Here is a 72089-nt window from a genome sequence, read left to right on the forward strand (position 1 = left end):
TCCCAAGGGGGGAATCCAGAGGACCTCTTCTCCACACCCAGACCACACTGTGATCGAGTTACGAGGTATCCAGACTCAAATCGTAAAATGAAAAAACCTAGGAGACTATCTGGTAACAGCAAAAGTAAAAACTTTACCATAAGGCCACAAACATACAAAACGTAAAGACAATTTTATTGGATTACAACACTTTCAAAATAAAGTAAACAAAAACATTTCAAAATTCCCCAAATCTTTACTTTTAATCCTAATTATACATTTATCCTGACTAATATAACAATTTCATATGGCCCTAATCCTAAATTATGCCCTTTAATTGGATCTTCTCAAACTGGCCCCCTAAATCTGATCCTAATCTTAACCTCACCCCTTAATCTATTCTAACCCTAACCTGACCCCTTAATCTGATCCTAACCCTAACCAAATTGAGTATATAGCCCTAATTCTAACCAAATTATTGGAAAACTAAAGCAAAATTAAAATATAGCCCTAGCCCTAATCAAATCCTTAACATATTAAGTTATATAAATAATTGGTTTAAAAATCATAATTTGGAGATGGGATGATTAAAAAAATGTTTTTACATGCAATACAAAAATTAAGATCCTAAAAACACACAAATACATGTATAGGGCTGTAAACATTAGCTATAATAATAGTAATTTGAAGATGGGTGGATTCACGTACAATAACTACATGTACTACAAAAGCAATACTAAACAAAAACATATACATAAATATATAAGGTTAAAAATTGGCCTGAGTAGCAGTGAATTGATTTAAAGCTTAAAATGATTCTTTTAAATTCATTACAAATTTCTAAATTCATTACAAATTTAATTTTAAATAAACACATTTTTTAAATAAATGAACACTTTAAATTCATTACATTTAAGTTAAACATAAATGATGACAATAAGTTAAATATATGGACTCAAAATAAGTTAAAATAAGATAAGAGGGGCAAAAATATAACACACAAAATAAAAAAGTCTGAAAACTAAACTATGGAAAATACAAGGGGGTGGAGCCCAGAGGCTATATAAAAGGAAGAGCTCATTTCTGCTCTGCTCTTCGAAGGGACAACATCTCTCCAAGTGCCAGCAACCCTAGCCAAACTGAAAAGCGTGCTTTATAGGCCTAAGGAAGACCTGAACACAGGTTGAAACGTTGCCGCTTAAGCACGCTATTTTCTTTTATTGAACGCCTTTCTTTTTTTTCTTCTTTTTTTTCTTCTTTTGTTACTTTTATCGCATTTTTGTCTTATTTTCTTTCGCAAAAAAATTAAAAAACACAAAAAAACTTAAAAATACAAAACAAAAAAACATAAATTTCATTTACATTTGATTAAAATTAGAATAACAAAGGTGAAACTAAACTAAATATGGACGGTGAGTGGATTCTTGTCCGCCCACGGAGGGGAAGGAAACAGACCTTCCAGCAGGACCCCAGGAGACAACACAGTTATGCCCGCATTGGGATGGACCGTGCACCGCCCAACTTCCTTGGAAGGGGGGCTAAAACCTCACGACCTAACCCTAACCCTAACCCCTAACCCTAACCCTAACCCTTAACCCTAACCCTAACCCTAACCCTAACCCTGTCCTTCCACCTAACCCTAACCCTAACCCTAACCCTAACCCTAACCTGGCCCTTTAATTGAATTCTAACCCTAACCTGGCCCTTTAATCAAATTCCAACCCTAACCTGGTCCTTTAATTGAATTCGAACCCTAACCAGAGTATTTGGCCCTAACCTTAACCAAATTGAGTACATAGCCCTAACCCTAATCAAATTGTTGAAATATTAAATAAAATTTAGAATTTAGCCCTAACCCTAACCAAACTGTTGAAATATTAAACCAAATTTAGAATTTAGCCCTAACCTAATCATAAAAACATAATATCATTGCATAAATGTATTCTTGTTAAAAACATCATAATTTGAAAATGTGTTATTTTATATAAATTCATTATACGCAATACAAAAGTAAGATCCAAAAATAAAACACATATAAATGCATAGGGCTATAAAAATTGGCATAAGAAACATTTTTTAAATATAATTAAAATCATTATGAATTTTCACTAAAAGTAATAAATATTAAGTAAATTTACGTTTTAAATAGTTAAAATTGAATTTGGTAATTGATTCATTCATTAAATAACTTAAAAACAACTTTAAAATAAAGGGTATAAATAAAAAGAAACTGGAAAAAAGAAAATTGGAAAATACAAGGGGGTGGAGCCAGGAGGCTATATATTGGGACAGGCTGAACAGAGCTCATTTCTGCTCTGCTCTTCGTAGGGACAACATCTCCACAAGTGCCAGCCAATTTAGCCACAGTGATTTGCGTGCTGTATAGGCCTGAAGAAGACCTTATTAGAGGTCGAAACGTTGCCGCTATAGCACGCTAATTTTGGTTTCTATTCAATACTGCTCTTTTAATCCTTTTTTTCTCTTTTCTTCTTTTTTTATATTTTTTTTCAAAAACCTTTTTTGCTCTAACTTGACTGTCTTATTTTCTTTCACGAAAAATAAATAAAAAATACAAAAAAATTAAAACATTACAAAAAACGTACAAAAAAATAATTTTTATCCACGCCTTATTAAATTAAAATAACTAAGGCGAACCTGAAAACCAAAACAATATGGACGGTGAGTGGATACTTGTCCGTCCGCGGAGGGGAGGGAAATGAACCTTCCAAAACCAGAGGGGACTTAGCAATGATGGCCGCTTGGGGTGGACCGTGCACCGCCCAACTTCCACGGAAGGGGGGCCACAACCCTTCGACCTAACCAGCCTGTGCCTCCCTTTGCGGGGTATCGTTATCGATCACAACAACCTCGTTCCTATGCTTCAGTGGTCCGTAATGGCCCAAGGAAAAACCGGAATACTGTCCATTTTGGTAGACTGGGAAGACAGGACATTCGTAGACCGGAACAAACGGACCCACAGTTTGGGCAGTTGGTCCGTAAGATGCATAAAGTCATCAAAACAGTTCACCATTTACAAAATGTTGCACCTAAGCCAGGAAAGGCTGAGCCAAGGATGATCTCCCGTATGGTGGAGGTTTTATCCTCCATGATCAAACCTGCAGCCCCTACAGATGCCACAATGGATTTAATCGTAGGCAACGCAAAGAACTGGGGTTATAATACATTAGTGATCTTGGAGGATCACTACAACTCCAGTCTTAAGATGCTGCTGCAGGATTTGAAGAAAGAACTGGTTCCAAATTGGAAGCCGGCTTTTGAAGTGGCCACAAGGTGGTCCTACCGAAATCTGCCTCGTATGTCCTCTGGAGTAGTAGATCATGTAGAGGCACTCATTGCTTCTGCTATAAATGACAGTGAGCAAGAAGCAAGAGCAATGCCAGAGCAAACAACATCTGCTACACAAGTAGAACCACCTAGGAAGGAAAGACAGCAAAACAGGGCTGAAGTGACTGGGAAGAAAACATGCACCCGAGCAGTTGCTACCATGACGGAACATGTCATCCAGGAGGATGACTTGGAGATTCAATCCCTCCCGGAGGACATTCCATCACCGATCAGAGTGCGTTGGAATGGGCATCGTGGGGACAGCAATGCAGTCATTATGGAGGTCTCCAACCTGGAGGTTTCCGAGAACAGCAGCAGTCCACTGGAACAAAGACCTCCTCGTGTGAGAAGACGCAGGGAAACATCAAACATTACTGAGGAGGAGTCACTTACTTCTGACGAAGAAGTAGACAGCATACACCAGACGCCTCTACGAAGCAGGAGCACATCTCAAAATGTGCAAAGAGTGTCTGCCATAGTTCATGCATCTTTTGATGATTCTCATGATGACTCCCACGAGGGGAACTCAGAGGAACTCTTCTCCACACCCAGACCGCAAGGCTATCAAGTTACAAGGCATCCAAACTCAGATCGCAAACTGATTGACTGGGACTTGAATGTACGGAAAAAGTGGCTGATACTGGGAGACTCTAATTTGTCTAAGATTCAGGAACACCAGATCTGTGACCTACAAATTGAGAGCTACCCAGGAGCAAATTTTCGTCATGCTCAAGCACTGATGGCAAAATCAACCAGCCATGTGGTAGTGGAGAAAGTGGTACTGTCTTTTGGTATAAACCATAGAGGACAAAAGGCCAAACAGACCACAATTAAGCAAGCACAGGCAGCGTTGAGAACCGCTAAAAACAGTTCCCATATGCAGAGGTATGGATACCAGTGCTAAACTTTTCCAAGGACCTACGTCATGCAGAACAAAAAACATTGCAACTACTCAACCAACACATCAGGCGGAACTTCCCGTACATCCCCCCTCTTCCGGAAACTGATTTTGAAACGGAGCCAGACGATGTGCATTGGACTCGAACAACAGCTTAGAGCTATGCTTAACCACTGGACAAGTTATTTAAACTTGACAGCCCCTTAAGTCTTTTTGGAGAGGGGACAAAAGGTGCAACACCACTTTTTCTTCAGAATGTTCTGGTCTTGGCTGAGAATTTCACTCTAACCCAGACTCAGTGGAACCTTCTGAATAGAGGACTAACCTTTGTTCCCACCATTACCAAAAGTAAATTTGACACAACCCAACTTCAATATGATCTTCAAAACTATCATAGGAAACTAAAATTAGTGGCATATTTTTCGGATAAACATGATAATAACCAACAACAATAACAAAAGTTTATGCCCATTTCTATTTGGACCCCTGACAATGACAAATTGCCTCCAGAAATCAAAGCTTTAATTAAAAAGGATGAAAAGGACTTCTACAAACACTTTAAAATACAAGATGAAAAACCAAACTTATCAGTACAGGAACAAAGAGCACTTAGAGAATCAGCCCAAAATAAACATGTAATTATCAAACCTGCGGATAAAGGTAGTACTGTAGTAATATTAGGAAGAGACCAATACATAATGGAGGCAAAAAGACAATTAAATGACACAAAATATTATAAACAACTAAGAAAACCTATTTATTTAAACACGGTACCCAAGGTACATAAAATTTTGGCCCAACTACATGACAAGAAATTTATTAATGAAAAACAACTGAAATATTTAAAAGGAGAGGTAGAGCCACGGCTGAGAAGATTCTACATCCTACCAAAAATTCACAAGGATCCTAAGAATTGGACAGTGCCTTTCAAAGTGCCTGCGGGGCGACCTATTGTAGCAGATTGTGGGAGTGAAACTTACCAAACAGCAGAATATTTAGATCATTTTTTGAATCCCCTGTCTATCAAACATCCCTCCTACATTAAAGATACATATCACTTCATAAGCATCATTAAAACCTTGACTGTCCCAAACAACTCTTTCTTTTTCTCTATTGATATTGAAAGTTTATATACAAACATTGACATTCAAGCAGGCATGACATCAATCAAAAACATTTTTATCAAATATCCAGATGAGAATCGACCTGATTGGGAATTGCTAAAATTACTGGAAATCAATTTGAAAAGAAACGATTTTGAATTCAATGGGGAGTATTTTTTACAAATTAAGGGGACAGCAATGGGGAAACGATTTGCTCCGTCTTATGCAAATATTTTTATGGCTGATTGGGAAGAAAAAGCACTCCGAAAATGTAAAATCAAACCTTTAGTATACTTAAGATACCTTGATGATATATTTGGAATTTGGACCAACTCTAAAGAGGAATTTGTGACGTTCATAAACATACTTGATAAACATGATTCATCCATTAATCTGAAATACACCTTCCACGAACATTCTATTGATTTTTTAGACACAACTGTTTACAAAGGAAACTCTTTTGAACAAACCGGTAAATTGGAAGTCAAAGTTTTTTTCAAAGACACAGACACACATTCTTTATTATTCAAAACCAGCTTTCACCCACAACATACACACAGGGGATTAGTAAAGTCACAACTACTCCGATTTAAACGCATTTGTACTCAGGAAGAAGATTTTCGGGGTGCAGTGAAAGTATTATTCTCTGCCCTGAGACATAGGGGATATTCCAGATCATTTCTAAGACGTTGTTTCAAAACTCTAAAGGATACCGGACAAAAACACACAAATATGGAAGAAATAATCCCACCCCTGCCGCTGCTGGTGCGGTGGGGGTCTTGGGGTGGGGATGGCTGGGCACTCTCCCTCCTTCTTTTCACGTTCCACCATCCATTTTAGAAGAACATAAACACTCACCTGAGCACAGGTGTTAGCTCAACAGACTGAATGACTGAAATATTTCACACTAGTTGGTTTTAAGGCATAAGTATGCGTGTGAACACTATCTGTTTTGTGTACATGTCGACAGGTGGACATTTTTGCAACTAACAGGTGTGTTTATAACACTTGAGTGTGTGTGTGGACAGGCTCCGCCCTTTTTTTTTTGTTTTTGTTTTTTTACATTTGAACCTTACCATAATGATTAACAACCAGTAAACTTGTTGCTTTATGCTGCTTCATGGTCTTATCCCCCTTCCCCTCCTATTATCACCCCCTACCCCCCCTCTCTCTAACGTCCCTCTCTCTTCTTCCCCTCTTTCCTTTTCCGTCCGGTCCAACACCAAAGATTTTCTGACATGTTTGAAATTAATAAAGTTTGGCCTCAATTACAAAAGGGGTTTATTCAGACATACCTTTGGTTTGTCTGAAGATTAATAACCCCTCTTGTTAAAGTAAAATATGTCCAACCCAAGAGGCCCTCAGCTCTCATCTGTCTGCCTAGCTGTTGGACAGGACAAGTTAAAAAAAAAAAGAAAAAAAAAAAAAGAAATAATCCCACTTATTACAGTTTTTTCCACAGGAAGTAAAACACTAAATCATAAAATAAAAACCAACTTCAAACAAATTATTACGAACCAAGGACTGTTGAAAAAACATCGAGTAATCTCAGCATTTAAACGCAATAAAAATCTAAAAGATTATTTGGTGAAAGCAAAAGAACAACCTTTACAACAAAGCCAAAAATGTGCATACCTTCAAGACCATTTTGTTAGATTACAATACATTCAGAATAAAGTCAACAAATTTTTTTTTCAAAATTTCCCAAACCTTTACTTTGAAATCAAAAAACTGTGTTTATGTAATTTTTTGTGCAAAGTGCAAAATTCAATATGTTGGAGAAACTAAAAACTCACTTTCCACAAGAATGGCTCAGGGCAAATATAATATTATAAATAAAAAGGACACAGACACTAATTTGGTCAAACATTTTATTTTACACGGGTAGCATAGTGTAAAGGTTGCAGGTATACAAAACAATTCAATTTGGACTGACAAAGAAAGAAAGTCAAAAGAGAGAAAATGGATATATTTCGTGAACACAAACAAACCCAATGGTTTGAACATGAAAAGAAATTACCCATTCACATAAAGTCCCATTCTGCATTTTAAACGATTTTTCCCCCCCTAATTTAGCCGAGCCCCTAATTACAAATTTAATTACTTACCTTGTAAATTACTTACCTTGAATATATGACTTACCTTGATTGGATCCTCTAAACCTGGCCCTTTAATCAAATTCTAACCCTAACCTGGCCCTTTAATCAAATTCTAACCCTAACCTGGCCCTTTAATCAAATTCTAACCCTAACCTGGCCCTTTAATTGAATTCTAACCCTAACCTGGCCCTTTAATCAAATTCCAACCCTAACCTGGCCCTTTAATTGAATTCGAACCCTAACCAGAGTATTTGGCCCTAACCTTAACCAAATTGAGTACATAGCCCTAACCCTAATCAAATTGTTGAAATATTAAATAAAATTTAGAATTGAGCCCTAACCCTAACCAAACTGTTGAAATATTAAACCAAATTTAGAATTTAGCCCTAACCTAATCATAAAAACATAATATCATTGCATAAATGTATTCTTGTTAAAAACATCATAATTTGAAAATGTGTTATTTTATATAAATTCATTATACGCAATACAAAAGTAAGATCCAAAAATAAAACACATATAAATGCATAGGGCTATAAAAATTGGCATAAGAAACATTTTTTAAATATAATTAAAATCATTATGAATTTTCACTAAAAGTAATAAATATTAAGTAAATTTACGTTTTAAATAGTTAAAATTGAATTTGGTAATTGATTCATGCATTAAATAACTTAAAAAACAACTTTAAAATAAAGGGTATAAATAAAAAGAAACTGGAAAAAAGAAAATGGGAAAATACAAGGGGGTGGAGCCAGGAGGCTATATATTGGGACAGGCTGAACAGAGCTCATTTCTGCTCTGCTCTTCGTAGGGACAACATCTCCACAAGTGCCAGCCAATTTAGCCACAGTGATTTGCGTGCTGTATAGGCCTGAAGAAGACCTTATTAGAGGTCGAAACGTTGCCGCTATAGCACGCTAATTTTGGTTTCTATTCAATGCTGCTCTTTTTATTCTTTTTTTCTCTTTTCTTCTTTTTTTATATTTTTTTCAAAAACCTTTTTTGCTCTAACTTGACTGTCTTATTTTCTTTCACGAAAAATAAATAAAAAATAAAAAAAAATTAAAACATTGCAAAAAACGTACAAAAAAATAATTTTTATCCACGCCTTATTAAATTAAAATAACAAAGGCGAACCTGAAAACCAAAACAATATGGACGGTGAGTGGATACTTGTCCGTCCGCGGAGGGGAGGGAAATGAACCTTCCAAAACCAGAGGGGACTTAGCAATGATGCCCGCTTGGGGATGGACCGTGCACCGCCCAACTTCCACGGAAGGGGGGCCACAACCCTTCGACCTAACCCCTAACCCTAACCCTAACCCCTAACCCACCCCTAACCCTAACCCGGTCGAGATCCTCCGCTATCGGAAAATCCTCTTCCCGCTGAGGAGGAAGCATCTCACTGCTGGATCACGAGCGGTGGTGGCGGTCGATAAACTGCACGTGGATGGCCGGCTGTTCCGGGACCCAGAGTTAACACCCTGGCTGTGCTGAAGGCTTTCAGAGAGGCGCACTGACATCTGCGCTGCCCAGAAACCAGCTAAACTTATTTAATTGAATGGGAAATAATCGGATCATCAATAATCCACACCTCTAAGGAAAACTGTTCTCTTCCCCTCTCACATTCATGTCTTTGTTGTTTCGTTGTTTTTGTTGTTTGTTCTCTTTTCTTCTCGGTTTTCTTTTGTCCCCCCCCTTTCCCCTTTCCTCGTATGTGAATCAGGTAAAGGAAACGCATCCAAGGTGAGTATTTATTTATGTACGGAACGGACGCGCGGGCATACCAGCCCGCACAAGGGCATGCACACGCGATCCCGCACACACACGTCAGTAAACTGCAAAAACCTCACATAGGCTCACACAGGACGCACGCAAAATGCAGCTCACAGGCAGGAAAAGTTTACCCACAACGCACAGCGCTTTGCGGTGCAGCAGGCACACGCAGCAGGCACGTGCGCATGGACTGGCACACGCACTATTTAGCCTTACACTCTCCCGGTTAGAACACTTATGAACAGTCTTAACATTGTTAGCTGGAATGAGCGTGGACTTGGCTCTGGGCCAAAGAGAATGAAAGTGTTATCTCACCTGAATGATCTTAAAGCAGATATAGCTCTGCTGCAGAAGACCACTTATGTAAACCAGCTGATCATCCCCTGGGCTGCTCACAATTCCCATTCATATATTCTGCTAGTTACTACTCCAAATAAAGAGTTGCTGTTTTGATTAATAAAAACGTTACATTTACTCATAACGATACAGTTACTGACCCAGAAGGCAGATTTGTAATCATTAATATATCCATTCAGAATAAGGACTTTTGCTTAGCCAGTGTCTATGGCCCGAATGTTGAAGACTCTTCCGTCTTTCACAGATTCTTCACCTCACTCTGGGTTCACTCTGACTCCACAATCATTAAAGGAGATGTCAATCTGATTCTGGACCCTGAACTTTACAGACTCAGCACAGCAGCGAACCAGCGCACATGACGGTCTGCAAGTATTCTAAAGCAGTACATGAATGATCTGGGTCTCTGTGAGGCTTGGCGCTCATGACACCAAAACACTAAAGGGTTCACCTTCTTTTCTACAGTTCATCATTCACATTCTCGTTTAGATTATTTGTTAATCAGTAAATCTCTTTTAAAAGAAATTAAAAGTTCCGAAATTCATCCAATTACTATCAGTGACCATGCACCCATTTCCGTTATCATTTCTGGGGGAATATCCTCATCCTCAGGTACACCCTGGAGGTTTAATACGTCTCTGTTAACCCTAAAGTGACCTGGTGGGGTCATTTGTGACCCCAGCCATATATTTTTTTGTGCCAAATCTTTATTTTTATTCTATTATTTTTTCCTACCATGAATTTGTCAGTCTACTAATTCTACACAGTTTCATAGCTTTTTGCAGGGATCAGACAATTTGTGTGGCGTAGACATCACAAACTCTTGTGGGGTCATTTATGATGGTTTTTCAATTTTATTAAAATGTTCCACTTCTAATCAGTACTTTATATTTTATTGCAGTGAACCATGGCCAACAGACCTAGGCTAGCAAGATTTACAGCTCCTGAAGCTGAGACTAATACCCAAGTTGATAGTTAATACCCGAAGTGATGATGAAAAGGGTTAGGGTTAGGGCTAACCCTTCTCAGAGAGCTTGGGTATGAACTAGTGAAGCCAGATGTAGAGAAAAGGTCACAGATTCCAAATCTCCAAAAAGCAACTAGGAAAGCAATAGCAAGCATTGGTGTTGGTCCTGCTAACCCTACAGAGCAGCCCGCAGTTGCTGCAGTACCTGGCAAGCGCAAGCGCTGTTCGTTTTGCCCATGCAACATTGACAGGAAAGTGTCACATGCATGTACTTCATACAACCAGCCAGTGTGCCCAGAACATAGCCACAAACAAGTGGTTTGTAGTACATCGCTGAATTTCATTTCAATAGCTTTGAGGGAACTTGTTTTCATAACTGGGAATCTGTTTTTGACAGTTACAATTTTCAGTTATTTTTTTATATCATATTACACATATACAAACAAGATGTTTGTGTGGTTTTCGTTTTGAACACAGGCATAGTAGTAACATAGGTTGATAGAATGTGTTGTGAGTAGGATGACTTCCTTACCAATCTTAGCGTATTCCCTAGTAAGCAAGTCAGCTAATTATTTTTGTTGATGTTAGCAGTATGCTATATCAACATAAGTTAAATTATTTCTACTCAAACTCCTCTTTTTTATAATGTATGTTTTTATTTTAATTGGCAAAAAATCCTTTTGCAAGTTGGAACAAGGACTGTCTGTATACAACGGGGAAAATAAGTATTGAACATGTCAACATTTCTCTCAAAAAACACATTTCTAATCGAGCTATTGACACGAAATTTTCACCAGATGTCGGCATCAACCCAAATAATGCACACATAGAAAGAAATCCAAACATTTATGTCCATAAATGAAGTTATGTGTAGTAAAGTGAAATGGCACTGGGAATAAGTATTGAACACATGAAGAAAAGGAGGGGTAAAAAGATCTGGCAAGCCAAGAAAGCAGCTGGAGTTTGTCAGTATTCAGAAGGTTAACCTGCCCCCTATTAGTGCAAAGTAATATCAGCTGGTATAGTCCTGATTGATGCCTTTTAAAAAGGTTTCTCACCAGCAAGGTGTTAGACAAGAAGCATTGCATGATGGGTTAAAGCAAAGAGCTGTCCAAAGACCTACGCAACCTTATTGTTGCAAAACACACTGAAGGCATTGGTTACAGGCGCATTTCTAAACTTCTGAAAGTTCCATTGAATAATAATAATAATAATAATGGATTGGATTTATCTGCGCTTTTCAAGACACCCAAAGCGCTTACATTGTGTCCATTATTCATTCACTCCTCATTCATACTTGGTGATGGTAGCTACGGTTGTAGCCACAGCTGCCCTGGGGCAGACTGACAGAGGCGTGGCTGCCATTTCGCGCCTACGGCCCCTCTGACCATCACCGGGATCATTCATACACATTCGCACACCAGTGGAGCCACACTGGAGGCAAGGAGGGTAAGGTGTCTTGCCCAAGGACACAACGACATTTTTTGGCTGGTGGGAGCGGGGATTGAACCGCCAACCCTTCGATCATTGGACGACCCGCTCAACCACCTGAGCCACTGTCGCCCCAATACCATTAGGGCCATCATCCGGAAGTGGAAAGAACACGGCATTACCATAAACCTGCCACGGCCAGGTGCTCCTCGCAAGATTTCAGACAGAGGAGTCAGAACAATCATCAGAAGGGTTCTCCAACAGCCCAGGACCACTCGTGGAGAGCTTCAGAAAGACCTGGAATCAGCAGGTACCGTTGTTTCAAAGAAAACAATAAGTAATGCACTCAACCGCCATGGCCTCCATGCACGCACACCACGCAAGACTCCATTTTTGAAGAAGAAGCATGTTGAAGCTCGTTTGGAGTTTGCGACACAACATTTAGATGAACCCATGACATTCTGGGAGAAGATACTCTGGTCAGATGAGACCAAAATTGAACTCTTCGGATGTCATAAGACACAACATGTTTGGAGGAAAAATGGCACCGCACATCACCCCCAAAACACCATACCAACAGTCAAGTTTGGAGTTGGGAGCATCATGGCGTGGGGCTGTTTTTCAGCATGTGGTACTGGTAGACTTCATATCATGAAAGAATAATGACTGGAGAAAAGTATCGAGACATTCTTGATCAGAATCTGCTGTCATCTGCCAGGCTGCTGAAGATGAAAAGAGGGTGGATCTTTCAGCAAGACAACGATCCCAAGCACACAGCCAAGGTAACACTCAACTGGTTAAAGAAAAAGAAAATAAAGCTGCTAGAATGGCCCAGTCAATCACCAGACTTGAATCCAATTGAAAATCTTTGGAAAGAACTGAAGATCCGGGTTCACAGAAGAGACCCCCGGAACCTTGAAGATTTGAAAGCAGTTTGTGTGGATGAATGGGCCAAAATCACACCTGAGCAATGTATTCGACTGGTTTCTCCATACAGGAGGCGTCTTGAGGCTGTAATCACCAACAAAGGTTTTTGCACTAAGTATTAAATAAATTTCAGTAAGCGTGTTCAATACTTATTCCCTGTGCCATTTCACTTTATTACACATAACTTCATTTATGGACATAAATGTTTGGATTTCTTTCTATGTGTGCATTACTTGGGTTGATGCCGACATCTGGTGAAAATTTCATGTCAATAGCTCAATTAGAAATACTTTTTTTGAGAGAAATATTGACGTGTTCAATACTTATTTTCCCCGCTGTAAATGTTGTGTTGTTCTTAAAGTCTGTGTTTTGGTTATTTCTTGCAATAAAAATATTATTAGCAAACACATATTACATTAGATCATTGAAAAAAAAACCTGTCTTAAACACGGAGTGGTTTTGGTATGATAAACCCCCCAACCAGCCATTCATAATAAGGATCCCTGTACAGAACACAATGGGGTCATAAATGACCCCACTCGGTCATTACAGTCAGTAAAATAGCTTGGTCGCTTGAGGGTTAAAAGACCAGGAATTTATTGAATTCTTTAAAAAAGAGTGGCCAACCTTCTTAGAATTCAACAATACTCCAGACATCTCACCATGTCTTCTTTGGGAAACAGCAAAAGCAGTCATGAGAGGGAAAATCATCTCTTATTTAACTCATAAAAAACGTAAAGAGAGAGCAGATTTATTAGAAATAGAAAATAAAATCAAAACCCTGGAGACTGCTTCTGCTGCTTCTGCACAGGAACACATTCTGGATGATCTGAAAACATTAAAGCTGCAGTTAAATTACATTATCAATAAACAAACACAATTTCAAATACAAAGACTTCGACTTGAAAGATTTGAAAACTCAAACAAATCTGGCAAATTTCAATCTAATCAGTTTAAAATTAATAAAGAAAAATCAACAATCGCTTCTTTTATGGACCAAACAGGATATGTCACTCACGAACCAGTCAATATTAATAACGCATTTGAAAACTTTTATAAAAACTTGTACACATCACAGATCAATCCGTCAGAGCGAAGTATTGACTCATTTCTTAATAATGTAAACCTACCCAGGCTAAATGAGGATCAAATTACAAACTTAGACTCACCGCTCTCGTTGTCTGAACTCCGTGAAGCTCTGTCACTTATGCCTGATGGCAAAGCCCCAGGACCAGACGGGTTTCCTGCTGAGTTTTATAAAGAATTTTGGGAACAGCTGGCACCAACGTTTTATAAAACGCTCACATTTATCAATGAAAGCCAGTCAATGCCACCTAACATGAACTCCGCCAACATTATCCTTCTTCTAAAACCAGACAAAGACCCCACTAGTCCTTCGAGCTATCGTCCCATTTCTTTCATCAATGCAGATGTAAAAATTATTTGCAAAGCACTAGCACAGAGAATAGAAAAAAATCACTGCTCACATAATCCACCATGATCAAACTGGTTTCATCAAAGGTTGACACTCGGATGACAATGTCAAAACATTAGACTCATCCATATCAAGCTTTTTATGGAACAAGAAACCTGCAAGAATTAGTCTAAAAACTTTAAAATCTGCGAAAGGCTTAGAATTAACTAACTTTCACATGTACTTTCTTGCAAATAGATTACATTGCATCTAAAAATGGTTAAAAAATAATCCAGAAACCAACTCATGGTTAGACTTGGAACAGGCGTTATGTGGAAAGATCAACGGTTCTGATCTACCGTTTATTAGCCAAACAGTTAAAAAACAGGAATGTTTCCAAATTATTAATATAAATGCTACTTTAACAGCCTGGTGGAAATTTCTCAAAATAACAAACTCCTCAATTCAACCGTGCAAAATGACACCCATCTTGAACAACCCAGACATTCTTATAAACAAAAAAAATGATCCACTTCCTAGCTTGGCAAGCAGGGGGCGTAACACTACTAGAGGACTTAATTATTGACAGAAGATTCATAACACCCCAGGAATTACAAGACAAACATGGAACAAATAACTTTTTAGAATATAAGCAACTTAAATCTATTATTACAAAAAGGTTTAAATATAAAGACAACGATTTAAAGCTACCAGAAGTAGTTACTTCACTGATTAATTATTCAATGAATAAAACTCTCTCCAAAATTTACAAATCTTATGCAAATTAGATAATAATATTTCACTTCCGACAACGAAATGGGATGCAGATTTGAGCATCAGCACAGATGAAAGCTTCTGGTCAGAAATGTGTCTAAACACCTTTAAACTGACAAAAAAAATCCAATTTCAAAACTCTTCACTGCAATAGCAATCTACCCAACAGTTACATGCATGCACTGTGGTTCTGTACACCTGTCCAGGCTCTCTGGCAGCAGGTATGTGCCGATCTATCAGTCTGGCTTAAGGTTTCAATCACAGCTTCACCGTCACTTTGTGTGCTTGGTGACATGAGTGCCATCGATATAGAAGGAGGATTAGTATCTATCATTTTCATAACTTTTGTATTGCTAAAAAAACAATTTTAATTAATGGGAAAAACAAGAAAAATATTACTGTAAGTCAATACAGAAATCTCCTGTTTGATCATATCAGCTTGGAAAAAATGTCAGCCCAAAGTTCAAGTAACTTTGAAAGAATTCAGTCTCTCTGGTCTCCCGTAGCTAACTCCATGACTTAAGGGGTGGGGGGCCTGGTCGTTGCTGCTCCTTGCCTTACTGCCGTGGTTCGGGGCGAGGGTCGGGGCCTTCCGGTGGTGGGTGGTGGGGACTCCGTTGGTCGGGGGGTCGGGTCCAGTGCCTGGGTGGGGCGGGCTGGGGCGCTGCGCGGTCTCCTGGGCTCGGGTGTGGGGATGTATTGTATTTGTATTGACTTATATTTTTTCTTGTTTTTCCAATGTTTTTCCAATTTATTAAAATAGTTTGTTTTAGCAATACAAAGACATGATAGATAGATGATAGATACTGATCCTCCTTCTATATCGATGGCTCTCATGTAACCAAGCACGCAAAGTGACGGTGAAGCTGTGATTGAAACCGTAAGCCAGACTGATAGATCGGCACATACCTGCTGCCAGAGAGCCTGGACAGGTGTGCAGAACCACAGTGCATGCATGTAACTGTCGGGTAGATTACTGTCACAGTGCTGACAAATGTCTGAGTTACTGAGACCCATCTTGAACATCTTCTGTCCAGTGTAGTAAATCCTGTGAAGAGTTTTGAAATGGATTAGCTGCAGATTTTTGTCAGTTTAAAGGTGTTTAGACAAAGTTCTGACCAGAAGCTTTCATCTGTGCTGATGCTCAAATCTGCATCCCATTTTGTTATTGGAAGAGAAATATTATTTTCTAAATTGCATAAGAGTTTGTGTATTTTGGAGAGAGTTTTATTCATTGAATAATTAATCAGAGAAGTAACTACCTCCAGAAGTGACTGACTCCAGCCATACAATAATGTAGTGTCCCTTTCCCACACTGAGGCACGGAGACTTAACCTCTTTTAAGGTTCTTTACTCTGGTTACTGCAGACCGCAACAAACGCCGAAGAATTAATTCAGCAACTCCTGAATCTCTCCAGCGAGATGAAAGCGCTTCTCCCAACTTTATATTCCCCTGCTCCCGCTCCAGCCCTCCCATTTCCCTTATTCGGCCCATAGCTGAACCCCATTGGTCCAAACTACCTAACAACAGGCTGAGCGACAGAACTGAGAGCCAATCATATCTCTGCTTGATGCGTTCAATGAACTCCAGAACTTATAACGCGGCCCAACAGCCACCCAGTCCAACTCTGTCCACGACAATATGTTTAAAACTAAATATTCAAATGAATGTGTGCATTTGATGTAATTTCAACACTTTTAAAGTACAATAAGTCTGTGGATTCTTTTTAATAACATCGTTATGCTGTTGCTAATAAATGATGAGTATTTCTCGTGGTAGTTCTGCTGATGGTCTAGTCTGGTTGATACGTGGTGAGTTTCTGCTTCATGCAGGCGTTGAGACTTTAAACGTGATCTTAGGTTGATCTAAATGTTCTGTAGATGTGAGACAGACTGCTCACATGCAGACCTGGAGCCAAACACACACTCACACTGCAGTGAGTGACGGGCAGCGGGTTTTACGTTTTTACAATCCCTGCGCGATTCACCTGCTGCCCGTGCCCACAAACCCCCCCACCCTCACCCTCTGCTTTCTCCCTCACACATCCCGTCCCCGCTACTGCGCACTCTTTCTCAGAGACGGGAACGCGCAGTTTTAGGCACGGCAATTCACAGGTTTCCAGCTGGTACAAACTCTGAAATAATAGATCATAGTAAAACTGATAATGCTGGCGCAGATTTTTCTCTCCAAGCACCGCTACTACTGCGCGCCTTTGGCATCGCGCCCGAGAAGGACTCGTCTAATGAAAAAAAAAAAAAGTATAATTAAAGATTTGTCTGCGAGCCACATGTAACCATCAGCAGAGCCATATATGGCTCGCGAGCCATAGGTTCCCGACCCCTGCACTAGACAGTGCTCTGAACCTTTTTTCTTCAATGATTTGTGATCTTCACTGGTGTCCATGGATTACATGAAATCTTTCCACCTTTATCCACCTTTTTCATGGTAGGGAGAAAACGTCAATGGAAGGGGGGGGTCATCTAAGATAGCACAAGGGTTACGATGGTTTGGACACGTTGAGAAAAGAGAAAGTGAGGATGTTGGTGAAAGGATCTTGACAATGGAGCTGCCAAGGGAGAAGCCTAAGACCAAAGAGGAGGGTCATAAATACAGTCAAGGACAACACGAGGGTGGTTGGTCTGATGGCCAATGATTTGCTGAGGGACGAATTAATTCTTTTTTTTATTACATCTTATATTTTCTAGGTGGTGCAGTGGTTAGCGGTCTTGCCTCACAGCAAGAAGGCTCCTGGTTTAAATCCTGGCTGGGATACCTGAACCAGAATGCCAATGGGGGACCTTTCTGTTTGGAATTTGCATGTTTTCCCCGTGCATGCGTGGGTTTTCTCTGGCTTCCTCCCACCGTCCAAAAACATGCTTCATAGGTTCCTTGGGTACTCTAAATTGCCCATAGGTGTGAGTGTGCTTGGGTGTATGATTGTGACCTTGTGACGGACTGCCGACCTGTCCAGGATGTCCCCGGCCTTCACCCATGAGTGGCAGGGATAGGCTCCAGCAGCCCTGTGACCCAAAAATAATAATAGGTTAAGCAGATTAATGACTTGTTTTCTAATGATGAATCATTTTTTGAAAAGAACAAAAGTCAATTTTTTAAATAAATTTGATGTTTATTCATATATACATGAATATATTAATCTATAACCAAAAGAGAAGAGAATGTACAATGCAAAACGTCATTGTATGTACAAATCAATAAATAAACAGCCAAAACAGTTTTTCCACAGACCTGTTGTCTGTAATGTTCTCCAGAAAAAAAACACACTTTAAATTTGAAAGGGGGGAATTCCCTTACTGAAAAACAGGCATGGTACACAAGCAAGTCCAGACAACTGTATGTCAATTTAACCCTTGTGCTATCCTAAGCACTTTAACATTGGGAGTTGGGTCATCTAGACCCACTAGACAGTGCTCTGAACCTTTTTTCTTCAATGATTTGTGATCTTCACTGGTGTCCATGGATTACATGAAATCCTTTAACCTTTATCCACCTTTGTCATTGTAGGGAGAACACGTCAATGTACGGGCGGGGTCATATGATAGCACAAGGGTTAACAAAGTCACAGCCCCACAGCATTTAGTTAGCCCCCCCCGGGTTAAAACCTTTAAGAGTTTATCAGTGTTGAAATGAAGCTGGAGGAGAAACTGTAAGGGCAGGGCAGGTTCCCTTCTAGAAAAATATCAGTTCCAACATAACAGAAAGCATGTTTGCCACATTCAATTAGTATGATGTTTAAATGTCAGAAGCTGCAGTGTTTGTCAACCAACTTGGAGAGGAGTCTGAAATCTGTTCTTCTCTGAGGAATTTAAGGTCCTGGTGAAAAGGAGTAACTCCTGACATTAGAGCAGAGAGAATATATAAAGCACACATAAAATGATGGAAGAACTGAAACTTGTTGGCATGAAAAAACTCAACAGATTTGTGTGGTTGGAGCACTGAAGAAAAGTAGGAAGAATAATCATTTTTAGTTTTATCTGCAGCTGGAAATATATTTCCTTTAGAGTGCCCCCGTGTCATTTCCAGAAAATACACCAAGAACAACACCCCATAAATAGGCCAAGCATCTAAAAAGAAAAGATTATTTCTTTCAGATGTCTGGCAAATGGTAGTCAGGTCTTTCTACATCACAAACAGATTGAGCTTCAGTTGGGTGTTCGGGCAAGAAGTGACATTTCAGTTCACAGTGTGAGATACAAACAATTGTGCTCATAAGTTTACAGACCCTGGAAGAAATGATGATTTCTTGGTCATTTTCCATATATTATGAATGATAACCCAAAAACTTTTTTCCACAGTTGGTGGTTGGGTGAAACCATTTATTGTCAAAAAAGTTCAGTTTCCCCCTTTTAAATCTCAATTGATCCTGTTCAAAAGTTTACATACCTTGATGACTTTGTTCTGAAAAAATGCACACAAGCTGATCCAAAAAGGCTTTGATTGACAACTCAAGGTAACCAATCTCACCTGTGTCTCATCTATCTGTAATCAGTGTGCCCAAAAGGTCTTGGAGTTTCTGGACTCCCAGCACAACCCTTGGATCCTTCAGTGCTGCACTGACATTTCTGGATCCTTGGGAAAGCTAAAGAGATGTCAACAGATCTATGGGAAAAGGTAACTGAGCTGTACAAAACAGGAAAGGGATAGAAAAAGATATCCAAGGAACTGAGAATGCCAGTCAGCAGTGTTCAAACTTTGATGAAGAAGTAGAAAGAGAAGTGAAGTTTCTGTTGAAACCAAACCACGGTCACAAACATTTCTGCCAGAAAATCCTTAGGGGTTCCAGGAAAAACACACAAATAACTTCATTTGTGATCCAGGACTCTAAAAAAATCGAGGTGTGGATGTTTCCAGATGGACAATAAGGGGGCACCTGAAGAAAAATGGGCTACATGGTCGCGTCGCCAGAGGAAAGACTTTTTACACAAATGCCAAAACAAAACAACAAACAAAACAGAGACATGTCTCCAAACTTCTGGACCAAAGTCATTAGGAGTGATGAGTCCAAGACTGACCTTTTTGACCACAACTATAAACACTACAATTGAAGAGGAGTCAACAAGGCTATGATAATAAGAAGACTATTCCTACTGTGAAACAGAGATCAGAGGCTGCGCACGGAACGCAGTTGCACATTTCAACATGACTAGGATCCAAAACACAAGGCCAAGTCCACCTGTCGTTGGTTTCAACAGAATAAGGTGAAGCATCTGAAGTAGCCATCTCCGTCTCCTGATCTCAGTATTAATGTGCCGCTCTCGGGAGATCTCAAACAGGCCGTTCAAGCACTGTAAGAAGAATTTAAAAGAACTGGAGGGTTTCTGCCAAGAAGAATAGGATTAAAGAAAAGAAAGAACCTCATCCAGAACGACCACGAGAGACTTTAAGCTGTTATGGATGCAAAATGAGAATTTACAAGGTATTAAACACTGGCCTATGTCAACTTTTGACCAGGGTAATTTAGGAAGTTTCTGTTTTCATTAGGATTCAAACAGAGTAAACAGAATTTGTTGACAATAAATGGTTTCACCCAACCACCAACTATGAGCGGAGAAAACGTTGTTGTGTTATCATTCATATTTTATGAACAATGACCAGGAAATCTCAATTTCTTCTTTGGGTATGTAAACTAGCACAACTGTAACTTACCAGCATAGAAAAGGGCTGGGGTTCACAGTGTTCAACAAAGGTCCAGACAACACACCACCAGTTATTAAAAGCTCTATCATTATTTATTTTCCGGACTAGGGGGCTCTCAGTAAGAAATATTAAATATTTTCTATGGAAAGAGGACAAGAGCCACTTGTCCATCATGACTGTTTCAATTAATTTCCTGACTGTTTCAGACACCCCCCACAAAGACCCATCCCAGAAACCTGTCACAAATGCTTCATGCTCATCAAAAAACACCAGCACGAGTGCCCATCATAAGCCCCACTTCAAATGCCCGTCACAACCATCAATATCAGAAACGCCTGTCACAGAGACTTGTCCCAGATCCGTTCCCACCAAAACCAAGGGCATCATTTGTGAAGAGCGCCTGTCACTAACGCCCATCACAAGGGCCCGTCTGTGATGAGCTCTTCTGGAATGCCCGTAACAAATACTTGCCAGAAGCGCTCATCACAGACCCCTTCCCAAATCGCTGTCATTACTGCCCATCACAGGTAACCATCTCAAACACCACCAAAATGCCCCTGTTGGATGAACAAGCTGCAATATTGGAAACTGATCAAAGAAAACACTGTAGAGGAGGCTGAAAAATAGCAGCTAGATGAAACTGATTATTTATATTCATTTCATGACAATGACTGAATATTATTTGAGTTAGATAAATTCTAAATGTTTAGAATAAACTGGAAAATGTATAAACATTCAGATTAAATGAATGATTAGTCAAACAGGATATCTAAACGTTTATGAAAATTTGTTTCCAAAAGGTTTTCAACAAAGTTTGTGGTTTTATGAAAATAAAAGAAGATTTTTGTCAATTTTTTTGTAAAAGTATCAGCTGAAAAATCTGAAGTGTTTCTAAGATATTTTTATTATATGACTTTCTATGATTTATATCTTTCTAAAGTTTTCATCAGGAATTATTTCAAACTACATTTCCAACAACCCAGTACTGATTAAATCTATAATCAAGCTCATATGAGAAAAAAAAAAAAGTCTATATTCTCTTTTCTGAGCAAATCTACGATCCAAGACTTTTCCACTGAAGGACAGAAATGTTGACTGAGTTTGTTCCGAAATGGCAGGTCACAGCTTGAAACAGAAGACAAAAAGAAGAAAAGGAGGAGAAGGTCAAACTAAAGACTAAATTGTGGAAAAAGCCAATGTCACGTGGTCCACTCATTGACTGCACAGATGTGGATATTTACAGTTTCTGTCTTTTCAGTTGCCTCAATGCTTTCAGTCCAACCTCTTTACGTGGTGGTGGTGGTGGATGGGGGGGTATTTAGTGCCTGTACACTTGACAGCTGGATGTCCCGCCCCCTTCATGTACTTCCAGTATGAGTGCTGCCAAAGGGCACGATTTTAGGTGAAGACAGCAGCTTCAGGAAAGCAGCACAGAGATCTCAGGGGGGAAGGGGAGCAGATCAGGGGATGTAAACAAAATGCCATGAAAAAGAAAGCCAGATGCTTCCCTAAAAGTGGTGCTTCGTTGTGGCAGTGCGCAACAAAGAATTTTGTTCCCACGAGTAATGTTTTGTTGCCACGGAAACCAGCTCAGTTTGTAAAAGCTCCTGTAGGAGTGCTGCTCTTTCACCCAGAACAAGTCAGGCTTTAGAGAAGTCTTTTCTCCAAAAATGTTCTCTTCTGCAGGGGGTGTGGTGGACGGGTGGGGGGTGGGGTGTAGCAGTAGCAATGCCATCAGAAAATCCCTTTAGCAATTTTCAGTCCCTTCTGTTTCATGCGAGGCAGTGTGGAACTGGACACGTTTTTGGCTCGCAGGGGCCGAGCTGGGCCACGCTTCTTTAGAACAAAGTCGTAGTTGGCAGTGGAGTTCATTGCGTAGAAGACGTTAGCATTGTCTGGAATCCGAAGCTCTATGGAACAAAGAAAGGCAGAAAATGAATGACATGTTTTCATTAGCAGCGACTAAGCCTTTGAAGGGTTTTGATCACAACGCTGCAGTTTTAAACCCAGACAAAAATGAGGATCAACTGTTTTCAGAGGCTTTCTAAATTAAACCGGATGATGAATACGTTTCACCTTTGTCATCAGAGATCTTCTGCATCAACTCGTAGTCCTCGGCCCTCTCCCGCTCCAGATTGTGTTTGATCATTGCCTTTCTGATGACCGCCGGAGTTTTGTCCTGACTTGTCACCTGAATTAGAGGGAAACAGACCACTATTTTAACAAGAAGTTCTAAGTTCTATAAGATTGCACTAGTCCACGTGAACCAAAGAAGGGCTCCTCACCAGGATACTCTTGTACATGTTCCCATTTTCCACGTCCAGGCTGACCCTGATAATGCAGCAGTCGTCCACCTGCTGGTTGTACAGTGGGAGGGACAGAGTTGAGTAGGTTGATGCAGCCGAAACAGAACGTTTGTGGGAGCGGGAGGCTGATAGTGGTGTGGAGGATGACACAGAAGAGGAGGAGGCACTACTGGAGCCTGACCCAGAACCAGAGCTGGAACCCAAGCCAGAGGTGTCCAGGGAGGACAGAGAGGTGCACTCCCAGAACTGAAGACAGAGACACAAAGGTTGCGGCCCAGAGTAGATTATTTATTGTTTAAAACTCTAAAACAGGGGTCCCTAACTAGTGGATCTGGGCCCGGATCCGAACTTGACGCAAAACTAATACGATGGGTGCCTCTATTTTAAATGGTGCCGCTTTTGTTGTTGTTGTTGTTGTTGTTGTTGTTGCAACAAAACACATTCTCACTTCCAACTCGTCATATAGGACGTACTTTCGGGGCACCCTCCAGATCCCTTTTTTAAATTTTGGGTGTCCCCAACTCGTCATTTTCGACGTGTTGCCTGTTCACATTAAATCAGGGATCCCCAACCCCCAGGCCATTAACCAGTATGCGGTCCAAGGGCGGCTTGGTACCGGGCCGCAGACAGGAAAAAATACAGACGCTAACTTCCATTCTTTCCTCTTCAATTTCTGATTCAGAAGGAGGTTTTATTTTGGAAAACTACCAGACTCTGTTCACCACATCCGCCTGTCTTGATGCGTCACGTGACATAAAGTGGCTGCTCCCTTGGAGCGCTAGCTAGGCTAAAAGCCCAAAGCCAAAAGTTAACAAGAACCAAACAAAAAGACACGTTTGGAAAGCTTCATTGGGAAGAAAAGAGTCAGAGAGGAAACTGAAGAAGAGCCTTCAACCTTACAGAAACAACGCTGCTGTTTACAGGCAAAATCAGGAGTCTTCCTTCATGGACGGATTTATGGAGACAGTTGTTTCCACGGACCAAGTCACTCTGCATAATGTGCGGCGACTGACTCTCAGTGTTTCATATAATCTCACAATAATAAAGATGCAGACACAACACATTTACAATATTTTTTAGAAAATACCAGTTTTATGATGGTTGTGTCATTTTATTTTGCTTTATTTATCTGTCACTGACTTTCAACTCTAAGAGGTGGAAGCATCATGCTGTGGGGCTGTTTTTCAGCAAAGGGACAGGGACGACTGACCCGTGTATATTAAAGAATGAATGGGACCATGTATGGTCAGATTTGGAGTAAAAATCTCCTTCCATCATCAGCATTGAAGATGAAACGTGGCTGGGTCTTTCAGCATGACAACCATCCCAAACACATGTTGCCGGGGTAACGAAGAAGTGGCAACTCCATAGAAAATCTCTGGAGGGAGTAGAAAATCTGTGTTGCCCAGCGACAGCCCCAGACCATCACTGCTCTAAAGGAGATCTGCATGGAGGAATGGACCAAAAATACCAGCAACAGTTTGTGAAAACCTTGTGAAGACTTAAAGAAAATGTTTGACTGCTGTCATTAAAAGGGTATAAAACAAAGTATTGAGTTGAACTGGTGCTATTGACCAAATACTTACTTTCCACCAATTTACAAATAAATTCTTTAAAAATCAGACAATGTAATTTTCTGGATTTTTTTTCTCTAATTTTGTGTCTCAAAGTTGAGGTTTACATATGAGGAAAATTACAGGCCGCTCTCATCTGTTTAAGTGGGATAACTTGCAAAATTGGTGGCTGGGTGAATACTTTTTTGCCACACTGTAATTTATTACTGTATCACAATTTATTTTTGTAACTCGTAAACATAAGGCTGTGTTTTTTTATATAGATAATCAAATCCTGGGCTGTTTTAAGACCCCTGCACTAAATTTTACACATCTTTTAAACACCACATTTCTAACATCTCTGATCAAATTCTAGTGAATGTTTTTTTTTCATACATGTACCAAGTTTTAATGTGCAGCATAATCTTTGTTTGTAGGGAGGAATGTTACCGTGGAAGTGGCGTCTGCTGCATGAGCTTCTTTTCCCAAAACAGAGATGGTCAGTTTGACTGATGGCGTCGATGTCTGTGGGACAACAACAGATTCAGAGATTTGTTAAGGACACGTGCTCAGTTACAGCAGGACAGAAGTTTTAAACAGACGTCACAAGAAAAGGCTGAATGATTTTCCTGTTACTGCTCCCTCCAACCTGTGCAACACGGAATACAGTCAGAGAAAAAGATCATGTGGCTCAAAACTAGATTCACTGCCACACCTGTTTTTTGTTTTTTCATTTTATGATAGTTTCAAGAAAAAAATAACTTTTTTAGTTTTGGTTTACTTCAAGCAATTTCAGCAACAACGAAAAAAGAAAGGAAAAATGACAGTAAAATGCGTAGATCTATCAAATCTATTCAAGATAATCATTTCTAAATATATATACAATTTTTTTTTTTGAAAAATAAAGAAAAAAGAAAATGTCACTATTTTATCTGCACCATAATTGCTTTGAATAATAGACATATTTGCACTTTTAAACAGTACACAAAAATGACACATTGAATCCATTATATTTTATTATTGTCAAAGAGTTTAAGTATTTGCTTGAACGATAGGGGTGGGTTTAAATACCTGCTTTTTCACTGTTATTTTGTTATTAACTTTTTTTTTTACATATTTGCCATAATTTGGCTTTTAACATCTTAGAGTTATTTACACTTAATACTAAAATGACGTCTGTGACGTCATTTCCTGGTGAGCTATTCCCAGTTCTAGTCGTGTGTGACTGCTGTCCTCTTGTTTGGCATTAGCCTTACTACTATTGCTTACTCTAAGGGTTATCTGGGTTAATATTCACATCTAGTACCTTTTATTAGCGAATTCACCACTGTTAAACCGCTTGCTGTTCACTTTCTCATTTTGCTAAATAGACCACTTCTCTTTACCTAAACACCGCTAGCCTTAGCTTAAAACCTAGCATGGCCACCACTCCTTCCGCCTCTCCTCCTCTCTCCTGCCCCATGTGCCATATGTTTAGTGATGATCCTGCCTCCTTTAGTGAAAATAGCGGTAGGTGTGTCAAGTGTAGTCTTGTGTTAGACTTGGAGGCCAGGCTGGAGCAGTTAGAAGCTCGGCTCCGCATAGTGGAAGCTAAGCCGGCTAGCCAGGTCGTTACTCGTAGCGCGGGCCGCGCTACGAGGGCTAACTTAGCTAGCACCCCAGTGCCCTCCCAACAGCCGGGAGACAGTCAGGGGTTTGTACCGGTTGGGAGGAAACATAGTGCTAAACGCAAAATCTTAGAGCACCCGAGACTCCACGTTAGTAATAGGTTCTCCCCCCTCGGCGACACACCCGCTGAACCCTCAACTCTGGTTATAGGCTCTTCTGAAGTTAGAAACGTGGAGCTCCCAGCGGCTACAGTCAGGTGTTATCTGGGGGCCAGAGTTGGTGACATCGAGGGGAACCTTAGGATGTTAGCTCAGAATAAGTCCAGGTTCCGTCGAGTCGTGATTCACGCAGGCGGTAATGATGCCCGACGGAGACAGTCAGAGGTGGTTAAGTTAAACGTAACTTCGGTGTGTAAACTGGCTAAGACGATGTCCGACACTGTAATTTTCTCTGGTCCCCTGCCGAATTTAGTCAGTGATGAAAAGTACAGCCGCTTTTCATCATTTAACCGCTGGCTTTCTAGATGGTGCCCAGAAAACGGCGTTGGTTTTATGGATAACTGGAGCGCGTTTTGGGGGAAGCCCGGTCTCATGCGGAGAGACAGCGTCCATCCCACTCGGGACGGTGCCGCTCTTCTTTCTAGAAACATTTCTGCTAGCCTTAGTCTGTCAACCTGACAATCCAGAGACGAGACCCGGGCGCAGAGCAGCAGTGTAAAACGCTCCTCTGAGCCTCCCTTAGGGTTAGTGCCGGTGCAAAACCCATGCAGGGAAAGTCAAGCAGGTCCGAGCTTTAGCTTATGTGCTGAAAGACAAATGAAAGGAGCGCGTCTTAGAAACCTTAAAGTGACAGACAGCAGTTCTCACAAGCAGAATTATGATGTAATTAAATGCGGTTTATTAAACATTAGATCCATTTCCTCCAAGTCCCTCTTAGTCAATGAGTTAATCATTGATAACAACCTTAGTCTTTTAGCCTTAACAGAAACTTGGCTCCATCAGGATGACTATGTTAGATTGAATGAAACAACCCCCCCCCACTTATGCTAACTATCAGAAATCCAGGATTTCAGGGAAAGGAGGGGGTTTGGCAGTAATATCACAGTCTAGCTTACTTCTCAGCCCAAAAGTTAAAAATGCTTATAATTCATTTGAAAACATCATATTGTCTTTAAGTCACCCAAACAGGAAAACTCCAAAACCTGTTTTACTCATAATTATTTATCGCCCCCCCGGCCCATATTCAGAATTTTTAACTGAGTTTTCCGACTTCCTATCGACTATTGTCTTAGATTCTGATCAAACTATAATATTAGGGGATTTTAATATTCATGTTGATGACCCCAGTGACTGCCTAGGAAAGGCTTTTGCAGCTTTATTAGATGATGTTGGTTTCACCCAAAGTGTGAATGAACCCACTCACTGTCATAACACACACCCTGGACCTTGTTCTAACCCATGGTATAGAGATCAGCCAGCTGAGTGTCCTTCCTCTTAACCCCATCATTTCTGATCACTTTCTGATTACCTTCCAGCTTACACTGGAACATCCTTCTGCTCCAGTGAATAAGAAACAGCTTAGAAGAACCTTAACTGACCGTTCTGTGTCTGAGTTTAAACACACAGTTCAGCCAGTACTTAGTGATATTCTGAGAAAATACTCTTAGACCAGCTCCCATAGTATCAGTCCTAATATAAATGACCACTTTGTTAATGATGCCTTACAAGCCCTCACGAGTACACTCGATGTTGTTGCCCCCTTGAAACCTAAGTTCGTCAGACAAAACCGAGTAGCACCGTGGTTTAACGCTGAAACTCGTTCTCTTAAACAAGAAACCCGTAAGTTGGAAAGAGAATGGCGCCGCTCCGGTTCAGAGCAGTCTCTGGATATCTGGAAACATAGCCTATTAAATTATAAAAAAGCTCTGCGTAGAGCTAGAAGCCAGTACTATTCAACCTTAATATCAGAGAATGGAAATAATCCAAGATTTCTTTTTAGCACTATAGCTAAATTAACTCGCAGTCAGAGCTCAGTAGAACCACATGTTCCTGTTTCTCTCAGCTCTGATGATTTTCTTACATTCTTCGATAGTAAAATCTCAAATATTAGACATAAGTTAAATCAAGTTATTCCTACTATCAGCCCAGAACAGGCTGAAGCGGTAGAAATGGAGGCATCCATAGAAACCTCTGTAACATTGGACTGCTTCACTGCTGTGGATCAAGCGGAAATAACATCAATTATTACGTCCTCCAAATCCTCAACGTGTCTGTTAGACCCAATTCCCACTAGACTTTTTAAAGAAACTTTTCCCCTAATTAATGATCCCATATTAACAATGATAAATACCTCTCTGGAAACGGGTTACGTGCCACAGTCTTTTAAATATGCAGTTGTTAAACCTCTTATGAAAAAGCCCAGTTTGGATCCTAGCATCTTGGCCAACTATAGACCGATATCAAACCTGCCCTTTATTTCTAAAATCCTAGAAAGAGTTGTAGTTAAGCAGCTTTACTGCCACCTACAGGACAACAGCCACTTTGAAGACTTTCAGTCGGGGTTTAGACCTCACCACAGTACGGAAACTGTACTAGTTAGAGTCTCTAATGACTTGTTATTGGCCTCAGAAAAGGGACTACTTTCTATTCTGGTCCTGTTGGACCTCAGTGCAGCCTTTGACACTATCGACCACGGTATTTTACTCCAAAGATTAGAGCAGGACATAGGGATCAGAGGATCTGCTCTCCAGTGGTTTAAATCCTATCTGTCCGATAGGTATCAGTTCGTTAATGTAAATGGCCATTCCTCTCAGTGCACTCGAGTCAACTATGGAGTCCCACAGGGCTCAGTCTTGGGACCGATCCTGTTTACGCTTTATATGCTACCCCTAGGAAACATAATCAGGAAACACAGCATTAATTTTCATTGTTATGCCGACGATACGCAGTTGTATTTATCCATGAAGCCTGACCAGAATGACCAGATAGAGAAACTGAACGCCTGCATCAGTGACATCAAGACCTGGATGACAATTAATTACCTCCTCTTGAACCCAGAAAAAACTGAGGTCATTATACTAGGTCCTAAAAACCTCAGAGATACTCTGTCTGCTCAGATAGTCTCCCTGGATGGCATAAGTATAGCCCCCAATTCCACAGTTAGAAACCTTGGGGTTTTATTTGACCAGGATTTATCATTTAAGGCTCACATATCTCAGGCGTGCAGAACTGCCTTTTTTCACCTGCGGAATATTGCTAAGATCAGAAATATACTTTCTAAGAGTGATGCTGAAAAACTCATCCATGCATTTGTTACGTCGAGGCTGGATTACTGTAACTCCTTGTTAGCAGCGTGTCCTAAGAGTTCCTTAAGAAGTCTCCAGCTTGTTCAGAACGCAGCAGCTAGATTGTTAGCAGGAACTAGCAGAAGAGATCACATCACTCCTGTGTTAGTTTCGCTCCATTGGCTCCCAGTTGATTCCAGAATCAAGTTCAAGATCCTCCTGTTAACCTATAAGGCCTTACATGGAATGGCCCCGTCCTATATTAAGGACCTCATAGTCCCTTACCATCCAATGCAGGACTGCTTGTGGTTCCTAGAATTAGTAAAAGTACGGTTGGAGGTAGAGCGTTTAGTCACCAAGCCCCTGTCTTATGGAATAAACTCCCAGCTCATGTAAGAGAGGCCGACTCAGTTTTTACATTCAAAGCTAGACTGAAAACATTCCTCTTTGGACAGTCTTATTGTCAGACTAGTTAGTATTCAGAGATTATTTAACTTAATGTTAATTTGTTTAAATTAAACTTAATAATAACTATTTCTTTTAAAAGGCTGCTAGAAGTTGAAGCTGGGGTAACTATGGTGCACTGGGGTTCTGTCCTCTTTCCTTTTTTTACTTCTACCCTTCCTCTCCTCTATTCTTGATCATAATTTATCATTTAGTTCTCCATGCCTCTGTTTGGTGCAGTGCGATTCATGTATTGTCCCTCTTTCCCTCCTGGGGAGTGGGAGTGCTTCCAGACTCCTGTTGGCTCATCCGTGCTCCTGTTCCTGACCGTTTACCTCGCCTCTGCTCCTGCTCCTACACCTGGCTGTGGTTCCTGTCTCCGGCTCGACTCGCGCCTTTGACTGTCCCCACAACCACGGCTGGATGAAGCTCGTCTGCTGGACTTTTATATATGTAGTTGTAGATTTAGATAAGTTAATTCTTCTCTAAGAGTTCTGGTAAATCGCCTGTCCGTCCTGGGGGAGGATCCCTCCTTCATGTGGGCACTCCTGAGGTTTCTTCGTTTTTTCCGGAATCCGTTTTTTTTGGGGATTTTTCCTTACCGCGAAGGGGGGTCTAAGGGCAGGGATGCCAGTATAGCTTAGTCAGTTTGTTAGTTCATTTTAGTATTTTTCTATTGAACTCTTTGTATTCATGATCCTTTTGATTTCATGTTTTACTTCGAAGCCCATCGAGACGACTGTTGTTGTGATTTTGGGCTATACAAATAAAATTGAATTGAATTGAATTGAATTAAAATATTTATACTATAATAAATTATACTTATAATTTATCAATTAACAAAAATGATTTGCTTTTTGATTACCACCCGAGGATATAACTACACTATTGCAATAATTAATATTACACAACACAAGTACCAAAAATTGAGTGCTTATTGATTATCATCAGAAAGCCTTTTTACATCATTCCAGAAAACATTATGCATCACATGTCAAGAAACAAATACTCACTATCATCAAAAATTATTATTGTACAAACCCCCAAGTGCACACACACTATTATATTTTCCATTTGTTTGATCAGGCTGTGACTTTAAGGTCTTCTTACCTCTATAATTTGAAACAAATGGATTTGTTCATTTTCTTGCATTTTTGGATATTTGTACATTATTTTTAGCCCAGTGCTTAAGCCTGGGGTGTCAAACTCAAATTACTCTAACTACACTTTTCATACAATTATGAAAATAAATATAAATAAAAACAGGCAGGAATATTATTCTAGAATAAATCAACTTAAACCCTAAATAACTTTTAATAATTTTCTCTACATAAAAGTATGTTCTTTCAAATGTGCACAAATTAAAAATATAAACGTGCTGCAAAACTATACAAACAAATCCTGGAATATAAAAAAAATTTGTGTTTTCAGCAAAAATTAAATCAAATTATTCAGCTTTTTCCTGTATTATTTTGTCAGAGCTGGATGTCTGACATCTTTTTTAGTGGCAAGTCGGTGAGTTTGGTGTGAGGTTGTGTGTTGTGGAGATTCTCAGAATGGACTGCAGGGGGGTATTCCAGAAAGCAGGTTATGGTAGCTCCCACGGTAAGTTTGAGGCTAAGGAAGTTGATAACCTCAGCTTTCAGTTCCAAAAACAGAGGTATGTTTCAGGGTATGTCAAGTTGCCATAGCAACTCATGCTCTGAACATAACCTGGTCTGGAGCAGGTTTAGTTGAAGGTTAGTTTGTTTTCAGAGAGGTGAAGCAGCATGGTGTGTCCATTTGAAGATGATTTAGTGGATGAAGAAGCTCAGATAATACTTTTTCCACCATGAGAGGGTGATGAGACCACATATGGATGTTGGAAAAATAAACTTTATACTTTGATCTAACTTCATTATTTGCTTCAGTTAAGATAAATCATTTTTTTATTTCAGTCAGCTTAAAAATAATACATAGTTATAAGACATTTATTTTACTTTCATTCATATTAATTCAATTAAGTAGCTGTAACTTTGGTGCCGCAAGGGATTGTGGGATACCATTCCCTTTGCCTGTCTGGACGGATTTGGGTTTAAATGTGGGTTTTTGACCAAATGTGTTTAGTTGTTTAGCTCTTTTACTTTGTTTTGTCTAGTTATTTTCTCCTACTATGCTTAAGTCCGTGCACCATGAGTGAGAGGGAGGGAGAAGATGATGAGTTTATATCACACCCCTATCATCTAGTACTGTAATGACAAAGTCTGAAAATCCAAAAGAATGTATGCACTCTGCGCATATTTTTTCTTTTTTTATTGTAATACAAATGAGTATATTTCCCGACTCAAACTTAGACATAAGAGAGTTTAAGAATTATAATTATTTAAGATGGAAAAAAGATTAATTGAATTGGAGTAAGATGACATATAGTTAGATAAATATGTAAATTTGAGTTGTATAAACACTAATTAACTATTATAGACGTAAGAAATTAGGTTGAATAAATTTAACTCAAATTACTTGTATAGAAGTACAGTGATCCCTCGCTACAACGCGGTTTACTTTTCACGGTTTCGCTACTTCACGGATTTGCATTGTGCATTGTGTTCTGCATTCTGATTGGCCAAAAAGTCATTTCGCTTCTTCTCTACCTGTGCGTCAATAATGTTGCAGTTTAATATGTACACATACGTAAATCAGCTTGCCAAATTTACAACACGTACGTCGTGCAAATTCTCTTGCAATTTCGAGTTTCTCTAAAACCCATAGAAAAAAGAGCGACAACTGCCTATCACTATGTTCTTCTCCCGAACAAACACACCTGCACCGCGGGCTTCAAAAGAAGAAAACACTGCAGAGCGGAGTCAGGATGCAGCGGCTCAAGAGCAGTGAAATACACCTGAGTCGCTTTTTTTTCCGACTGTACTTTGTATTTTTTTCATAATCATTTTACTTTTTTTTTTTACCCCCAGGCCGGGAGCTCCCCAGGCGATGGGACCCAAGCAGCCTGGGAGAGGGGGAGGAGGGGACCGCCCACCCACCCAGCCAGGCGTAGAGTCCCCATGCCTGGAGGCATAGGCAAACCTGGCGTCTGGGCCCCCAGGCCACAGGACAGGCATGCTTAGCCGTGCCAGATGCGGGCCATGGATGAAGCCAGGGCCCCAAGAACCCATGAGCCTCACTCCTCAAAATATACATACCAACATAAACACACACACATGCACACACACGCTCACAAACAAACACACAGGCATTTCGCAAGGAAGGTGGGACCTTGGACCATCTGTCCCCCTACCCCATCCCTGGAAGGGGGTACTGGGCCCTTGGCAACGGCGGCCGTGTACCCTGGGTGCTGGTTTCCTGGGCCCGGCGGCCCTCTCTCCACACAGGGAGACGGATCCCTGATCTTTCTGGCAAGGCCAGAAGCCGGGGATCACATCACACCTGAGCCGGGGGTGTCCGTGTCCCTGTGGTGTGGGTTCTGGTCCTTGCCCCCGGGTGCTGGGCCTCGCCAAATTTCCAACTGTGGCCGAGCCTGGTCGGACCATGTTTACAACACCCCTTGTGGGCCCCCCTTTTCTCCTGGGTGACCCCTCCTGCCTTGCTCCTTCCTGCACCAACCGTGGGCCCGGTGGGTGCCTGCCTGGAGCGCGGAGCGGGTCTCCCTAGGGAGGAACTGGCTTGTACCTGGGTTTGGGGCGGGGGGGTGCCCAGAACTCCTGGATGGTGATGAGGTGCTCGTCTGGGGCTGTGGGCATCCTTCTCAAGTGGGGCCCGGCGTTGAGCCCTCCTGGCGCTGCGGGGGAGCTGCTCTCCTGGTTGGGCCGGGGCTGCGCTCTCTGTCCCCCTGTGCCTCCCTGCTCTCTGGCTCTGGGGGCCCTGCAGCTGTCTTGCTGGCCCTGGTCTGGGTGGCGGATGTGATCTCCCAGGGGCCGGTTGTTCTCTGCCTGCTACCGTGGCTTTGGGGGTTCTGGCTGCTGCCGCGGCTGGGGGTCTTGGTGTGGGGATGGCTGGGAACTCTCCCTCCTTCTTTTCACATTCCACCATCAATTTTTGAAGAACATAAACACTCACCTGAGCACAGGTGTTAGCTCACCTCTACATAAATAGTTTGCGTGATTGAGTGATATATTTTACTCTAGTTGGTTTGAAGGCACAAGTGTGCGTGTGTGAACAATATCTATTGTGTACATGTCGACATGTGGACATTTTTGCAGCTAGCAGATGTGTTTATAACATTTGAGTGTGTGTGTGGACAGGCCCAGCCCTTTGAGATTTGTATTACATCTGAACCTTACCATAATGATAAACATCCAGTAGCTTGTTGCTTTATGCTGCTTCATGGTTTTACTCCCCCCCCCCCCCCCCCATGATCACCCGCCTATCCCCCTCTCTCTAACATCCCTCTCTCTTCTTCCCTTCTTTCCTTTTCCGTCCGGTCCAACACAAAAGATTTTTAAATATGATCAAATTGAATAGTTTGGCCTCGATTAAAAAATGGGTTTATTCAGACTTACCTCTGTTTTGTCTGAAGATTCATAACCCCTGTTGTTAAAGTAAGATATGTCCAACACAAGAGGCCCTCAGCTCTCATCTGTTTGTCCAGCTGTTGGACAGGACAAGTAAAAAAATAAATAAATAAAATAAAAGAACCCATGAGCCGCCCACCACCCAGCCGGAGCACCACCTCTGCAAGCCAGCCCCGGCACCCGACCCCAGCAACCCAGAGATCACCGCGCAACCACAGCTCCACCCCCCCTCCACCACTACTCTACACTCTACAACCCTCGTTGTCGTACTTTGCCTTTAGTACCAAACTCAGTGTGCTCAGTTTATCAGCAAAGTGCATATTTGATGTTTTGTCTGATAATTCCGTCTTAGAATAAACCATTTAATTCAAATCAACCTTTATTTATATAGCACTTTTTCAACAACATATGTCACTCAAAGTGCTGTGCATAAAAAACAATAAAGGAGGAGGATCCCCTCAGAGGAAAACACTGGAGTGTAATAAAAGGTAAAAGGAATAAAATTAAAATATATATAAAACATGGACAAAAAACAAATAATTACATAAACCTTAATAGGCTGGCTTTTGGGACATGGAATGTCACCTCTCTGGGAGGGAAGGAGCCTGAGCTGGTGCGAGAGGTTGAGAGATACCGTCTAGATATAGTCGGGCTCACCTCCACACATAGCCTGGGCTCTGAAACTCAGTCCTTAGAGAGGGGTTGGACTCTCTACCACTCTGGAGTTGCCCAAGGTGAGAGGCGGCGGGCTGGCGTAGGCTTACTCGTGAGCCCCCAGCTCAGCCGCCAAGTGTTGGAGTTCACCCCGGTGGACGAGAGGGTCATGTCCCTCCGCCTCCGGGTGGGGGACAGGTCTCTAACTGTGGTTTCGGCTTACGGGCCGAACAGCAGTTCGGAGTACCAGGCCTTCTTGGTGTCTCTCGAAGGGGTACTGGAAAGTGCCCCAACGGGGGACTCCATTGTCTTCCTGGGGGACTTCAATGCCCACGTGGGCAATGACAGTGGCACCTGGAGGGGTGTGATTGGTAGGAACGCCCCCCCTGATCTGAACCCGAGTGGTGTTTTGTTATTGGACTTCTGTGCTCGTCATAGTTTGTTCATAACGAACACCATGTTCGAGCACAAGGGTGTCCATCAGTACACCTGGCATCAGGACGCCCTAGGCAGGAGGTCAATGATCGACTTTGTAGTTGTTTCAGGTGACTTTCGGCCCTGTGTCTTGGACACTCGGGTGAAGAGAGGGGCGGAGCTGTCCACCGATCACTACCTGGTGGTGAGTTGGATTCGCTGGCGGGGAAGGAGGCCGGAAAGACTTGGAAGACCCAAACGTACTGTGAGGGTCTGCTGGGAACGTCTGGCTGAGCCCTCCGTCAGGGAAGTCTTTAACTCCAACATCCGGGAGAACTTCAAACAGGTACCGGGGGAGGTTGGGGACATTGAGTCCCAGTGGACCATGTTTTCCACCTCCATTGTCTCTGCTGCTGCTCGGAGCTGTGGTCGCAAGGTCTCTGGTGCCTGTCGCGGCGGTAACCCCAGAACCCGGTGGTGGACACCGGAAGTAAGGGATGCCGTCAAGCTGAAGAAGGAGTCCTACCAGGCCTGGCTGGCCTGCGGGACTCCAGAGGCAGCTGACGGGTACCGGCAGTCTAAGCGAGCTGCGGCCCAGACTGTTGCGGAGGCGAAAACTCGGTCCTGGGAGGAGTTCGGTGAGGCCATGCAGAAGGACTATCGGTTGGCCTCGAAGAAATTCTGGCAAACCATCCGACGACTCAGGAGGGGAAAGCAGTTCTCCACAGGCACCGTTTTCAGTGCAGGTGGGGAGCTGTTGACTTCGACTGGGGACATTGTCGGGCGGTGGAAGGAGTACTTCGAGGATCTCCTCAATCCCACTGACACGCCTTCTTTTGAAGAAGTGGAGAATGAGGATTTTGGGGTGGGGCTGTCCATTACCCGGGCTGAAGTCACTGAGGTAGTCAACGAGCTCCTCGGTGGCAAGGCCCCGGGGGTGGATGAAGTCCGCCCTGAGCACCTCAAGTCTCTGGATGCTGTGGGAGTGTCTTGGCTGACACGTCTCTGCAGCATCGCGTGGCGGTCGGGAACCGTACCACTGGACTGGCAGACAGGGGTGGTGGTTCCCCTCTTTAAGAAGGGGGACCGGAGGGTGTGTTCCAACCATAGGGGAATTACACTCCTCAGCCTCCCTGGGAAAGTCTATGCCAGGGTACTGGAGAGGAGAGTCCGTCCGATAGTCGAACCTCGGATTCAGGAACAACAGTGCAGTTTCCGTCCTGGTCGTGGAACAGTGGACCAGCTCTACACCCTATCTAGGGTGCTGGAGGGTTTGTGGGAGTTCGCTCATCCAGTCCATATGTATTTTGTGGATTTGGAGAAGGCGTTCGACCGCATCCCCCGTGGCATCCTGTGGGGGGTGCTCTGGGAGTATGGGGTCCGGGGAGCCTTACTGAGGGCTGTCCGGTCTCTGTATGACCGGAGTAGGAGCTTGGTCCGCATAGCCGGCAGTAAGTCAGACCTGTTCCCGGTCCACGTTGGACTCCGGCAGGGCTGCCCTCTATCACCGGTTCTGTTCATAGTTTTTATGGACAGAATTTCTAGGCGCAGCCAGGGGCCGGAAGGGATCTGGTTTGGGGACCACAGGATTTCTTCTCTGCTTTTTGCAGATGATGTTGTCCTGTTGGCTTCATCGAACCGGGACCTCCAGCGTGCATTGGGGCGGTTTGCGGCCGAGTGTGAAGCGGCTGGGATGATGGTCAGCACCGCTAAATCTGAGGCCATGGTCCTTGACCGGAAAAAGGTAGTTTGCCATCTCTCGGTCGGTGGAGTGTCCCTGCCCCAGGTGGAGGAGTTTAAATACCTTGGGGTCTTGTTCACGAGTGAGGGAAGATCGGAGCGTGAGATTGACAGGCGGATCGGAGCAGCGTCCGTAGTTATGCGGTCGCTCTATCGGTCCGTCGTGGTGAAGAGAGAGCTGAGCCGAAAAGCAAAGCTCTCAATTTACCGGTCGATCTACGTTCCAGTACTCACCTATGGTCATGAGCTATGGGTCATGACCGAAAGAACGAGGTCCCGAATACAAGCGGCTGAAATGAGTTTCCTCCGCAGGGTGGCTGGGCGCTCCCTTAGAGATAGGGTGAGAAGCTCGGTCACCCGCGGAGAGCTCGGAGTAGAACCGCTTCTCCTCCACATCGAAAGGAGCCAGTTGAGGTGGCTTGGGCATCTAGTTCGGATGCCTCCTGGACGCCTCCCTGGAGAGGTGTTCCGGGCATGTCCCACTGGGCGGAGGCCCCGGGGAAGACCCAGGACACGCTGGAGAGACTACGTCTCTCGGCTGGCCTGGGAATGCCTCGGGGTCCCCCCAGAGGAGCTGGAGGAAGTGGCTGGGGTGAGGGAAGTCTGGGCATCTCTGCTCAGTCTGCTGCCCCCGCGACCCGGTCCCGGATAAGCGGAGGAAGATGGATGGATGGATGGATGGATGGAACCTTAATAGGCATATGAAATAGTAAGAGCGACTTAAAAATTAATAGAATAAATAAATGTATTTACATTCACATATAAAACTAGTTAAAAGAAAAATAAATAATTAAAATATTTAAAATAATAATAATAATAATAAATAAATAAATAAAAATAAATAAATAAATAATAATAATAATAAAAAAAAATAAAAATCCTAAAATTCAACTAAAAGCTAAATTAAAAAGGTAGGTCTTAAGCCTTCCTTTAAAAAACATGAACAGTCTCTGCGGCCCTGAGGCTCTCTGGGAGGCTGTTCCACAGGCGAGGTCCGTAAAAACTGAATGAGACCTCGCCGTATGTTTTTGTTCTTACTTTTGGAATAACCAAAAGGCCTGTATCAGAGGACCTCAGGGTCTGCGAGGGCTCATACTTTAAAATCATGTCAGATAAATATGAAGGCCCGAGACCATAAAAACATTTGTAAACCAATAAAAGAACTTTAGAATCAATTCTGAATTGCACAGGGAGCCAATGCAGCGATCTTAAAACTGGTGTAATGTGATCCCGCCCCCTGGTCCTCGTCAGAACGCGTGCTGCTGAATTTTGCAGCAGTTGAAGATTTGCTATTCTTGTTCTGGGAAGACCAGAGAGCAGGGCATTACAATAATCTAATCTGCTGGTAATAAAAGCATGCATTAGCACCTCTGTACTGGCAAGAGAGAGAAACGGGCGGACTCTGGCTATATTTTTTAGATGATAAAATCCTGTTTTTGTGATATTTTTAATTTGTGGGGTAAAATTCATCTCAGAGTCAAAAATGACACCCAGGTTTCTCACACACTGAAAAGTTTTGTAATTCTTTAGTTTAGATAAAACTATCTCTCTCTTGTCTTCAGAACCGATCGCTAAAACCTCTGTTTTGTCCTGGTTTAGCTGTAGGAAGTTCTCTGCCATCCATGACTCAATGTCTAAAATGCATTTAAGAGTGTGTTAACCGACTCTTCATCATCAGGAGACACAGCGATGTAGAGTTGAGTGTCATCAGCATATTAATTAATTACAGCCACATTAGCTCTACAAATGACACACGCAGGTTTACCAGTAATTATCTGTAATATTTATTCTGCCTCTCATCAGTTTTCAAAGGCTCCGTTTTCAGAATCAACTTTTCTCTTCAGCATCGTGAGGACTAGCTTCAGAATAACTTTCAGCATCATAAGCGCAACTTGATTGACGGAGGAGTGTTTGGCCACAAGATTGGATACATAAAATAAAAGCGTTTGAGTGATCAAGATAAACAACTATATACGATTCTGATGGCACGTTTTTGAAGTAAAAAAAAGAGAATGTAGTGAACGTCTATAAATATTACCCAAAAATTTCTTTAGAGAAGGAAAAAATGGTAATATTAAATAGGAGTAAAACAAATATCCTAAGTTATATTCTGGTATATACTGAGATTATGCTATTATTGGACTTTTTTTCTTCTACCATTACAGGAAAAATTTTATCCTTCCACTACTTTACTTTACTTCAATTTGTGTGTCTGATGTGCTACTTCCAGCTTAGTTTGTGGTCAACTATTAGTCCCAAGAATTTAACTTCTGTTACACTCTTGAAAGTGACATTCTTTTTTTATTGCCAACTCCACATTGAAATTGTATTTACCAAAAGAAATTACATTTGTTTAGTCTAATCTTAGTGATAGTTTGTTGTAATCCATCCATGTATTTTATTTAGCTCTGCATTTACCAGATTCCCAAATTCCCTTTATTTGCCTGTAGAATAATATATTTGTATCGTTAGCAAGTTATGTTTCTTAAAGGTTTTTTTTAATTCATGTAAATATTAAATAGTAACAGTCCCAGAATTGCACATTGCTGATCACCGCAAATATTCTAGCATCTGATTTCGCTCCTTCTAACTTGTCAAATAGTTACATAGCTTTTGACCTGACTTTAAGCTATTCTTATCCCATATTCTTGTAATTTACCAAGTGGGATGTCATGATTGAAAGGGTCAAATGGCTTTTTAGGTCCATAAAAATTCCAGTCGCATATTTTTGCTTGAAGCAGTTATTTCCTCCACAGCATCTATGATAGTCACTAAGGTTGATCTGTTTTCTTTAAAACCATATTGACATTCATCAATAATATTATTCTTATACATAAAATAAACTAATTTATCATTGAATAATTTTTCAATAATTTTTGAAAAATTTCAAAGCAGAGAAACATTTCTATAGTTGGTTTATAGGTATTAGTCTCTGTTCTTATATTTATGCGAGGTTTGTAATAAGTCATTGATGTCTTGTTGATGTCAGAGGTCAGAGAAGAATGACCAGACTGGTTCCAGCTGATAGAAAGACAACAGGAACTCAAAGAACCACTGGTTCCAACCGAGGTCTGCAGAAGAGCATCTCTGAAAGAACAACACGTCCAACCTGGAGGCAGATGGACTACAGCAGCAGAAGACCACACCGGGTACCACTGCTGTCAGCTAAGAACAGGAAACTGAGGCTACAATTCACACAGACTCACCTAAACTGGACCATAGAAGATGGAAAAACTTTGTCTGGTCTGATGAGTCTCCATTTCTGCTGCCACATTCAGATGGTAGGGTCAGAATTTGGCCTCAACAACATGAAAGCATGGATCCATCCTGCCTTGTATCAACGTTCAGGCATGGTGTGGGGGATATTTTCCTGGCCCACTTTGGGCCCCTTAGTACCAGTTGAGCATGGTTCCAACACCACAGCCTACCTGAGTTTTGTTGCTGACCCCCTTTGCACCCCCACTTACCTTCCTCTCATGCCCCTCCGGTGAGTCTGACAGAAAGCTGACGTGAACGTCTTCCAGGTCTGAGCCACTGGAGCTGACTGAGGTGACGCTGAGTGCATCGCCGCCATCCCCTCCGTGACACGGCCTGTAGTGTGAGTGGTCAAAGGACTTTGAGTGAGAGCTGTTGCTGCTGCAGCTGGCCTCTGTTAGCTGCCGGCTGAAAGATATTAGGAGGAGGGAAATAATTCTTTAGTGAAGTGATGTGCAACAGAAATCTGATAGACTATCCTGAAATAATTTACTCGCTCCACCGCTTCATGATTCCTCCATTCTTTTTGCCTCTCAGTGTATTGCAGGCCGACTCCGACAAAGGCTCAATTTCACAAGACAGCATGTAGCTGTGGGGGGAGGGAAAATTATTAATTTATGTAGTCACAAAGCCATTTTTTTCAGTCAGATCCATTCAAAATGGTGAATAAAACTATATTTCTATCTGTCTCTAATGCTGAGATTATACCAGAACAGGACAGCCATTCTATGTACCGTGGTGTTGAAACGATTAAAAAAAGATTCAACCAAAGAAATTTTAGAATGATTTACATTAGCAGACCATTTATCTTTGACTTTTTTTTAAATATATCTTCTTTTTATTTTTGTTTCTTTATTGCTTAAACTTAGCGGATCACAGTTGATCACTGTTGGGCTCCTTTTGTACTGATGGAGTAGCCACCAAGCTACTGATCAACTGACCTTTCTGCCTCGCTGAGCTTCTCTGCACTGGCGAACCACTCTCTGAAGTGGCTGTCCTGAGTGAAGCTGTAGTTGTTGGAAGCCAGCTGAAGCAGTTTGATCTGAGCAATCACCTCAAATTCCTGCAAGCCCAGAAACAGAACCATTTTCAAAGTGATTGTCATCACTTCTGTAAGGAATAATAGTTCCCATGAAATTTACTCACCTTTCTTCTCTTCTCAAAGTTGATCAGACCACCCTGGAAAACCAGATCAGGAACTTAGGCAATGACTGAGACCAAGCTAAGATAAAAAGAAACGCAGGTCCTTACCTCAGTGTAATCCTTCATGGCCGTGTCCATCATCACCAAGTCCGTCAAGAAGGTTCCCAAATAAGGAATGGTCCCCTGCATTACCCCCTGTTAACAAACAGGACATGGATGAAGTTTGAAAGGACAGAAGAACACAATTACCGTCTTTTTTGGAGTTTAAGTTTCAGTTTTTTGCGTGGATTGGCTTGAGGTGTGACTTAGCAACAACCACTGGAGGGCATTGTAGTTGTGTGTCTGAGTATTTGCTACTGACAGTAACGCAAAAGGAAAAAGCACTGCTCAGTTTTACGCCGCCGGGCTTGGCGGAATTCTTCCAAAGCAGCAGAGGCCAAAGAAGTCCATAGATTTAGTGATTTTAAGTCATAAAGGGTTTAGTTGAATTGCGTTCTTGCTGCTATGGTCTTTTGAATAAGTGTTCATATGTGGCACAATATACTAGATTCCTCCTATGTTTCATGAAGCTAAATAAGCATCAATGTGTTACAGTAATGAAGCGTGCGGGTATTCAGTCTATTGTTGTCATCTATTCTGTTATGACTTTTAACATTACAGTAATTACTGTGTTATAGAACCCAGCTGATTACAAGCCGCACCCTCCCAATTTAATGAGGATTAACCACTTTTTACATACACAAGCCGCATGTTGTAACAATTCAAGTAGCACGTCACTGAGACCACAGAAGTCTCAGAGAGGGGGGAGTAACCTGTAGTTTAGCTTATTTATTTGAACACACCCACATCTGCCAAACAGCAGGGACCTCACTTCAGTTAACAGCTCCCTCACTTGTGGTGTGGAAATTCACACTCAGATTCCCCACTTCCCATGAGTCTTAGGGGTTTAAGGCGGGGCTAACCCCCGGTTCGTCAGACTGTGTTGTAGATTGAGGATGTATATGTTCTGAAACCGCGTGCGTGTTTAAGAAGGAGCAGGGAGCTGCAGCGGAACGCGAGAGCAGCTCTCCCCTGTAACATGGCAGCAATGTGGAAATAACAGGGCTTGTTAAAAAAACACACAAGTAAAAGAGAGTGGCAGTGACTTGTAAGCGCGAGCGGCACGTGCCTATGCGCACTCTACGCGGCTCTGCGTAACGGCGCGTCCACCAGAAGTTTCCTTCCACAAAAGTCAAGGAAACTTCTGGCACGCAGCAGACCGGCTTTTCCAAACCTGTTGGTGATGGTGGATTTTTTCACACTGCTTTTAACGATTGCTTTTAACCTGAAAGCTGCATCATATTCTAGTGGCTGTCATGTGCACGTTGGGTCTAATGGCACCAAAGGATTGTGGGATGCGGCTGGGCATGGATGTTCCTTTTATTGCACCATGACTTAAGTGTCTAACAGCTGAAGTGAGGTCCATGCTGTTTGGCAGCTTGAGTGTTTCTCAAAGCAGTCACGCTTGTTGCTGGACATAGAATTACGCAAGCAGTCTCCCCTCTGAGACTGCCGAAGCGCTCCTGGTGGCCAATAAATAAAATCATAAATTAGCCGCATCATTGAATAAGCCGCAGGGTCGAAGGTTCGTGACAAAAATAGCGGTTTATAGTCGGGAAAATACAGTAATTGTCCGTTCTTGCTCCTGTGTTTTGTTAAACTAATGTCAACCAAATGTGACTTATACTTTAGTGCAAATTTTTCGTCTTTATCATATACAGATACATACAGATAAAGGTTAGCAGACTGCTTCAGAAAAAATAGAAAATAACTGGGATGCATATTCAAACACTGAACTCCCAAAACTCCACAGGCATCTTATTTATTTGAATTGAGCTGATGAGTTGTGGATGATTTTGCGTCTATGATGCATCCACTTAGCTGGACGTGGACTGATCTGTGGTAGCATTTGGCTGGGACTGCTTCTTCTCCTGGTAGAGGTTGGAGGGGGAAGGGAATGCAAGCTGGCTGAGTTAAGTAAGTTCCTGGCTGAGTCTCACAGGTGCTCACTATTGAGCTGATAGTGGGTGTGGCCTACTGGTGGTGCTGGATGACAACTAGTATTTTCAACAGATACTTACAGATAAAGGTCAGCAGACTGCTTCAGAAAAACTAAAAAATAACTGCAAGGGCTGCATGAAGATGGTGCTGTAGGAAACAATCTTCAATAGTTCTGAGAACAAAGCAGGCAGGACACTGACCTCCACCCATCCACCTTACCAGGTCTCTCTGCTGCTGGTGTCTCCTCTGTGCTCGTTTGGGGTTGATTTCTAAAGTTGCAAATTTGGAGGTTCCTTCCTACAAGAAAAAATCCCATTTGCACTTACTAAAAACACTCATGGAAGAACAGTTAACAATCAAATTGTGGTATTAGATGTGGGGGATCAAGATCAACGCTATAAAACATTGAAAGACATATCCGCTCTCATAAGAGTCCCACAGCGTTTGTCATTCATACAGTCATACAAAACAAAGAGAATCAAGATATTTTCGAAAAAGAAAAGGCAGAACATTTAGCTCTACACTCACTGGACACTTTATTAGACACACCTGTCCAACTGCTCGTTATCACAAATTTCTTATCAGCCAATCACCCGGCAGCATGTATTCATGTAGACATGGTCCAGACGATCTGCTCCAGTTCAAAGCAAGCATCAGAACGAGGTGATTGAAATGACTTTGAATGTGGTTGTTGGTGCCAGACGGGCTGGTCTGAGGATTTCAGAAACTGCTGATCTACTGCGATTTTCACCCACAACCATTTCTAGGGTTTACAAAGAATGGTCCTAAAAAGAGAAAATAGCCAGACAGTAGCAGTTCTGTCGTCAGAAATGTCTTGTTGATGCCAGAGGTCAGAGGAGAACGACCAGACTGGTTCCAGCTGATAGAAAGACAACAGGAACTCAAAGAACCACTGGTTCCAACCGAGGTCTGCAGAATAGCATCTCTGAAAGAACAACACGTCCAACCTGGAGGCAGATGGACGACAGCAGCAGAAGACCACACCGGGTACCACTGCTGTCAGCTAAGAACAGGAAACTGAGGCTACAATTCACACAGACTCACCAAAACTGGACCATAGAAGATGGAAAAACGTTGTCTGGTCTGATGAGTCTCCATTTCTGCTGCCACATTCAGATGGTAGGGTCAGAATTTGGCCTCAACAACATGAAAGCATGGATCCATCCTGCCTTGTATCAACGGTTCAGGCTGGTGGTGGTGGTGTCATGGTGTGGGGGATGTTATTTTGGCTCACTTAGGACCTCTTAGTACCAGTTGAGCATGGTTCCAACACCACAGTCTACCTGAGTATTGTTGCTGACCATGTCCATCCCTTTCTGACCACAGTGGACCATCTTCTGATGCTACTTCCAGCAGGATAAGGCTCCATGTCATAAAGCTGGAATCATCTTAGACTGGTTTCCAGAACATTACAATGAGTTCTTTGGATCAAACGCCCTCCACAGTCACCAGAACCCAATAGAGAACCTTTGGGATGTGGTGGAACGTGAAATCGGCATCATGGAGATGCAGCCGATAAACCTGCATCAACTGTGATGCTGTCATAATAATAATAATAATAATAATCCATTTAATTTAAAAGGGCCTTTCAAGGAAATCAAGGACACTTTTCAAAACAAAGGTCAGTAAGTTAAAAAATATTCATTAAAACACGATAAATAACTGACAGAAAATCAAAAGAGAATCAGAATGAAAAGGCAGAATTAAACAGATGAGTTTTGAGTTTAGATCTGAAAGTTGGTAAGGAGTCTATTTTATGGAGGTCAGAAACCCAACCTGTGATGATTCAATCAGAGGATGACCACTCTACCACTGCACCACAGCCGTTTTAGGAAAAGGTATGGTTGTCTTGTTAACAGACATTTGCATGCCAGTAAAAACTCTCTCATAGCCAATCTCAGACCCCCACTACTGAAAGAAGCAGAGGAGGCTTACCTTCACCAGCAGTTCACGGCTGATCGAGTAGTTGTTGTCATCGGAGAAGATTTCTGAGAGCTCACGAAAAGTTCGAAAACTCTCCCTTCAGATATTAAAGATAAGATAAGATATTAAAAAACATCGCTGGCCCAAAGCCGTCCAATCTTAGATGACGCATCACCTTGACACCTCCTCCCAGGTCCTCTTCAGTCTGTGGATAGCATTGCACTGCAGAGCGGAGAGGATGGCCCGTAAGGAGGAGAAGTTCTTCAGGATGCGGCACTCCTGCATCACAAACAGACAGGCTCAGATCCTCTGCAGTGTGCCCATAAACCTTCAAGAGGAAAGATGAACCACAAGGGGAGGAAGCATGCTCCCAAACGGATGAAGAAAAGTTTCTGACCCGCGCCACATCGATCCACCGCTCCAGCAGCCTGGCTCTTTGGCTGGCCTTCAGCGAAGGGTTGTTCAGACAGGTGGCGATAACACAGTTGGTGACAGCATTGAACTGGGCCACAGTGGCTCTGATGGTGGGGGCCAGGTGCTCCTTCCCCTTCTTATCCCGCTGAGACCAGATTCCACCAAGGCAGTGATAGGGCACCACCTTCTTAAAGAGGTCCTGCAGAAAGATAAATGCAGCAGGGATGTCTAACAATGGACCTTTAAAACTTGACAGAAGAGCAAAAAAAAGGTGAAGTTTCAGCCCTTACTGCATCCATGAGAGTGAACTGCTCTGCTACCATGATGGGGTCAAAGGACAGGAAACTGAAAGCAGGAAGCTCGTCCTCAAAGCCACTCTCTTCCTGCGTGGCAAAAGGGCAGCCCATGTGCTCCCCTAAAGAGACATGGAAACAGACATTTTCCACACCAGCTGGTCTCCCCCATGTTCCTGCTCCTCTTCAAACAGGATCAGTTCAAACAGCTTATCTAATGGACCTTTTCTGGACCACCCACATACAATCCCTGTCCTGCCTGCATACCATCAGAATCAGGTTCACACTGCTGTCGGCGCTGGAAGTGGGCCAGCAGGTTGCGAGCACGGCGCTCCAGGTCAGAGCCAGGAAAATGGAGGTGCAGGTAGGAGAGGAGCTGGTGTAGACATTCGTGGTTTGGAGGGGTCCAGAAGTCCTCCGAGTACTGGTCCAGCCATGCGCCCAGAATGGATGAAATGGTACTAAAACAAAAGAACAGATTAAAAATGATTTTATCAAGACAAATGTCCGAACAAACAATGGCTCTAGCCTGCAAAAGTGAGCTGGACCTGCTGACACATGCAGACCTACTTTCTGAGCTCTGTGCAGTTGTCCTGGGATGCTCTGTGTGCAGGGCCAGCAGGCACATTTGGAAGTTTGGCATATCTAGGAATAAACATACTCCATCTTTACAAAAAAAAACTCCTTTTCAACTTTGCAAACTGAACATTTTCTTCCTTGAAGTTTGATCAAAGTTGCACCTGTGGAGCAGGAGGTCCAGCACTTGTCTGGTAGTCGCAAAGGTGCGGTAGGTGCACAGGAAGATAGTGACGTAGGTAGAGTCTTTGCCCCTGAAGGCCGACACCATATACTCCACCAGCCTCTCTAGTGTGCCGGCCTTGATTGTTCGCACCTTGCAGGTCTCGTAGAGGCTCAGGGCAGAGTCCGTCTCCACACCCAACCAGCGCTGCCCCTTGTTGGCAGACTGGTGAAGTTGCACCTTCCTCAGTGTGATGGTGAAGACAGCGTCCTCCTCAGTTTCCTCTCCGATCTCCTGTGTCGAGCTCTGCAGTGGAAAAGTGTTCAGTCCAGCTTTTATGATGATTTCATGTGAAAAACTGATGATTTCAGGTGAGTCTGAAGGACTGTCACACCACCAGCACGGTACAAGCTGCAAGATGAGCATGAAAACAGGTTTTGTCAGCCATTTCTCAACAACATGGAGACAGAGATCTTGGTGGAGATGAAACACTGGCAGTCCTACTAAGTATGCCTTTGTGTAAAGTGCAGAAGAGCAAACATTTTTCAAAAACCTAAACATAAGCACTTCGTTCTGTCGTTGTTAGGCTAGCGCAAAAACAAAAGGAAAAATGACCCAACAGCTGAAGGGAGATCAAATCTGTTTTCATTTAATATCTTAATATTAATCACAACAAACCAAAAGTCTATTCTGTAATCTCGCAGGGAGGATTATCTAAAAGCATGCTTTACAAAGCAGAGACGGCCGTACGTTTGTTGCAGCTTCATCTTCAGAAAAATAAACATCGATTCTAATCATTATAGGGAAAAAGGATTAACCTTTATCAAAATCCTATGCATGCTCCTAATTCTGTCGCTGAATGAAGCTAGAAGGATTCATATGGCTGTCAGAACTCGTGGCACAATCTAAACCACTTCAATGGATCAGTCACATGGTACAAGTCATCATTTTCAGCTCCTCCCCTAAATGAAGCATACCTCCATGCACATTGCAGAAACTCTCCTTTACCCTCCCCTACTCGGCATACGCTGTAAATGTCTCATCATAAAGAAAACTGCAGAATGAAGAAGTACGAAAACATGAAGCCAATAGGCCCACTGTACTGAAGTGATGACAATAGACTGTGAACAGTGGGCACTTGCTAAAATGCTGTTTCACTGATTTTCTAGTGCACTTTGCTTCTTTTTTGTTTGTTTGGTTGGTTGTTGTTTTTTCTTAAACATCACTGTGATCTGCATCCTGATTGGCTGTAGATTTTTTTCAATCAATTTCCTGTGTGTTGTGTCTCCTGTACAGCTTGTGTTCGGTTTGCCAGAGTTCGGCTACATTTAATCTTCCATCGCAATCAGATCTTTGTTTTCATTTTAGTTGATCATATTTTTCCTACTAAGTTTGAACTTTGGGAGCTTAAAAAAAGAGGGAAAAGTGCAAAATGTTCATGTCTGAGAAACAGTGGATAAAGTGTGTATTGAGGAGTTTTACAGCTTTAAAACATCTGTTATTGTAAAAAGGAAAAGATGAATACTTCTCAGATAGTGTCTATTATGGGTTATTTTTAGAATGTAACTCCCACAATATTTACTATGAGAGACCATTGTGGGTAATGATTTTAAGATACTTTTAACAGTTTTTAAATGTCTTAACGGTCTTGCGCCTTCTTATTAATCAGATCTTTTAGTAAAGTATGAACCCTCGCGGACCTTAAGATCCTCTGGCTCTGGTCTGTTAACCATTCCGGCTGTAAGAACCAAAACCTACGGAGAAGCATCTTTTCAACACTATGGCCCCCGTTTATGGAACAGTCTGCCAGAGGACCTGAGAGCCGCAGAGAGCATTGAAGTTTTTAAGAAAAGGCTAAAGACCTATCTTTTTAACTTGGCATTCAGCTAATTTTTTACTACCACTATTTCTTTTTTTATTTGGTTATTTATTTATTTATATTTATCCATTTGATCTTGTTTTACAAATTTACACTAGATTTTAATGTGTTATTTTAATTTTAATTTATCTCATTTCAATGTTTTATTGTTTATTGCTTTTATCAATATGTTTACTGTTTCATTCTCTTTTACATTTTTCATTCTCTTTTTTATTTTTTATTTATTTTCTGGTGCTTCCTCAGTTAGGATCCCTCCCTCTGGGTTGGATGCTGTTCAGCCACTGCGGCTCTGGTTGATAATGGATAACTATTGTGCTTTTGTAACATAGAGATATGGCCAGTGATAATAGTTTAGGCGATACGTTGTTTTTTATGTAAGAGCAACAGTTTTTTCTAAATCTCCAAACCATCTCTTAAGTCTCATTGACTGCAACTTTCAATCAAAATGTTGAATGGAGCCTGAGGGATTCATGCCGCTGTCAAACTCACGGCACAATTTGAACCATTTCATGAATGACCAGTTGGGGAGGGAGTCACTGGCTCCCCAACTCCCAGCTGACGACTAAGGACTCTTAACGACCCGAAACCATGTAGGCTAAGTTGACAATACCATCCAGTTTCAGGTCTGACTCCTCCCCCATGAGCGCATATCTACCAGCTCTTTTACCAGCTAATTCAGAATTGACAAAGCCTCTTGGATAAGAAACGTCTTCTAACTTTAAAAATTAAGTCCAGATGACAGCCCCTAAACCTACTACTATGATGGAATCAACCTGGATGAATGAGAGTCTTAATTAACATATTCCCCTGAATGAAGCAAACCTTGATACATGCATTGCAGAAACTCCTCGAAACCTCAATACAAAACGTCACATCGCTACATTTTGGTATGGACAGGCGTATGTTATAAACGAAAAGCATCGGCACATTATATTTATGCATAGAGATATCGTGACAAGATCCTGTGGCCCATTGTAGTACCGTACATCCAGGAACATACCCTCATGTTGCAGCATGATAATGCACGGTAGGGGTGCATATTCCGGTGATAGGATATGTATCATGATATGTGTCTAACAAAATCATACATATCACGATATATCCCAAGGCTGTACCAGAACAATTATTCACAAAGAAAACTCTAGCTGAATATTAACATACCCTTTCATGTTAATAAGATGGTAAAAAATCTTTTTTTTAATGATCACAACATTAAGAACTGCACCTGTATCTCATTTCCAAGTTACTTTTACCCAACCAAATTTCTGGTGCTTTTCTTTTGGTAAATTAAGAAATATTTGTGCTTAAAGAGATTAGTCATGATCTTGTCATGATTACTGAATTTCCCTACGAGAATTAATAAAATTGATCTTAATCTTGGTCTGATTACTGTCTGATTCCACAAATGATTTTCAGTATAAAAAAAACAGAATGAATGTGCCTTAACCAATAAGGTTGTGAAAGTATGATTGAGGAAATGAGATAATTTCCAACATTGCTGAATGTTGGAAATAAACAGCATTATTAAACGGTTCAGGAGGCTGAGCGGAGCTTGAACTAGAGCTTCAAAAATAAAGGAAGGATAAAGATAAAGAATAAAGAAACACCAATTCTTTCCATAAACATTAAAGGGTCATGAGCTAGCATGACAGGATGAAGGAGAGGGCTTTAATGTGACTAAGATGCTTTCTTTACAGGACAGTGTTCACTGCAGCTCCTTTTTCTCACACTCGTTTTTATTTGAGCCCACTGCAAGCTCAGCAATAATGGTACATGATACTGGCAGCAACATGGCACAAAGTGTCGGTTTGGTACCCATCCTAAGTAAAAACTTAGTAGTGCATGTCTCAAGACAACAAAAACCGCGAGGCTGACTGAACATTTAACAAATGCTGGTTCTCGTGAGATCTTATTGTGTTGGTCGAGGTGTCGAGCTGCTCAAAGAGGCTCAGTGGGTGGTGCTGCCAACCAGCAGTCGGGGGTTCAAGTGGTGAACAAAAGTAAGACAGCTTTAAACATTTTGTGCATGTTGGACCTTTTACACTGTTTTGTGTTCTGTAGTGAAAAAAGTGTGTCATTTTAATTTATTCAGGTTATTCTGCAGTGCTGTGAAACAGTGGATTGTCATAAACTGAACAAAAATATTCAAGGAACACTTTGGTTTTTGCTCCCATTTGTCATGAGATGAATTCAAAGATCGGAAACATTTTCTACAAACAAAACAACAATTTTTCTAAAAAAGTGTTCACAAATCTGTTTAAATCTGTGACAGTGAGCACTTCTCCTTTGCTGAGAGAAAGGGAACAATTCACACCGCTACTCAGAAGAGACAGGCATCTGATGAAGACGTCTTCCTCTTCTTAAAAAAGAGATTTTATCTCAATGGGATTTCCTTGTAAAATAAAGGTTAAATAAATAAAAATAAATGAATGCCGGAGAGGAATCATTAATGCCTTGAATGAATGCTATGGCAAAAAATGTCTTCATACTTATAATCAGATGTGACGCAAACGTAAATGATCTAACTTTAAAGAGCCTTAACGCCCGGTGAGAAAAAAAGAAATAGTGGTTGATGAACGTGTCCGTAACCGGCCCAAACACTGCGGCACAACAATGAGTGACAATTGCCACAATTTACGGCACATAGGTCTACAGTCACAGGCATTTGAGCAGGTTATGAAACCAGCAAAACCTGTGGCCCGGCAACCAGAAAATAGCTGAACGTGATTCTGCGCCAATGTTAGATCTCCGAAAAACACAGCAGTTTCTGGCTTATTACAAGTTAATCTCAAAACATAGCATTACCAGCAATCTTGAAAAGAACACAACTGAAGCAGAGTGGGCGTGGATGCTCCAGCGAGAGGAAAGCGGATGTGGAAAATAGAATTTTAAAAAGTAAATGGACAGATCTTTATGGATTCATTCTTCCAACAGGCAGAGCAAAACCTTTATGTCTCATGTGTTGTGAAAATGTGGCCTTAATATCAAAGATCACTACGAAAGCAAACAAACATATCCACAAACGTCTGAGCGCAGAAAATATACGAGCTAAGAATCCCACACGAGAGATCAACCCGATTCATCAGACTTTTTCACTGCTTATCAGTCTGTGTGTGTAGATTTGGGGCAACATAAAAAATCTTTCAGTGATGTGATGTTTGTGAAAGAGTGCAAATGCACTCCTGAAAGGCAGTTAAAAAGACCAACTTGTTAAAAAATTAAACAAGTCAGAAGATGCAAGATATTAGCAGGTGATGAGCTGTCAAAGCTCAAGGAAGCTTTGCAGAGTCAGGATTCCAGCTGTTGACACAGAGGTCACATGCACGTTTATTCCATTAAGGAAAAAAAGTGAATCTTTAACAGAATAAAAGGACCTATTGTTGAAGAGACAGTGCAAATTCAAATAAATGTTTTTAGTAAACTTCGATCAATTATTACTTCAAATTCAGATTCAAATTGTACAATGCAAATCATGTATTCATTCTTTTCCACGTGTTATATTTCAGGGTTTTTGGGGTCCTTGGTCTCAAATATGAGTTATGTTGGTGCATGCCTACCACAGATTGCCATTCCATGCTATTGCATGGGCAGGTGTGGGCAATTCCCTTGTTATGTCATCCTGAGTAAACAGATAAAAGGCCTGGAGTTGATTAGAGGACTCGTGCTGCATTTGGAAGATTTTGCTGTAAACAGACAACATGCGGTCAAAGGAGCTCTCCATGCAGGTGAAAGGAGCCATCATTAAGCTGAGAAAACAGAAACAAACATGAAACCAGAAACTGCTACAGTATTAGGAGTGGCAACATCAACAGTGTGGTCCATCCTGAGAAAGAAAAAAAGCACTGGTGAACTCAGCAACGCACAAAGACCTGAACGTCCACGGAAGACAACAGTGGTGGATGACGGCAGAATCATTTCCATGGTGAAGAGGAACCCGTTCACAACAGCCAACCAAGTGAACAACACTCTCCAGGAGGGAGGCGGATCAATATCCAAGTCTACCAGAAAAAGAAGACTGCATGAAAGTAAATCCAGAGGGTTCACTGCAAGATGCAAGCCACTCAGAAGCCTCAAGAATAGGAAGGCTAGACTGGACTTTGCTAAAAAGCATCTAAAAAGTTCTGGAAAAACATTCTTTGGACAGATGAAACCAAGAAAAGTATGGAGAAGGCGTGGAGAAGCTCCTGATCCAAAGCACACTACATCATCAGTAAAACACGGTGGAGGCAGTGTGATGGTCTGGGCGTGCATGGCTGCTAGTGGCACTGGGACATTAGTGTTTATTGATGACATGACACAGAACAGAAGCAGCCCAATGAATTCTGGGTGTTATGAGACAGACTGTCTGCGCAGATCCAGGTGAATGCAGCACTGTCTGCGCAGATCCAGGTGAATGCAGCCAAACTGAGTGGACGGCCTTTCATAATCCAGATGGACAACGACCCAAAACATACAGCCAAAGTAACTCAGGAGTTTATTAAAGCAAAGAAGTGGAACATTCTTGAATGGCCAAGTCAGTCACCTGATCTGAACCCAATTGAGCAGCATTTCACTTGTTGAAGACTAAACTTCAGACAGAAAGGCCCACAAACAAACAGCAACTGTTTGCCGCTGCAGTAAAGGCCTGGCAGAGCATTCAGAAGGAGAAAACCAGCATCTGGTGATGTCCATGAGTTCAAGACTTCAGGCTGTCATTGCCAACAACCAAATATTAGTAATGACCATTTGGTTTACAGTTATTTCATTTGTCCAATTACTTAGGAGGCCATGAAATGAAGGGATTGTGTTTAAAAAATGCTTTAGTTTTTCACATTTTTATGCAATCTTTTTGTTCAACCCATGGAATAAAAGCTGAAAGTCTGCACTTCAATGGCATCTGAGATGTTTTATTTCAAATTCACTGTGGTAATGTACAGAAACTATATTAGAAAGAATGTGTCTCTGTCCAAATATTGATACCAACTGACTGTAATAGAATTTGCCACTACTACAAACCAGGAAATGACCATACTCTCGTTGGATGCTGAAAAAGCATTTGACATGGTAAATTGGAAGTTCCTCATTGCTGCCCTCCATAAGTTTGGGTTCTGGGAATCATTCATTGACTGGATTAAAATATTATGCTGCAACCCAAATGCATCAGTCAGAACTAACAAACAGACTTCCAACAGTTTTTTTCTTGGAAAAGGAATCAGACAGGGTTGCCCACTCTCCCCCTCCCTTTTCGCTATATTTATGGAGCCTCTAGTTGCAGCAATAAGACAGAATGAGAGCATTAAAGGAATTAAAACCAAACACAGCCATCAGAAAATTTGTCTCTATGCAGATGACAAATTACTTTTTCTCCATAATCTACATTCGGAAAGTGAAATAGCAAACAATCATTAACGGATTCTCCTCCGTATCCGACTCCTCAATTGGAATAAATCTTTTTTACTATCACTGAACAGTAATGCAGAGCAAAGACTCTACCAGTCAAATCAGGCAATAGCAAATATCTAGGTATTTATTTTTCCCCCAAATTTTTTGAACTGGTGCAGCTAAACTACATCCCATTAGTGAACTACAAAAGACACTGTTCAACAAAGAACTGGGTAAAACATTTTTAACTCCATCTGGATGAAGCTCATCTGCTGGACTTTAAATATGTAGTTGTAGATTTAGATTAAGTTAATTCTTCTCTAAGAGTTCTGGTAAATCGCCTTTCCGTCCTGGGGGAGGATCCCTCCTTCATGTGGGCACCCCTGAGGTTTCTTTGTTTTTTCCGGAATCCGGTTTTTTAGGAGTTTTTCCTTACAGAGAAGGGGGGTCTAAGGGCAGGGATGCCAGTTTAGTTTAGTCAGTTTGTCAATTTAGTATTTTCCGAATGAATTCTATGTATTCATGATCTTTTTAATTTTATGTTTAACTTTTTCAATTACCTATATGAAAGCCCATCGAGACAACTTTCTTTCTCTTTGGGCTTTTCCCATCAGGGGTCGCCACAGCGAATCATCGTCCTCCACCTCACTCTATCATGGACATCTTCTACCCTAACATTAGCCAACTTCATGTCCTCTGTTAAGACATCCATATATCTCCTCTTTGGCCGTCCTCTTGCCCTCCTGCCAGGCAGCTCCATCTCCAACATCCTTCTACCAATATATCCACTATCCCTCCTCTGAACATGTCCAAACCATCTCAGTCTGGCTTTCTTTGACTTTGTCGCTAACACAGGCAACATGAGCCGTCCCTCTGATGTACTCGTTCCTTATCCTGTCTAACCTGGTCACTCCTAAGGAGAACCTCAACATCTTCATCTCCTCTACCTCCATATCAGCCCATCGAGACAACTGTTGTGAATTTGGGCTACAATAATAATTGAATTGAATTATATTAGACATAAAGGATCTTAGAAAGACACAGAGAAACAATCACATTACTGTTTCTGTGACGGGCAGTACGGCATCACCTTGCAGCCTGTTTGGTGCTGAGCATCATCAGATGAAAGATTTTCAATATCTCAGAGCCTTGAAACAGTTTAAAAAAGAGAAAAGTGGTGCAAACTGAAGCTGATTTATTATTTGTCAGTTTCATTTAATGTTGTAGTTTTAGTTTTCAGCTTTTGGCCTTAATTTGAAATGGCCTTTAAATAAAGAGTTTGTAAGTGTAAAATATGTTGTTCCTTTACTTTAAACTGCATTGACCCCCCATGTATATTTAGCAACAATGAAAGCTTACATTTATAGTCTCAACCTTTTAAAGATCCTAAAATGTGGTAACAAAAAGACCCTCTTCATCTGACAGCTGCACTTATTTATCAGTGAATTACACTGAAACTGAAATATGTGGAGAGGAATGAACTGAAATGTGGAAGGATTATCATCTTTATTGTATCTCTATATTATACAAGTACCAAATATCTGCTGGCACTTCATTGGATCTGGTTGATTGCCAGTTTTTTGCTGGTTGTCATGGGAGTGTGAAAAAATGTCAGATTTTTCTGAGATACAGAGCCAAAGGCTCCAGATGTTACCTGTTTTTCCAGCATTATCATTCTCTCGGTATCATGGCCTTCACGGAGAGAGCGTCCAGCTAGTCCCGGTCAGACCCGCTCCTCCGCCAGCATCATCTTCGCGGAGGGGACAAAATGACTGCGGATGCTTCACGGCCGGGGGGCTACGCCGCCAGGAGGCTTCATGCCTGGGAGAAAGCCCCTGGAAAGCTCGGGCATGTCTTCACATCCGCGGAGAGGCCTTCGGGGGGATTCACGGGAGAACGGCGAGGGGAGGGAAACACCCACCGAGATCGGGCCCGGCTAACCTTAGCGCGCTAGCTTCAGCCAGACCATCGACGATTGTCTCCTGGTGCTCACATCGCCGCTCCGCTGCCTTCAAGTCACGCTTGGAAGGACGGGGAGAAAACGGGGAGCTTGGCGTCCGCGAGTCCTGACAGGCGCTCGCTGCGTCTCCACCACGGCATCCTGGTGGAAAAACGTGAATCGGGGTCAGAAGAGGCTGATGAGAGTACAGTGACCCTTAATGGATGCTGCTGCCGGTGGAGAAGAGACGACGCTGAGGAGGAGCAGCAGAAATCACGAGGATCCTGAACGCATCACACGCGAAACAATGCAGAGGCGAAAGTGGCGCTCTTGAATGCAACTCGCTCCCTTTAAAGTCTTTAAAGTTTTCATTTTTCCAACTGTTTGTTTGTCCTCCAAACGTACCTAAAACACAAGAAGACTGAATATTAGAACTTCAATTGCGTGTTTATTCATGGCGTCCCGGATATCGCAGTTTCTGTCTTTCGGGTTGTTCTGGAGCATCTTGAACAGCCGAACGAGGCGTTCACTGTCCGGGTTCTGGTCATCAGACAGCTGTGTCCCTGCCCCGCAGCACGAAGCCCAACAACCCATTGACTACGACCAGTGGCGGTTCTACACTAAATAATTCCTGGGCGGGCGAGTGACCCCCCCCCCCCCCCCTCACACATACCCATTTGATGGGATTCTTTTTGTGTTACCTGTGCTTATTTGACCACTTTACACCAAAAATGCATACATTTTATCAACTCATATTACAGCGGGGTCAAACTCGGTCGCACAGGGGGCCGAACAAGGTAAACATTTATTAAACACACTAAAGCTAATCTTTTAAAAATGTAAAACCTTTAAAACTAAACTCTTGGAACATAAATATGAATAAAAACAGGCATATTAATCCAGAATAAATGAAGTTAAACTTTACATAACAAATAATATTTTGCTCTACATAAAAATAAATTCTGTCAAAATTATACAAAAATGAACATGCTGCAGAACAAAAAAAACAAAGCCTAAATAAATTAATAATTAGAAATAACAAATCAGATCATTCCGTTTTCTTTGCTCTTTTGTCATTTCTTTACAGCTGGACTCCTGCATCATTTTTAGCAATAATATCATTCCAGTCAGACAACTAATGCAGCAAAAATATATTTATTTTCACATTCTTTTAGTTTGGCATTCCCATACTTTAATTCACATTCTTTTAGTTTGGCATAAGGCTCTGTACAATTCCATGAAACAAAATTTCCATAAAAGTTTTGGGTAATAACTACCCCCAACACCAAATATCATCAAGATGAAGAAAATGTAAATGTATAATCAGTGTGTAAGTCAGACGAAGTGTGTTTCAGAGGTATTCCATATTCAGATTTACAAGTATGACTATGTGTGACCAGGCACCATTGACCGTTGGGCTGCTCCCGTTCGAGTACAGCGCCACGAAGGGAACACAGGAAGGAAAAGAACCAGGCAAATTGAATGTGGAGCCATGTTCGCAAGAACGCTGTAGGGGACTACAAATTGATCCGCCAAGCACCAACCTGTAAGACAACACTGTCACGGTGCCTGTGTCAGCCACCTCCCCCTCCCAGCACTCCTGCTCCTGCTCTGCTGATTGGAACCAGCTGGCCTGCATCTCCTCATCTCCTGCCTGCCTTCTTAAGGGTTCTCCTCTCCAGTATCCAGCGCCAGTTTGTTATACTCACTCCGGTGCTTATGTCTGGCTTTTTAGTATTTTCTAAACCAAGTCAAGTCACGTTACTTACCTCGCTTGTGCTCACCTTCAGGTTCATCTCCCACTGGTCACGCTGGTTCCCGTGGCAGAGCTCCTCTCCATGTTCCACGCTGGTCCCGCCGTCCTCGGCGTCCACGCTTCGCCTCAAGTCGCTCCGCCGTCCTTGGCATCCTGCTCAACCTCAAGTTGATTCCGCCGTCCTCGGTTCCCCCACGCTACGCTCCTCAGGTTCCACGGTCCGCCGCGCTCCTGGGACGTCAGATCTTCATCCAAAGATTATTCAAGCTACGCTCACTTGGAGGCTCTGTAAACCCCCAGGAGAATTAAAACCTCTTTGCAAACTATTTCTGGTCGAGAGTTTACTTCCGGGTCTGCCACGTCTACGACGCCATGACAGACACGAAGCTTAACATCCAATCCGAAGCTTCCACTGGCATAATATGATAAAAGCTTAAGTAACATCCATGATTTAGAAGTTTCCATCTTTACTACGAACAAGCTTAACGGCTATAATTTCGATGCTTCCATCCGGCATACTATGATACCAGCTTAAGTAACCTCCAATTTCGAGCTCCATTGCATACTGTAATACAGCTTAAGAACATCCTAAATTTGAGGCTTCCACCTGGCAATATAGTATTCAAACATCCATAATCCAAGAAATTGTTTCCTTTCTGCTGCTAACACATTGGTCGATTTAAGTCTGAAGTCTCTTTGGAACGCTGAGGAGGTCCACCTCCCCATCACTTTCAGTGCAGAAATAAGTACGTGGAGTGCAGTCGTTGTTGCAGCTCCAGATCAAGGAGTGCAGGGGCAACGATCTGCAGGGAAGCTGCAGGACGAGCAGAGACTGTGGAACTTTGAAGCCATCCGACTTTGTTGAGGGTTTTACATCATCTGCCAGAAACGGAGTGCTGACCGGGGAGTAGGGGGTCGCAGGCTCAGGAAGTGATGCATAGATAAAGACAAAGCAGTATTAGTCTTGGCAAAGAATATATAAATAACTTAGAAACTGATCAGTTTTAGAATGCTTAAGATAATGGGAATAAAAGTGCTTTTAAAGAACAAATCTGAGAAAGTAAAATCAAGTAGTGAGTTTAAAGAGAAGGTTCTATTTGTGTGTTCACCACACCATAGAAAACCATCAGAGCACAGATTCCAACAAGAATCAACATAGTGAGAGATGGAACATGCTGTAATATTAACACCAAATTTTTAGATGCACAACAGTAACCTTTTGTCATTTCCAGAGGGACACACCTTTAGAAGGTCATCGAGGAGCAAGCTAATGGAAGGGTATCCAAGGACCAAGGAGATTCATAGTTGAGGAAGGTCGACATCTCACGTAGCAATGGACGGCAGCTCGGCTGGATTTGATGCTTTGTACTTGATATCAGCGGTTCTCAAATTGGTGGACAACAAAAGTACAGATAACTTAAATATTAATTGGCCAAGGGGCGGCTAGATACTGCAAAGGAAGAACAATTTGAGATCGATGAGGGATCATAGGATCTGATAGTATTTTAGCTGGGCTGAACCTCATGCATTTAGAGGCGGATGACAACAAGTCTCTAAATGGAGATGCTCTTATTCGAGTGTCATCTGCTTGAAAACAGGCAGAATGAGGATTGGTCTGCGACACAAATTTCTTTTACTCTTAGAACTGAAGCTAGAGATCTTCAGTGATATAGTTTTTACAGCCAGGATCATATTAGCTCGTAATGTAAGTTATTAAAACACTAAACCAAGTAACCCGATGACGCATTAACTATTTATTATCGCACTTCTTAAAACAATCTTTGTAATAATCTCCACGGCTGAATTTTCTCAGAACCACATGATCCATTAATGGACCATTAGAGCTGTGGATTTGGGTTTCACGTCCTAAATTTTCGGTGGCTGGACATTCATAAACCACTCTTCATAAATTTCCCCCAAAACCAACGGAGGCGCAGCCCCAGAAAACAAGGGGGAGTGAGACCGTAGACCCAAAACCACTCCGAGGATCGAGAAGGAGAGACCAGAAACGCAAGACAGAGAAACATCCAGAACAAGGAACATGGAGGTCCAGGACTGATCTACCTAGAACGAGAAAACAAGATGAACGAATGACCGTGGAGAATAATGCACATAGCAAAATTCATGTGGCCCAACAGCGACAAAATCTTATACAACCAAAGGTTGAATAAACGATCCGCTGCACAAATGCAACAACATCACAGTGGGCGGAGAGGCTTGCATCAATGAACAAGAGAACCACGGCAGAAAATAAATCCAGATGGGCGGAGGACCATACGTCTTACTTAGATAAAGTGGAAACCCAGATTCAAAAACGAGTCGCGACCACAGAGTTGAAAAAAAAAAAATAGACCACCGAGAAATTATCAAGATGCAAAACGACAGGGCAGCCCACAGGATTACACAAAGCCCAGGACAGGGCTTCTGAGAAATGTAGTCAAACCATGAGGACTGTTACGACAGCCGAAAGGTAAACTGATAAATAACACTCTGAGCGTCACCTACCAAAAGATGCCACTGGGAGGGATGGAGAAGCATAACAGTGAGAACATCGGCAATATCCGCCTTTCCCAGCCATGCATTGCGTTCTGTGGAATTAATCATTCAGATGGCAAGGTCAGCCGAAGTGCAAAAAAACAAAACCGGAAGGATCACGAGGAATTAGGCCACACAATGGATGAACATGATGTCTTGTGAAATTTAGCCTTTGTCGGAGTCGGCCTACAATACACTGGGAGGCAAAAAGAATGGAGAAATCATGAAGCGGTGGAGCTAGTAAATTATTTCAGGATAGTCTATCAGATTTCTGCTGCACATCACTTCACTAAAGAATTATTTCCCTCCTCCTAATATCCTTCAGACGGCAGCTAACTGAGGCCAGCTGCAGCAGCAACAGCTCTCAAAGTCCTTTGACCACTCACACTACAGGCCGTGTCACAGAGGGGATGGCGGCGATGCACTCAGCGTCACCTCAGTCAGCTCCAGGAGCTCAGACCTGGAAGACGTACACGTCAGCTTTCTGTCAGACTCACCGGAGGGGCATGAGAGGAAGGTAAGTGGGGGTGCAAAGGGGGTCAGCAGCAAAACTCAGGCATTCACATCTACCACCTTTTAGCAGTCTTGTGTTAGACTTGGAGGCCAGGCTAAAGCAGTTAGAAGCGCGGCTTCGCACAGTGGAAGCTAAGCCGGCTAACCCAGCGAGCACCCCACCGCCTTCCCAGCAGCCGGGAAATACACAGGGGTTTGCACCGGTTGGGAGGAAACATAGTGCTAAACGCAAAAACTCAGAGCACCCGAAACTCCACGTTAGTAATAGGTTCTCCCCCCGTCAGCGACACACCTGCTGAACCCTCAACTCTGGTTATCAACTTTTCTGAAGTTAGAAACGTGGAGCTCCCACCGGCTACAGTCAGGTGTTATCCGGGGGCCAGAGTTGGTGACATCGAGGGGAACCTTAGGATGTTAGCTCCGAGTAAGTCCAGGTTCCGTCGAGTCGTGATTCACGCAGGCGGTAATGATGCCCGACGGAGACAATCAGAGGTTGTTAAGTTAACCCTTGTGCTATCCTAAGCACTTTAACATTGGGAGTTGGGTCATCTAGACCCACTAGACAGTGCTCTGAAGCTTTTTTCTTCAATGATTTGTGATCTTCACTAGTGTCCATGGATTACCTGAAATCTTTCTGTCATGTGCGGGAGGCTCGAGAGCCGGTAGGACCCAGACGCAGAGGCGGGAGGCAAACGGGTTCAGGGCTAGAGGGTTTAATTATAACAAAAGGCGCTGCAGAGCAGGATGACAACAACAAAACAAAAACTCACTGTGGCGTGGCGAGGCATGAAACATGGAAACATGAGTGTGGCAAAAACATGGAGACATGAACACCATGACAAAAGGTAATGGACCAGCACAGGAGGAAGGCAAAGACAAGACTTAAATACAGACAGGGCAGACAAGACACAGGTGGACACGATCAGGGCTGATGGGGACCAAAGGAAGTAAAACTCAAGAAACAAGACAAGACAAGACCTTTCAAAATAAAACAGGAAACAGAACCAAACCATGACAGAACAAGACAGAAAGCAAAAACCAATACAAAAGAAACTCAAACCATGACACTCACCAATATGTTTTTTTTTTCCCAAAACGAAGATAAAGTTAACGTGCAACTGCTCTCCAGTCAAACCGTTCTCTCTCAGTTTTCAAATTCTGACATTTACCGTGCAGATCGGGGCAAAAGGCGAGAGCTTAGCGAGAGACGTCCGCTCAGTCCGCCATCCCAGCCGGGTCTTCAGGACTTGGTAAAGTTAGAAAGATCTTCACAGAGTCGGACTTCCTGCTTCAATAACTCTTCTGATAAACGTTCAAATGTGACAGCAAGTCTCTCAATCATTTTGTATTAACACGGAGAGTGAACTAAAAATGCATTTCTAAAGAAAAAAAAACGTGTTTTTTTTCCCAGCATTTTCATGAGAAATGATCTCTTGTGCTTAAATGCAGACATTCAGCTAGACGGCTGCAAACGGACAGCGTCGGCAGTTTTGGACATACTCGATTACTCTTATCTAATTGCAGATGACTCTTTTATGTTATTTCTGGACTTTTTTAAGGCCTTTTATACAGTAGAACATAACTTCCTGTATCGCTCCTTACAAAAATTTGGTTTTGGTGACTACTTCTGCAAAGTCATTAAAACTCTTTACAACAAAGCCAGCTGCTCCATTAAACTTAAACATGGTTCATCACCTAGGTTTGATATAAAACGTGGGATTAGACAGGGTTGTCCCATATCTCCATATCTATTTCTTCTTGGAGCTCAGCTTCTCTGTGACCACATTAAATCCAGTCCAATACGAGGGATCTCCATCGCTGGTAGATCTATTGTCGTAAGTCAGCTCGCCGATGACACGACTCTCTTTCTTAAAGACAGCTCACAAATTCCATTAGCAATAAATATAATTAAGTCCTTTTCCAAAGCATCCGGTCTTTCATTAAATCTGAAAAAATGTGAACTCCTCCCAATTAAATCTTGTGATTCGGATTCACTCTGTAATATTCCTGTAAAGACATCAGTCACATATCTTGGTATAATAATATCAAAAACTGAAAATGATAGAGGTAATACTAACTTTTTTCCAATTATTGATAAAATGAAAAAGAGGTTTAACCTCTGGCTCTTGCGTGACCTTTCCATTAAAGGTCGAATTCTCCTCTCCAAGGCTGAAGGGCTCTCCAGAGTCATTTATGCCGCTCAGTCTCTTTATGTCAGTAACATCGTTAGCAAAACTGTTGATAAACTGCTATGCGACTTTGTCTGGAAAAACCAAACTCATCATATAAGGAAATCTGTTCTAATGAATGATTACACTAGTGGGGGTCTGAACTTCCTGGATTTCAGTACCCTAAATATGACTTTTAAAATTAATTGGATAAGAAAGTTTTTGAAAAATCCGAACTCTCTGTGGAACTTCATTCCCAATTATATTTTCTCCCAGGTTGGTGGCCTCGACTTTTTACTGCTCTGCACCTACAAGCCCGACAAAGTTCCATCAAACTGTCTTCATTTCATAAACAGATGTTACTTGCTTGGTCCATGATTTATAAACATAATTTTTCTCCTCACAGGTTTTCCATTTGGAACAATAGATATATTCTTTACAAAAACAAAACTATCTTTATCCAATAGTGGTTTAATAATAATATCAGACTAGTTAGTCAATTATTCAATCAACAAGGTCAACTTTACACTTACACCGAATTCCTTCAGTTCTACCAGATCCCTGTTTCTGTGAAGGACTTTTCGGTTGTTTTTGATGCCGTTTCCCTCAACCTCACCTATCTTCTTAAAGGAACTCCTACTCCATCTGCTCCCCAACCACAGCTTCACGTGACGGACACTGCTGTCGGAAAACTCTGCTTCTCTGCTTTGAGAAATCAAAACAAAGCCATCCGAAGACGGTTCCAGCAGGAGCTAAAGACTGAATCCCCGGCCAGAACTTTCTGGACTTCACTTCATGGTCAAATGTGTTGGGAAAAGGTTTGGCTTCTGCCAAACAAATATCTTCTAAACAACAAAGTGAAAGAGGTTTCGTTCAAGATCATTCATAGGTTTTATCCAACAAATCAGTATATGCAAAGGCTAAAAAGGGATATTGATAAAAACTGTTCTTTCTGTTCTCAATCTGAAGAAACGTTGGTGCATTTCTTTTGGACCTGCAAGTCCACTGAAAAAATATGGGACAAATTGACAAACTTGATAAAAACTCAAATGTATCCACATTTAATTTAACCTGGAAAAACATCTTATTTGGTTACGTTAATTATGATAAGACATTTTTATCTCAATTTTATTTAATAAATCTTCTGATTTTATTAACCAAGTATTATATTCACAAATCTAAATTCAGCAATAAAGCTCCTAATTTTCTTGATTTTCTAGCCCAAGTTAGATGTTACTTACATTCCATTTCCCCCAGTACAAACAAAAAAGCTATTAAAACGTATCACCTAGCTCAGCTTCATAATTTAATATAAGTTTATTTTTTTTGCTTGTATATCCCCTGGCGTTTATTTTGAACATTTGATGTACAGTTTACTGTTCCTTGTTCTTTTGCTGTATGTCAATTTTGTTCTGCATCCAAAAAAGAAAAAAGAAAAGAACGCGCTCCTCGCGTTGCATTGTGGGTCTTTACGTAAACCTGTCATGGCTGCCGCCTGCACCAGAGCGCTCGGTAAGCTCGGTGGGGCTTTTTTACGGGCTTCGGTCGTCCATCGCTCCGCGACCGCTTCCTACCTGCTCGGGAATGGCTTCCGGAGGGCGTACTGCTCCCGCGGGACCGGGCTGCGGTCCAAGCTGCTGTCGGCGCGGTCAGGAGGCGGCAGGCTGCTCGGCTGCGCCTTCCTGCTCGGCGGAGGTCTGGGCTGGTACCAGGCGGTGAAGGTGTCCGTCCAGCAGCACATGGCCGAGGACAAGCAGGTGAGCGGGGTCACGGGCTGCAGGTCTGGCGATGCTTTTACCGAATGTGACGTCCGGGACGGTTCTGAAAGCTGGCAGGCGAAGAGCATCTTCACCGGGGAACCAGAACCCGAGAATCGGTGGACTGTCTCTGCAAGGGCGGCGAATCAGCACCGAGTTCCTGTGGCGGTTCATCAAATCGAACCAAACTTTATTTATAAAACCCTTTTTAGACAACAGTGAGGCCAAGTGCTTAAAAACAGAGACCCCCCCCCCCCCCCCCCCCCCAACAGAGTTTTAGGGTTCATTTATGAAAGAAGGAGATGCACTAACTACATCTGCTCATTCGCGCCTGGATTCCCCACAGAAATCAGATCAGGAAATAGCAAAATGATTCAAATAGTGTGGGATGATGTGACACACAAAGTTAAAAAAGAAGCACCAAACTGTCCACGCCAGTCATGACCACAAACGAGTCCTCATGGGACACCACCTGATGGAAGCAGCCAGACCTGGGGGGTCGCACTACAGCAACCCCAGTCCAGGAGGAGGTGGGTCCCTGTGTGGGGGCCCTTCTGAGGAAAAGTCTACAAGAGACATTTATCACAGGAACAAGGACATTCGTCATCAAAAAGGTCCATCTTAATGGGCAGGTAAAAGTCAAAAGTAGGTTTGGTCGTAAAAGGTTTCATACTGTAAATTCAAATAGAGGTGACGGCGCCATCTGAGAACGGCGTCTGGGAGACATTCCTCTCAATGATCCTGCTTTCTCTGTCTCTAACAGATTATTCATTGATTAAAGTGGTGGGGGGCAACTGGATACGTTTGGTGAAACTTAAAAAGAAAAGCTTTTTTTCTAAGGAGCCCCCCTTTACCTTAATGTGTTCAAGTAAATTGAGTCGCACAGCACATTTCAGCTAAAATGAAGTAAATGAGCCACTTTATGACCCGAGTCAGCTTATTAAAAAGTGTTCATTATAAATGAGATGTTTCGCCTCTTTACATTTCTTTATGGAATTAGTGGCGTGTTAACTCTGGTCCATCGTGAGCTGGAGCTCCCATTGGCTGGGGTCTAGTCTCACTCACAGGAGAAAGGAAAGATGAAAAGACGTGTCGGTGGGTGTGTGGCGGTTTGGAGTATTTCTGCTTGTGACACATCTGTAGTGGAAGTCAGAGGTGTGCAGGATAAACAGGAGGGGGGGCGACACTGTTCCTTGAGATGCCCCAGTGCTGCTGGTGATGGAGCTAGATCTGGAACAGCCTATTCTAACAAACCATGGTCTGTTATCCAGGAGACGACACACGACTCGCCCTCCAGGTTGGTCTGGAGGAGGCGCGACTGTATGGTGTGCCCCCCCCCCACCATCCAGGTACGAGGGAGTCCGATGCAGCAAGTAGAGAATAGCACCGTCCCCTCCCTGTGGGTGAACTGTAGAGGGTCTTGTGAGCCGTACACGTCTGACAGAACATTTCTCTCCGTGGGTTTCATGAGCTGGGAGGTGAGAGTGACCAGTCGAAGGTCGCTGAGTTCGTTGGACTGATTATTTTTGGAGGCGGAATGATGTAGCAGGGAGGAGTCAGATGGGATTGGGGGACCGGTGTGAGGGTGGGGTTAAATGTATGGATCAGGATTAGAGGAGATGGTGGCAGGTGCAGAGTCACACCTGTAGCCTGTACCTGTATTCCAGGTTTTTTAGGTATTCACACTCATCCCTACGGCTCACTTCCTGCATCAGCTACGTTGTTCCCAGCCCTTCGTCCCGCTGGTTGCAGATGGTTTGTCTCTTTTAGTTAAGACCGTGTGTTCCTGCTGAATCGGTGCAGCAGGAACACGTGCAGTGTTGATTTTATATTGGTTAGAATTTAATAACAAGTATGAACAAATCTACTAAAGCAGAAGCATGATCGAGAACAATGTTATATGGCGCATGCTCATACAGTGCTTTTCTACCTTGGTTGAACCCCAAAGCGCCAGTCAGTCCACAGTCCAGCCACGCACACACACACACATTTACACACTGATGGAAGCTGTGCTGCCATGCAAATGTCTCACTTAAGAACACTGACAAATGAGCAGGCAAGGACAGAACTGAACCTGCAACCTACCAATCAGAGGTCGACTGCCCCAGAACATCTTGAATGTTTCTTATGAGGGTACAACTCTAAAGAAGCTTTATGGATGTAATATATTAATTCATTTCCTTTATAGAGCACCTTGCACCACCATTCCAGGAGGCTCAAAGTGCTGTACACAATATTACATTAATAACAGAGTTATATTGCTAAAGACGGTACCCTAGCTTGTCCAAGATGCGTAAAAAGCGACGCCATATTGGAAAGCTCTGTAAAGAATGAAACACAGCTTAGCAGAGACAGTGAACCGACCAGAAAATGCTTCATTTTGGTTTGGTTCTTAAAAAGAAAAACACTCCTCACAAAGATGAGACCCAGGTTACAGTATTATTGTTTTTGTACAAGATGCAACAGATAGAAGACATTTTAAAATAAATAAATATGTCATTATGTAGAAACAAACCTGATTTTATTCAAATCTATGCACTTGGTTTGTTTCTTTTCCTCCACCTAATAATCTGCTTCAATTCAACGGGTCATCCTCCAAAAAGGAGATTGGCTGTCCTGCCAGAAAACGTGCAGATAGTACAAAGTCTCTGAGTCTGAACAGACCACAAGAATAGCCTTCTGGTAAACCCACTCAGATCTTCCTAAAATGTTTTCTAGAAGTTCTCCTTCATTAGCTGAGAGTAATAGTTTACTTGTGGAAACTTTTTCCAGCTCTGTTTGTGCAGTTGTATCACAGCAGTGAGCCGGCATCTCAACATGCGTGTGCAACAAGCTAGCGGAGCGACTCTAGCCTATAAAGAACATAATAAAAGGATAGCTGTTAAAAGATTAAGACAGTGATGAAAGGTCAGCTTGGCATAACCTGAGGCTCTGTAGTGGAGGAACAGTTTAGCTTTAAAACTCTCCAAGAGGGAAACCTCTTCAACAGGCCGTGGCAGTTTGTCCCAGAGTTTAGGAGCCAACGCAGCAAATACACAAATACACCGTCCCCCTGGAACATGAATGTGGTTCATGGAACCAGCAGCGTACACTGGTCCAGAGGATCCAGGGAATTTAGGGGGGGAATATTTTAAAAGCAAACTAGAGGTAAAAGCGAGCAGTACCTGCCAGTGACCTGACCTTAAAAACAAACGTTGTTTTTGGACTTTGAATCTCTTGGCACTTCAAAGATGAAGAGGTGATGAACCGCCCTTGTCTGCCTCTTTGCAGGATCCAGAAGGTGCTCTGAAGCTGGTTTTATACCAGTACAAGACCTGCCCGTTTTGCAGCAAAGTGCGAGCGTTTTTGGACTATCATGGTGCGGCGTATGAGATTGTGGAGGTGAACCCGGTCATGAGGCAGGAGATCAAGTGGTCAACCTACAGAAAGGTGCCCATCTTGATGGTGAATGGAGAGCTGGTAAAGTACACCATCTGTCACTTCAAGCTGTTGATTTTACACAACGTTCTTCTTTGTGTCTTTCAGTCATGCTAGATGCTAAAGTTTAGGTCACACGGGTGAACTACCTTTATTTATGCTAACCGAGTAAAAAGTCCCGTTAACTGTGTGACATTTGTTCTCTGCATTTGACGCCTCCCCTGGGGGAGCAGTGAGCTGCAGCTGAGCCTGGGAACCATTTTTTAACCCCCCAATCCAACCCCTTAAGTTTGAGTATCAAGCAGGGAGACTTTGGATCCCATTTTTAGTCTTTGGATTTGAACCCAGTGTCAGGGTGGACGCCCCTCCACAAGGCCATGGTTCAGATTCAAACACAACTGTCTTGATTTGTCCTCTAGTTCCATTTGAAACTGTAAAAAAGTTCTCAAAGCAGTTTTTTTGTGTTCCTCTGCTGCAGCAGCTAAATGACTCGTCTGTTATCATCAGTTCCCTCAAGACCTTGTTCCTCAGCAAGTAAGTCTAAATAAGTCCAAATTATTGTAGAGACGTTGACAAAAACATAAAGCATTGTTTTAATGTATTACTTATTCTAGGATTGATTTTGGAAAAAAGTGAGATCACATCAGAGCAGAAGTCTTTTTGTTTTAGGGATAAAAGCCTAACCGACATCATTCACTGCTACCCGGAGATGAAATCTGTGAATGACCGAGGGAGGGAGGTGACGGAGTACAACAACAAGTACTGGCTGATGCTGAGCGAGGCGGAGACTGCAGCCCTTTACCCCCAAAAGGGAATGCAGAAGTAAGAAGAGGCCTTGGTTATTCTGTCATTATCTGTTTTTATCTTTCCCTTTTTGTTTTTACACTCATTCTTCTTGTTATTGGCGTTCTAAGTTGTCTGTATTGTTGATTTTATCATCGTCATTAATGACAGTTGCTTTCTCAGGTTATACTAATGAGTGTTTGTCTTTGGGTTCTGTGAAAATAAAATGACAGAAGGAAGCAGCTTTTTCTACATTCAGTGTCCCTTTCTGTGGAAAAACCTACATCCAATTTATTTTTATTAAGAGAAGATGTGCAATATGAGAACTGAAAAATAAACACTAATGAAAATCATCCGTCCATCTTCTGAACCCCGTTAATCGGGGTCACAGGCCACTGGAACCAACCCAGCTACTGTTGGGCAAAGGCAGGGTCCACCCTGAACCAGGGCATTCTATCTGTGAGGTGAAAGGGCTAACCGCTACACCACCATGCACCTTCGTAAGATTGTGTAGCTCAGAAATGAGTGTTCAGGAAGGTCCCCTCAGAAGAGGATCAGACATTTGCTCGTCTCGTGTGACAATGATGTGCTGTCAGACTGATATTTGGCAGAAGAAAGGTTTGGTAAAGTCTGTAGCTGGTGGGAATTTGTAAACCACGTCTCCTAGCCTTAATGTTTTCCCTTTAGCGGCAGCAAAACTCATGAACAAGTCAGCGCGACAGCTGTGGTCTTCTGTTTTCAGAGAAGAGATGAAGTGGCGTCAGTGGGCTGACGACTGGTTGGTGCATCTCATATCGCCAAACGTGTATAGAACTACGGGCGAGGCCCTGGCCTCCTTCGACTACATTGTTCGTGAAGGCAAGTTTGGGACCGTGGAGGGCTTTTTTGCCAAATATGTGGGAGCTGCAGCCATGTACATCATCTCTAAAAGGCTGAAAAGTCGGTAAGTGACTGCCATGTTCCTGCTAGTTATGTGTGGTTTGGATTTGAAGCATGGATTTCTGGATTTTCATCCAACAGACACAACTTGCAGGACGACGTCCGGCAGGATCTGTATAAAGCCGTTAACGAGTGGGTGGCTGCCATTGGCAGGGACAGAAAGTTCATGGGGGGAAGTCAGCCAAACCTGGCCGACCTGGTGAGGGCATCCGGTCGTTTCTGCAGAACCAGAATCTTTCTTTCAGGCTGATTTAATCATTAACTTTCCACAGGCCGTGTTTGGGGTCTTGAGGGTAATGGAGGGCCTTCAGGCATTCCAGGACATGATGGACAACACCAAAGTCAAACACTGGTACAGGCGCATGGAGAGAGCAGCTCTCAACCACGAGGGGAGGGCCTAATGCACCCCCAGGCCACGGGAAGATGACACTCCTACGTTCTATGCAGACAAACTCAAGAACACCGTCAGGAATCTACGTTGACAAAGCCGCATCCTGTGTGCTGTAGAGCTGTAGGAACTGCATTCATGTCACGTTTAGTTTAAGAAGAGTTTGTTCTGGAAGGCTAATAAAAATGAAGATTAGTACAAAAAGATTTATTCCTTTCAATTGAGAATATTGCTTTTTTTCAGTGAATCCTTAAAATGTATTAGCTTTAAGACTTTGATGCAGAAGAAGACAGCGGCGTTTCTTTACAGGACATACTGTCCTTCCTCATCCACACTTATGGAACTGATCTTCTAGTCGGGGATTGTAACTGAGGAGCAGATGATGGTTGTTTCTGGGAGACAGTAGGTCTGCAGTGAAGAGCCCCCCCCCCCCCGCTGGGATTCATGCAAGTCAGCTCAAAGGGATGGACAACTGTGAAATGTAACCTTCCATGTATAAAATCTGTGAAATAGCTACAAATAATTAAGAAATGCAAATAAAACGTGTGGTCACTTTAATGTCCCCTCCCCCAGCAATCATTGTTTGCATGTTTGTAAGATGAAAAGACTGAAATCAGCAAAAAGCATCTTTTTCCACACAAGCCTCATTTGAACCCCGTCTTCTAAACTGGTACGTCCCTGTAGACGGACGTCCTGTCTCCCATTCAGGCACACACCACAGCAGGGAGCAGACGGGTCTGACTGATGTCCTGACATTTGTGGTCGGTTGTTGGTCCGAACGGCTTCAGAAGCTTCTAAAGAACACGGGTTCCAACATTTACTAGGCCAGTTCAATGTGACTTCATCACTGAATGGAGGATCAAGTTTAAAATGATGGTTGGATTGGCGGCCAAAGCCCACTTTGACTCTTGTGAGGCAAATAAAGCAGTTTATCAGGTGTACAGCCTGACTTCAGCTCTTCTGACTGATCTGGACCCAGAGACCATTAGACCCAACATTATTGTAGTTCCTGCTGAAATGTAATGGCTTTCTGAACATCTTTCCACCTTCTAAGCAGCTATGTGCAGAGATTCTCCACTTTAGTGCAGCACAGACTTGGTGTCTGTCTGAAGATTCTGGAAAAAATAAGCAGTGACGCTGCACTTCCTTAAACATTTATAAAACGAAGTTCCTGCTGCACCTCAGACACATGCAGACATCCGCACTGATGCACAGTAATGGTAGTTACACCGGATCATCCTGGTTAGACCGCTGAAACGGTGGTGTTGCAGCTGTTTGTAACAAACATAGGAACGTGTTAAAAAAAGTCATTTCTGTTGGGGTTGAACACCACCTACAACCATGAAAGTCCAGTCGTTAGTCTGAACGTCCAAAAAGACGAGGAAAATAAAAACCAGGAGCTCATCCAGAAGCCCAAGCAGACCTCCAGCTTGTGTTCAAGAGCAGCTGCTTCCGTCCAGACGCCTTCATCCAGCAGGTCTGCAGCGCTCGTCTTCACTCAGAGGACGTCCAGAAGCTGGAAGTCAGTTGGCCTTTGGGTGGACTGATGTGTCTCCTCTGCAGCGACGTCTGAAATCAAAACCAGGGTTT

General features: G+C 42.4%; 3 protein-coding genes across 5 annotated transcripts in view; 1 reads left to right on the forward strand and 2 right to left on the reverse strand.

The window, feature by feature from the left end:
* Window positions 1-18177: 18177 nt before the first annotated feature.
* LOC101164630 (ral guanine nucleotide dissociation stimulator) lies at window positions 18178-56807 on the reverse strand. 2 transcript variants are annotated; one of them, XM_011473101.4, is made up of 18 exons: window positions 55959-56807; window positions 47066-47370; window positions 46896-46970; window positions 46593-46786; window positions 46323-46447; window positions 46016-46231; window positions 45794-45897; window positions 45631-45715; window positions 43894-43971; window positions 41743-41829; window positions 41638-41670; window positions 41433-41554; window positions 40985-41080; window positions 40704-40899; window positions 25036-25110; window positions 23012-23083; window positions 22803-22917; window positions 18178-22636 (listed from the first exon to the last, which is right to left on the reverse strand). In XM_011473101.4, the coding sequence occupies exons 1-18, from the start codon at window positions 55977-55979 to the stop codon at window positions 22461-22463; spliced, it is 2175 nt and encodes a 724-aa protein (XP_011471403.1). In that variant the 5' UTR covers window positions 55980-56807; the 3' UTR covers window positions 18178-22460. The 2 variants fall into 2 exon arrangements, with proteins under 2 accessions (XP_011471403.1, XP_011471402.1); XM_011473100.4 differs by having other exon boundaries at window positions 23012-23278.
* Window positions 56808-64680: 7873 nt separating this feature from the next.
* ptgesl (prostaglandin E synthase 2-like) lies at window positions 64681-71057 on the forward strand. Of its 2 annotated transcripts, none has more exons than XM_004086457.5 (7): window positions 64681-64972; window positions 68243-68431; window positions 68868-68923; window positions 69059-69211; window positions 69915-70115; window positions 70193-70310; window positions 70384-71057. In XM_004086457.5, the coding sequence occupies exons 1-7, from the start codon at window positions 64700-64702 to the stop codon at window positions 70510-70512; spliced, it is 1119 nt and encodes a 372-aa protein (XP_004086505.1). In that variant the 5' UTR covers window positions 64681-64699; the 3' UTR covers window positions 70513-71057. The 2 variants fall into 2 exon arrangements, with proteins under 2 accessions (XP_004086505.1, XP_078808499.1); XM_078952373.1 differs by having other exon boundaries at window positions 64682-64972; window positions 68243-68401.
* Window positions 71058-71641: 584 nt separating this feature from the next.
* Window positions 71642-72089, reverse strand: part of gle1 (GLE1 RNA export mediator) — a 10281-nt gene continuing 9833 nt past the window's right edge. Inside the window, exon 15 of the mRNA XM_004086458.5 lies at window positions 71642-72068. Coding sequence (XP_004086506.1) covers window positions 71994-72068 — 75 coding nt within the window. The 3' untranslated portion in view covers window positions 71642-71993. The remainder of the gene's footprint in view (window positions 72069-72089) is intronic.

The sequence above is a fragment of the Oryzias latipes genome, chromosome 9 (assembly GCF_053564925.1).
Source record: "Oryzias latipes strain Hd-rR chromosome 9, Olatipes_Hd-rR_3.1".
NCBI classification, from domain to species: Eukaryota; Metazoa; Chordata; class Actinopteri; order Beloniformes; family Adrianichthyidae; genus Oryzias; species Oryzias latipes.

Coding starts and splice junctions, on each gene's coding strand:
- LOC101164630 (XM_011473100.4), bottom strand. CDS start 55,979: ATGATAATGCTGGAAAAACAG. Junction 40,900..40,984: donor ATCATGAAGCGGTGGAGCGA/GTAAATTATTTC, acceptor AATATCTTTCAG/CCGGCAGCTAACAGAGGCCA. Junction 25,111..40,703: donor CGGAGGGGCATGAGAGGAAG/GTAAGTGGGGGT, acceptor GTTGTCCCACAG/ACATCGACGCCATCAGTCAA.
- ptgesl (XM_004086457.5), top strand. CDS start 64,700: ATGGCTGCCGCCTGCACCAGAGCGCTCGGTAAGCTCGGTGGGGCTTTT. Junction 64,973..68,242: donor ACATGGCCGAGGACAAGCAG/GTGAGCGGGGTC, acceptor GCCTCTTTGCAG/GATCCAGAAGGTGCTCTGAA. Junction 68,432..68,867: donor TGATGGTGAATGGAGAGCTG/GTAAAGTACACC, acceptor CCTCTGCTGCAG/CAGCTAAATGACTCGTCTGT.